Source organism: Mytilus trossulus, chromosome 2 (genome assembly GCF_036588685.1).
Source record: "Mytilus trossulus isolate FHL-02 chromosome 2, PNRI_Mtr1.1.1.hap1, whole genome shotgun sequence".
In the NCBI taxonomy this organism is placed as follows: Eukaryota; Metazoa; Mollusca; class Bivalvia; order Mytilida; family Mytilidae; genus Mytilus; species Mytilus trossulus.
Genome location: NC_086374.1, coordinates 73,975,469 through 74,036,449, shown reverse-complemented (window position 1 = coordinate 74,036,449; position 60,981 = coordinate 73,975,469). Strand labels below are relative to the sequence as shown.

Below are 60,981 nucleotides of genomic sequence, written 5' to 3'. Positions count from 1 at the left end.
ACATGTATGACCACATCAATGATAATTCATGTCAGCACATATGCTGACTACTGGGCTTGTGATACCTTCGGGGAATTAAAACTCCACCAGCAGTGGCATTGACCCAGTAGTTTTAAATAAATAAACTCATCATAGATATCAGGATTAATTTTTGTATTTACGCCAGACGCGCGTTTGGTCTACAAAAGACTCATCAGTGACCCTTGAATCCAAAAATGTCAAAAAGGCCAAATAAAGTACAAACATTACATGTCAGTGTTTGAAGGAACAGCAAATAAATTAGTTAAACAATATTACTCAAATGTTAAAAAAAACTTACATTAAATTGTTGCATTCTATTATAATGATAGAAAGATTTGCATTGATCTTTAGAATAATTTCAGTGGCTCAGTTTATTATATTAAATTTTTAAATTGAAAAAAAAATGTCTAAAAAAATTATTCAATTTAAAAAATACCCAAATGACTGAAATTTCAGATATCTTGGAAAATGATGAAATTTAAAAAGAAATGTGGGTAACATATACCACGATCTTCTTACTATCATAGCTATAATTGCAGTCAAAAAACTATTTCTTATTATCTACCGGGTAGCGACTTAAAGTCATATAAAATGAGTGACTGGTTTAAAATAATATTCATCCAATTCTTGAACCAAAGCAAGAACTTTCACAAATTTAGTCTTCTCTACACGATTTTTTTAATTCTTACGCATCCATATCGTACAATCGCCCCAAACAAATTGTCTCGGTCTGTTATGGTGTGAAAACATGGCAGCTAATTAATTTTCGCGACTTGAAGTCGTAGTTTACCGATTATCATCTTAGAAAACAATCCTCAGAGAAGCCTGGATATTTAGCACGTGTATAACATGTACAATGAGATAATAGTTTATTTCAAAGACAGATCCGTGCGTATTGCGATCACCGGATTTTTACGAGAAAGGTTACGCTGGGTTCACTGTATACGGAGTATTTGCGAATTGTTTACTGGAAGAAAACAATGATACAAAAAAATCTTCTGTATTCGGACAAATTACAGAATTTTCGTGAGAAAATAGTATATGTACATAAGTTTTATATTAAAAGCTGGCCATTTAGTTATAAAAAAACATTTGCATCATTTGTTTTTTAACATGAAATTTTATATGACTTTAGAATATTCTGATTGGAAAAATAAATTCTGGAATAATGTATCAGCTTGCATTGGTAACACAATTACTACTTGAACTCATAAACAGATTTTGCTAGTACGGCACTAAATAAAAATGGAAATTTTAAAATGAAAATTATCTGTTTGCCTTCTTTTTTGCGACACAACACACACGGTCGATTAAGGGTACCCTTGTATCATATTTGAGGATATGAACGTAAACACATTTCTTGTTACTCCTTTTGTACTACTTTAAGCATTACAGTTTAAAACATTTGAGTAAGATATATCAATGTTGACTTACCTTTGACATTTGTATATTGGATATGTTCCTTACGGCGTAACTACAATCCCCTTCCCTTTCATGAATGTGACCTACCGAATTAAGACTATTTACCGGATTTGTAATCACATAAGCAACACGACGGGTGCTACATGTGGAGCAGGATCTGCTTACCCTTCCGGAGCACCTGAGATCACCCCTAGTTTTTGATTGGGTTCGTGTTGTTTATTCTTAAGTTTTCTATGTTGTGTCATATGAACTATAATATTGTTTTTCTGTTTGTCTTTATCATTTTTAGCCATGGCGTTGTCAGTTTGTTTTAGATTTACGAGTTTGACTGTCCCTTTAGTATCTTTCGTCCCTCTTTTGTAAATGCATATTTTTCTATGTTGTGATGTTACACTATTGTTTCATATAAGGGTGAAAGTTTGGTACCATTAAAACGTTTAAACCCGCTGCAATTGTTTGCATCTGTCCTAAGTCAGGAATCTGATTTCAGAAGTTGTCGATTGTTGATGTAGTTCATAAGTGTTTCTCGTTTGTCGTTTTTCATATAGATTCTACTGTTGGTTTTCCCGTTTGAATAGTTTTACACTAGTATCTTTTTGGGGCCCTTTATATCAATGTGAGCTAAGGCTCCGTGTTGAAGACCGTACCTTGGCCTATAATGGCATTTGCACTCACACTACGTCTTCCTATATCGTTTTACGGTCGGTAAAAATTTAAAAAATGCACATTTTCACCCCTTATAATCCCGACCCGGACGTTGAAGCGTTCGAAAAAAGAACCAAAAATACCGAACTCCATGGTAAATAAAGTAAAACTGAAGCAAAAATTAGAATACATTTTTGGATGAAAACAGTTTCGAATGACTTTCTAGAATTTATGGAAGTATATATCAAAGTATTCACGAACAATCTAGTTTATCTAATCAATTATGCAATAACGAAGTTGTTGCAAAACCTGCATATATAAGACACGCAAGGTTGTAAACATAAAGATAAGGGACTGGCAACCAAAATATTGAAATGGACATTGGTGTTCTACTTTGCATAACTTTAGGTATGTTTACATTATATGTCTACAAAATAAAAGTATTAAATCTCAAAGGTTATTGTGAAATATTAAAAAAAAACATGCATTCACATGGGTAATGATCATGTAAAATGATTACTTGAATTAACTACGACATAAAAATATTGAGTCACATAGGCAATTATAAAAAAAAATATTGATTAATAACAAAGTAATAAGTATTTTTAGAATTGTGTGTTAAATGAATTTGTTCGTTTAAAAAATTCTATACATCAAATAGATATTGCGCACTTTTTGGAGTTTGCCAAAAGAGGTAATGTGACTTATAAAATTGAACTTGAATATGAGCTCTATTCAAAAACGATTCTCATGACCCTTTTCCATCCAAGATTGTAAGGTTGTCGAATATCAAATTAAAGTCCATTAAACGTATATGTCTTATGTTTTGTTCCCAAATAATGTGTTGGATGAGGTCATTGAGCCCTTTTAAAATACTTAGCCTTAAAAGCCTAGGGACTAGTGTGCCTGTTTTTAAATGTCAAATTCTTATCTCTCCACAACAAAAGTTGGATAGGGTTATTAAATGCAAAACAAGTGTTGTTAAGTCTACAATAAAAAATACCATACGATCTATAAATCAAATGTAGATTGATATATACAAAAAGACAATATGGTATGATTGCAATTGAGACAATTCTACACGATAGACTAAATGACACAGAAATGTACATCTATATTTTTATCCATCTGCTGAGTTAAGCCTTTCAATTGATTTGTATAGTTCGTTCTTATGTTGTACTGTTACACCATTGTCCCAGGTTAGGGGAATGCCGCTAACATGTTTAACCCCACCACATTATGTATGTATGTTCCTGTCCAAAGTAAGGAGCCTGTAATTCAGTGGTTGTGATTTGTTCATGTGTTACTTAATTGTTTTTCGTTCTTTTTTGTACATGAATTAAACCGTTATGTTTCTCGTTTGATATTGTTTTACATTGTCATTTCGGGGCCTTTTATTGTTGACTATGCGGTAAGGGCTTTGCTCATTGTTGAAGGCCTTACTGTGACCTATAGTTGTTAATGTATGTGTCATTTTGGTCTCTTGCGGAGAGTTGTCACATTGGCAATCATACCACATCCTCTTGTTTTATATCTATAGGTTACCGTACGGTCTCCAACAATGAGCAATGTGCATGCCGCATATTAAAGGCCCCGAAATGACAAATGTAAAACAATTCAAACGAGAAAACTAACAGCCTAATTTATGTACAAAATAATGAACAAAAACAAATATGTAACACTGCAACAAACGACAACGACTGAATCAAATCCTCCTTACTTGGGACAGGCACATACAGAATGAGGTTGGGTTAAACTTATTTGAGGGAGCCAGCCCTCTCTTAGGTAGCACTCCACAGTTAGAAAATAAAATTAAAAATGAGCCACAAAATGTTTTATCATCTCCTATTCCTGGATTTCTAATAAATTAACCTAACTGCTTGTGTTGTACATGTGCATATGTATGTAATCAGTATCTTCCATAGATTTAATTTTCAAAAGTTAAAAGGGTGAAAATTAATTCCTTTTATGTGTATCCATGGCAACATTCTGCATTTATCTCCCATAAAAAATTGCAAAAAGGGAGTGATACCTTTTTAGAAACTGTTTTCCTAAATCTTCCTAATGATCAAATAAAAAACGGGTGTCTTTCGTCTCATTTTTTTGTAAAATTCAATCACAAAGTTCGTGCGATGAAAAGTTGGAAAAAAACATTACAATAATGCCGGACCAATGTACGGTAGGGACATGCAAATACGGACTGTCATACAGAAAACAGCCTATATAACATACATTACATAACCTTGATGTTCATATAAACCCAATACAAAGGCTATTTTAATACTCAGCTATCCAAAAATGAATTTTATTGCACACTAGCTCTCATATTTAAAAAATCCACAGGGGCCAAAATGCGAAACTACACACCTAACACACCTAACTGTGGAGTGCTACCTTAACCTAGGACAGTGGTGACATAGTTCAACATCATCAAAGTGCTTGAAAGCACCGAACAGTAAAGATTGCTTTAATCTATTTATCGGTGGGACGTAAAATTAAATATTGCATTGGTTGTTGTTGATTTAACAGTTATTCTAGACAAAGGAAGATAACTCCAATTTTTATAGATGAGGTTAGCAATGACATAATTTATATTCTTAGAACAAATATTAGATTCCTGCACCTTGCAAAAGTTATGTGATTTTCTTGACAAGTGAAACATAATTTTGTGCCTTGAACATATGAGCATATATTACATCGACAAATTACCTGGAAATGTTCATGGATAGTACGTATAGAATGTTATGATCAATGCACTATAGTTTGTGTATCATAAAAGGTATTGTTACAGGCCTAGTTTGTCCGCCGGACTGGGAACACCATGACAACAGCTGTTATTACTTTAGTAACGATACCCTTCCATGGGATGGCGCACAGGTAAATCTATGAAAGTTTAATCAGTAGTATACGGAAACCACAAACTTGTAGGGATTTTATATGCAAGGTTTCAACACAGAAAACATTGTTAAAGATACGCAAAAACAGTTGGAATATTTAGCAAAGGTACTAGGCTCATCATCTAATACTACAGACGCGCGTTCCGTCTACATACGACTTATGAGTGACGCTCAGATCAAAATAGTTATAAAGCCAAACAAGTACAAGGTTGAAGAGCATTGAGGACCCAAAACTCCCAAAAGTTGTGCCAAATACGGCTAAGGTACTACAGTTTGTCATATATTTAATACTGCAACACTCTTGGCTGCATCAGGTTGATTCCTCTTATAAAATGGAGATTGGAAATGAGGAATATGTCATGGAGACAACAACCCGACAAAAGAACAGAAAAAAGCCGAAGGCCATAAATGGGTCTTCATCACAGCGGGTAAATCCCGCAACCGGAGGCGGACTTCAGCTGGCCCTTTACCAAACTGTATACCAGTTCAATATAGTATGTTTACAACTATGGTGTTATACCAGCATAACTGTCTACATAACTATATACATGCTACTTTTGTGTATGCTTTTTAAAGAGGATAAAATATAAACTACCATATAAAAAAAAATACAAAGTTAAATACAAACCAAACCACTATATATATTTATGCATTTCTAATTATGTATCTATGTATCTGCATAACATCACTTAATTTACCTGATTGTACACAGTGTTGAATAATCTTAATAAATCATGCGTGGTGTTTTCTATACGTTTAATCGTCGTGATGGCTAATGCATATACAATATAACGTCACACAGTAAGCGTTATGGTAACAACGTTACCATAGCGTAATGTTTGTACTTCGCGTATTTTCCGACACACGGCTTAATGAGCGTTCATTTCAGGTATTCAATATGTAACTTTTCGTAATTAGAATGTTACTAAGTATGGAATACTTGTTTGCCGTTTCTAATCAAGTCAAGTTTCTGATGTTATACCGGTATAATGGTTATCAACAGAGTTAGGGCAAACTTTTATTGCTTTCCTTTGCAGGTCAAAATCCAGAAGTTAATAAGACATTCATGAATTTTAACATTAGTTTTCTTTACGGTGTTTTGAGTCTTGGCTCACACCTAACAGCAAGCTATTAAGGTTCCATAATGGCTAGCTAGTAAAAAACAATTCAATCAGGAAAATCAACGGTCTAGGCTATTAAAAAAAAGAAACAAGAAACACTCATAAACCACATCAACAAACAATAACGACTGAACAACACGGATGACTTAGAACATGTGCAAACAAATGCAGCGGGTTTATACTTTTAACCTTCAGTACAATTTAATGTGATAAGAACGGCCATTGTATTTGCAATAAATTTGGGTTTTGAATCATCTTATCAAATTCAAAATCTGGCACTGGTTCCCAAAAAGAAGACTAGAAGCTTTCATACTGCATGCAAACGTCAGAAAATTATTGACATACCTTTTGAAGATAGCCCTGGTATGAAAATATTAAGGATAAATTGACCTTGCCTCATTTCGTTTAGTGTGAACATTTAAAGAAAATATATTTCATTGTGTTTAGGACTATTGTCAAGAATTTGGAGGTTACTTGGCTGAATTAACAACCACAGATGAAAACAATTACATAGAACACATGTCGAAACACTACTATCATCCAAACAGTACCGCACAAGGGGATTATATTTATGGTAAACATTATTTTATACATGTGCACGTTTGGTGGAGAAAATCGAAAATAAAGAAAATAGTGTGCAATAAACTACGTTGTTCAATATTTTGCTACCAAACAAGGAATACAAATTTAAGAACTGTACTTGTATAAGTTCTACATTCTATGCATGGTGTAAAAGCTGTTTTTTTCAAAATCTTTACAATAGAGGAATCCTTGATGTATTCCGGTCATTGCGTACAATGTAAATGCTACATTAGTTCTATTTCCACCTAGTCCCCATGTTGATTATCAATTTTCAGATACAGATAACTGTTAAATACATTTGTCTTCCAATAAGGATACTGGACCGGAGGGGTAAAAAACCGGACAGATGGCTATTGGTATTGGAACGGTAGTGGACAAAAGATCACGTTATTTAACTGGGCTAAACCTGAACCAAATGACCTTGCCGGAAAAGAAAACTGCATTCATATAAATTCAAATGAAGGGTTCAAATGGAATGATTATGTGTGCGCACAGAATGAGTATTTCATTTGCGAGAAAAGGTAAGATAAGAGTTTGATTATTTGAAGCTTGATTTAAAACCCAACGAAATAATCGTTTTGAGAAAATTAACCAACGTCTATGAACTTCAGATGTAACAATCGGCGTTTCCTAAAAATCTTATATCATCACTACAATTATAACTATTATTGCTTTATTACACTTAACCTTTGACACTTAAATTTACATATAATTATTCCCTCAAACTTATTTCACATAACATTTATTCTTAATATTTTATACGAGTAATACATATGTTGATTGCAATAAGTGTAGACAGGGTTGTATACCATTAATCTGTGTGAAATAAAGCTAGAAAAAGTTGTTATAGATGCCACTTTGATAAATTAATGCGCTTGACGAAAAAAACAAAAAAAACTTAAAAACTCAACAGTGCCGCTCAAATCACAAAAGTTCGAAGGTTAAACCAAATATGACCATGAAGATCATTCATCGCCAAAATTATCAAAAACAAATGGGCCTTATAATGCTTATGAAATCTATACATGGATTAGTACCAATTCAACATTTTATAAAAAACGAAATACAGAAAAACATTCTTTACAAAAAAATATCACTTTAAAACGTTAATTATATTGATGACATTGCTTTTTATTTTGAGCCTTGTCGACAAGAGGATGGGATTTACTCTGATTTTTATTCCATTAAATGCACGGTGTATATGCTTTGACAATAAAAAATGTTAAAAAAAATCACTACACGGTGTATCAAATTTAAAAGTTCGCGACACTGTATACAATAAGAAGATAGGGAATGTCCTATACAAATTCTCAAAAAACCCTAAGCGTTCATGAACAAATTCTTATTTTACATATATGCATGAACTACAACACGTCAATTTTTTTTTCAGACAAGCACGTTACTGCCCAGAAGTAATAGGATAAATGGATAATATTGCAAAAACTGTAGTCACGTATTTTTTTAGTATTGAGATTAAAGATGTATTTACGATAAAGAATTTTCTGTCAATACATCTTGAAATACGCATTAAGGGCCATTCAGCAAACTGTAATGAAATGTAATGCAATGTTTTGGTTCAAACGCACAGTTCCTGACTGCAATTTGCCCAGTACTTAGTATTCCACTAATTGAAACAGTTATAATTACAGATTTTTCAATATTTTATCAAACATTGATATCCTTGTACGCCCTCCTCATTCAAGAATCATTCAACCCACAAAACTGATTCGCTACACAACCTATTTTGAGATTTTGCGTTTTAATAAGGAATCGAGTTACAAGTGTTAACGCATAATGAACACACAAGATGAGATTCTGAAATAATACTTATGAACGTAAAGTAATTTTACAAGTTGAAGATATAAAAGAGGGACGAAAGATACCAGAGGGACAGTCAAACTCATAAATCGAAAACAAACTGACAACGCCATGTCTATAAACGAAAAAGACAAACAGACAAACAATATAACACATGACTCAACATAGAAAACTAAAGAATAAGCAACACGAACCCTACCAAACACTATAGGGTGATGTGAGGTGCTCCGGAAGGGTAAGCAGATCCTGCTCCACATTTGGCACCCGTCGTGTTGCTTATGTGATAACAAAACCGGGAAATAGTATAATTCGGTAGGTCACATTCATGAAAGGGAAAGGGATTGTAGTTACGACGTAAGGAAAATATCCGATATCATTTGTGAAACAGTTATTCCATAACGGTCAACCAACTCGTGATGGCGTCCGTAAAATTTACGAACGGATGATTTCAACTTCACCATTTGGAACTCTTGGTTTAAGAGCTGTCTTGTGAGCAGCAACCCTCTATCAAGAAAATCATGGTAGAAAATGTATAAAAGTCAAACAAAGTTTTAGGGTTTCGATACATTTCATGTGTTACGTTATATCTTCACTTGATTACTAGATACTTAGCCAGTCGAAGGTGGTTTGGCTAGTGAAGAGCCGGTTACAGCGCGTTATGGTGGTCGGGGTTCAAGTCCCACAGGAAATGTTGTAATTTTCTAACGATAATCATGTTCACATTTTACAATTGTCGCCAAACTGACATACGCACGGTCTTTAGAAAGGATTTTTAGCCAGAATATGTGTTTCGAGAGTGAAAATAGAATGTTGACTCTTGCGAAGGAGGACCAGTGACAGGACTTCTTTTCCTGCGTAGTAGATACTTCGTAGACGAAACGCACGTCTGGCGATAATATAAAATTTCAATCCTGGTATCTATGATATTAATTTAACTAGCAATAAGTTGGTTGAGATAATGAAAGAAATGCTGACTTGTAGTAGAGAATCAAGGTTAGATTCCGTGGGAGACAGTGTGATTTTCTAATAAGAATCATAACCATATAAAGATTCATTAAACAATAAGAAAATCAGATTACCTTTGATATGTTATCACCGTACAGAAATGATAAATAAAAATACAAAAGACATGCTAATAACATATATATATACAAAGCAGAAGAAGGTGTGTTTTTATCTTTTATTTGATAGCTACATGGGCATCAATATCACTGGACCAGAAAATAACATTAGAAAATAATTATGACGTAACCAACTAAGAGGAATTTAACCGAAAATGGTAATTGTATACAACTAATATGTTATTGGTTTCACTTTCACTTTCAATTCACTTTCTAAAAACAAAATATGCGATTTTCTGAAGATTTTTTTATTTTTTTTTTTAGTACTAAAGCTTTGCAAGGAGCATATTGCAATTATCGAATCGTATAATCATTTTCACAAGAAAAGTGGAAGCTGCGAAAAAAGGATTAAAAGTGCATAATACATAATCTAAGATCATGCTAGAACAATTCAACCGTGTATTATCAACCAATGAATATGAAATAATAACAAATAATATTCCTTAATTTGTTTTGATATTTCCTCTGCAAACTGGACACACAGCTTGACTCTGAAAATAAAAAAAACATATTCTTAAAAAGTAGTTAAATTAATGCCGGAAATTGTAATTCGAAACAATGTAGGGAATTGTAAGTAAAGTAAATGCAGAGTAAACAAATTATAATTTTAGTAAAATACAATAGGAAATTATAAGTTAAGTTTCAACAGAGAAGGGTATGTTAATTCAAGGCATGAAATTGTAAGTTTAGTTAACACATGTGATAATAATTGAAGTTTACACAGCGAATATCTGAACCCTACTTAGTCAATATACATTATTGCATTTACAATTATAAGGTTTGACTTAACATGTTATTCTGCTTTCTTTAAAATTATGATCATTATGATATAGCCGTAGTCATCGACTATTTCTTTTTAAATTACGAGAAGTTCTCAAACTACTTGCTATGTACCTCTTTAAAAACATTATCAGGATAAAGAATTGGAAAGAAGAACAAATGCTCGCCAAAAATTTACATATTAGAAAAGTAAAGATTGAGCAACATAATCTTGAAGGGTGGGCAGTTCCTATTTTATGAAGAGCACAAATCGTGTTGCTCATGACATGTTAAACTCCAAAGAAAATTCATTGATGAGGGACGAGAAAAAGTGCAACAAAAATACCTTAAGCCAGGTTAAATTTAAAAAGGGGAAGTCCATAAAAGCTGAAAATATGATATGAACACAAATGTCAACAGCAAACAACCAAGTCAATAAAACATGTGTACTAGTATCACTAGCGGTAACTGATTGAACATTTTGTTGATCTTGTAAACGGGAACTGATTCTATGAGAACGAAAATTCCGTCATCAAATAGTAGCTTGGTTCTGCTGGGTAAAAAAACAGTCTGCTGGGTAAAAAAACAATGTAAATAAGAACTCATTATAAATATTTGGCTAGACTGTTGCTACATAACAATGAAAATATATCATCTTTTGTCATATATTTTTGCAAGCAAACATGACGCATTTAGAGTTTATCTCCTTAAATGAAAAAATGAACGTCTTAACTTTTTGTTTTAGTTTTTTCAGCCATTTTTTTCAGAATTACAGTTTAAAACATTTTTAAGACATATCAAAGTTTACTCACCTTTAACCATTTATCTATGCATGTTTTATGATAAGAATGAAAACACGGCAACGTTTTTATACTTTCTCCATCTTTGTATTCATTTAGGCATATACTACATGAATTTTTATCACTTTTAAAAGTTTTATTTAGTCCTGGTGTTGATTTGAATTTGTGACAAGGTATTCGTCCTATTTGTTCTCCCGTCATTCCTTTACTACGCACATCACCATTTCTTTCTTGTAACTCCCATAAGGCCTGTAAATATCAATTGAAACTAATATCATTCAAAACTCCATAGATAAAGTTTCTTCACCCCGTCTGTGTTGGGCTTTGACATAAACTGGACAGATAAACTTAATTCAGAGCTGGTATTGCAGATGCTGTATAATGCTAGAATTTCTACTGATTTATCAATAAGTCAAATCACAAAAATACTGAACTCCGAGGAAAATTCAAAACGAAAAGTCACTAATCAAATGGCAAAATATAACGCTCAAACAACTTAAATGAATGGATAACAACTGTCATATTCCTGACTGGTACATGCAAATCTTATGTAGTTTTTCAACTCGAAACCTTTTTTGTTGGCGTCTTTATTAGATTTTTATTTTGTGGTTCAAAGGTTATATTCAGCATGTTCAGTTGTGTTGTATATTTGTGATGTAAGTGTTATTAAAAATTCTATTTAAAACTACAATTCCGTTGCAAGTTTGAATATTTACCTCATAATCATCAACATCTATATCATCACCCCTGATAGGAATTCTGTGATCACGGTTCTGAATGTGATTCCTGTAATTACCACCATGGGGCACTAACCTAGGTCTTAATCCTCCAAATAGATCATGTGGCTATAATAACAACAAATGTTCATTTGAAATCAACAATCGTTGCAACTTATGGTTTAGTTATCCTATCTAGTTAGGCTATTCATTTAAACAGTGTATGGTTATTTATTGTTAAAATGTTCATCTGATGAAGTGAAATTTGTGCCGTTGTGGTTATAAGTATTGTCATAATAATATTGAGTTATAAGCAGACTATTCATTTGAACACTGTATGGTTATTTATTGTTAAAATGTTCATCTGATGAAGTGAAATTTGTGCCCTTGATGTTATAAGTATTGTCATAATAATATTGAGTTACAAGCAGACTCACAATTTTATCTAGTTCGTGTTTGAAAAAGCCTAGTTTTATATAGAAGACATCTCACAACTTTTTTTAACACTTTTATGTTTCAATCATTATTTATATAAAAATCATTTTATAATAAATGAGCTCCATTTCCTTGAAATATATATACATACATTCCTCTGAATTGGGGGTTGCATTATGTCGTGTCGCTGTTCTTGGTTGAAATCCGACATATCATCTCTATTTGCTCTCAGCCGAAACATGCTTGGCAAAGGCGGTAGATCCGGTCTATGACCGTTTTCATCTGTCCGAGTATTCCTCTGGAATCGATTTTGATCCGGACCTCTTCTATTTTGTTGCAGTCTATGTCTTGGTTGGGGAAGTATTGAGGGATCTATATCTGGTCTCTGGTCGTTTTCCTCTGCCCTAATATTCCTCTGGAATGGGTTTTGGTCCAGTCCTCTTCTATTGTGTTGCAGTCTTTGTCTTGGTTGAGTAAGTATGGAGGGCTCTCCATCTATTTCTATAATGGAATCAAACTTGATTTTTAGGGGTGAAATTCATCATCCAAAATGCTTAAACGATTCATACTTATGATAATATGACCAACACATCATATATCATGTATGGCTTTAACTCGTGACGTCTAGAAGTTGTACATTCATCTCCATCCACCTTACTAAAGACTAATATATACCCTTCTACAACGAAATTTGTTTTACATGCATACGTATAAAAATTGCGGTTTTTATCCAACGCAATCATAGGTTTGAACGTAGTTTTCAATTTAGACTTGTTTATATTTTTTCGTTTGGGCTTGTATCATATTTTTCCTCCGGTTTATATGATCCGTTCATCCTATATTGACTCTTAAAATTCAAGAGTCTGTCTAATATTGAGGGTAAATTATATGGCTTTCCAAATACTGTTTCGATCCCTAACCTTCACTGAAGAGACATTTATTGTCGAAATCCGGATCTTGTGTACAAATAATATTATCACCTCATGTTTGTGGCATAACATCTTGGCCACACGTTTATTGTTTTCTGTTTAGTATTAAATATATTTTTAGATCCATTTTGTTACAGCTTGTGATCAATTTTATTTTGCAATCGCCAATGGCAGTTAGCAGGGTTAAAGAATATCAGTTGTTCGACCTATTAGTCAAATCATTTTGTTTAACAATACTTTTTCTCTTTTTTGGTCTTTTGGAAAATGTTGTTTGTGCTGTATTTAGACCCTTCTACAACGAAATTTGTTTTACATGCACACGTATAAAAATTGCGGCTTTTATCAAACGCAATCAGAGGTTTGAACATAGTTTTCAATTAAGACTTGTATATATATATAGCTGATCTGTAACAATAACATCTTCATGCCTTATATATCATGTACTGTAGTACGCCGCTAGATAAAAACTGACGTGGAAAGGTAACACATGTCCACTGAAAGCTCTTTTTGAGAGCCTAGGTGGTCGTGTGGTCTAGCGGGACGGTTGCAGTGCAGGCGATTTGGTGTCACGATATCACAGTAGCATGGGTTCGAATCCCGGCGAGGGAAGAACCAAAAATTTGCGAAAGCAAATTTACAGATCTAACATTGTTGGGTTGATGTTTAGACGAGTTGTATATATATATATATATGCAAATTTTTGGTTCTTCCCTATATATATAGGGAAGAACCAAAAATTTGCGTATATACTTATGTATATTGTAGAGCGTGCGAGGGCTGAAAAGCCAGTCAAGGTCGTTAAACACTTCCATATATATTGTAGACCCAGGTGGTTGTGTGGTCTAGCGGGACGGCTGCAGTGCAGGCGATTTGGTGTCACGATATCACAGTAGCATGGGTTCGAATCCCGGCGAGGGAAGAACCAAAAATTTGCGAAAGCAAATTTACAGATCTAACATTGTTGGGTTGATGTTTAGACGAGTTGTATATACATAATGTACACAGCCATGTATCACCATCATTGAGGGCGATCCGATGGATAAATCTGTTGTAGAGTTGTCACTGACTCAGACGTACTTATATATATATATACAACTCGTCTAAACATCAACCCAACAATGTTATTTTTACATGGAATAACATCTCCATGCCTTATATATCATGTACTGTAGTACGACGCTAGATTAAAACTGACGTGGAAAGGTAACACCCGGCCACTAAAAGCTTCCTTTTTACGAAGCCCAGGTAGTCGTATGGTCTAGCGGGACGGCTACAGTGCAGACGATTTGGTGTCATGATATCTCAGTAGCATGGGTTCGAATCCCGGCGAGGGAAGAACAAAAAATTTGCGAAAGCAAATTTACAGATCTAACATTGTTGGGTTGATGTTTAGACGAGTTGTATATATACATAATGTACACAGCCATGTATCACCATCACTGCTGGTGATCCGATGGATAAATCTGTTGTAGAGTTGTCACTGGCTCAGACGTACTTATATATATGGCCTTCCAAATACCGTTTCGATCCCTAACATCACTGAAGAGACATTTATTGTCGAAATCCGGATATGGTGTACTAAAGAAATATTGACACCGAATGTTTGTGGCACAACATCCTGTCCACAAGTTAACAATTTTTTTTTTCTGTGACGTATTAAATTTATATCAAGATCCATTTTGTTACATCTTGTGATCAATTTTATTTGGCAATCGCCAATGGCAGTCAGCAGGGTTAAAGAATATCAGTTGTTCGACTTGTTAGTCAAATGCGTTTTGTTTTAATATACTTTTTCACTCTTTTGGTCTTTTGGAAAATGTTGTTTGTGCTGTTTTTAGACCCTTCTACAACGAAATTTGTTTGACATGCACACGTATAAAAATTGCGGTTTTTATCCAACGCAGTCATAGGTTTGAACGTAGTTTTCAATTTAGACTCGTATATATAAGTATAGATATATGTACGTCTGGGCCAGTGACAACTCTACAACAGATTTATCCGTCGGATAAACAACTCGTCTAAACATCAACCCAACAATGTTAGATCTGTAAATTTGCTTTCGCAATTTTGTGTTCTTCCCTCGCCGGGATTCGAACCCATGCTACTGAGATATCGTGACATCAAATCGCCAGTACTGTAGCCGTCACGCTAGACCACACAACCACCTGGGCTTCATAAAAATGAAGCTTTCGGTGGCCGAGTGTTACCTTTCCACGTCAGTTTTAATCTAACGTCGTACTACAGTACATGATATATAAGGCATGGAGATGTTATTTTTACAGATCAGCTAAATTATGTTTATATATACAACTCGTCTAAACATCAACCCAACAATGTTAGATCTGTAATTTTGCTTTCGCAAATTTTTTGTTCTTCCCTCGCCGGGATTCGAACCCATGCCACTGAGATATCGTAAAACCAAATCGCCTGCACTTTAGTCGTCCCGCTAGACCACACGACCACCTGGGCTTCATAAAAATGAAGCTTTTGGTGGCTGGGTGTTACCTTTCCACGTCAGTTTTAATCTAGCGTCGTACTACAGTACATGATATATAAGGCATGGAGGTGTTATTTTTACAGATCAGCTAAATTATCTATTATAATAGTAAAGGATCCTACAAATTAATGTAAGATACAGTCACAGAAAATAATTATATTCATAAGTACATCTGAGCCAGTGACAACTCTACAACAGATTTATCCATCGGATCACCAGCAGTGATGGTGATACATGGCTGTGTACATTATGTATATACAACTCGTCTAAACATCAACCCAATCTAACATTGTTGGGTTGATGTTTAGACGAGTTGTATATAAATAATGTACACATCGATGTATCACCATCACTGCTGGTGATCCGATGGATAAATCTGTTGAAGAGTTGTCACTGGCTCAGACGTACTTATATATATATACAACTCGTCTAAACATCAACCCAACAATGTTAGATCAGTAAATTTGCTTTCGCAATTTTGTTCTTCCCTCGCCGGGATTCGAACCCATGCTACTGAGATATCGTGACATCAAATCACCAGCACTGTAGCCGTCCCGCTATACCACACAACCACCTGGGCTTCATAAAAATGAAGCTTACGGTGGCCGATTGTTACCTTTCCACGCCAGTTTTAATATATATATATATTTAAACAGTAACAACTAGTAACATATAAAATAAAAAATAAGTATAAACATAGAGAAAGAGTAAAAAATATAGAGAAAGAGTAAGAACAAATTGACATACTGAATACTATGACGCCATTTACGTTTAAATGAAGGTAAAAAATTGGAGGAAATATTTTAAAATTTCAAATAAGCAGCAATATTATACTAACAAAGGCAAGTGGAAATTAGGCTTACTCTTTAAGAGATCTTGAAAATAACGGTCCTACTATAAAAGTTGGAATACCGGTAACTAATATCATAAAGCATTTTCACTCTTTTTCCTTTTCATCCAAGTCCCACTCTTTACTCTTAACATACCACTTGTTTTACACACCATATACCACATAACACATTTTGTTACCCACTAAATCCCACATCCCTAAAGCGAACCATCCCTTCATAGGTTCATATATTGTTTTCGAATGTTCCCCAAAACAAATATTTCTTGGCATCAGAATCGGATGATTGTTTTGTTTTGTTAGTAACTACGTTAATGTAGTCTCATATCAATTTACACTTTCGAGGCGTCTTGGTTTTTAACGGGACCAGTAACGTTGTCCAATCTTTATTTTGGTGCATTCAGTGTTTTGTTGGGTTTTTTTTCTGTGTTGATAATTGCTTTATTTACTCCTTTGCTATCTAATTCGAACTGCATCTATGCTTTCAATAATTTTGTTTTAACTTCGATGAGTGGGCGGGAATATTTGTAGATATAATTACTTAATCATATTGTGCCTTTCTGCGACATGCTTGTCTACTTTGGACACCTTTAGTTTTGGTTGTTGACAAATCTTTTAAACAACATTTACAAAGTGATGTAATATCTTTTTCTGCATCATATAATACCTGTATCGTCTGAACTGCTGCCTATTAATGTACCAGGACCGAACACATGAAGCCCTGGAGTGGATGGAAGCGTTCCCATCATAGATGGCCCACGAACTGATCTACCAAAATTCATCTGTTGAAAAAAAAATACTATTCAATTATAACCATTTACATCTAATTTGAAATATGAGATGGAACCAAACCAAAACAGAATCACATATTGGCCCTGAAGATTTATACGGATTCAGAAGCTGTTCGGATTCCATTGATTAATTTATTACTGAAAATTTAGTTTAGTCTGTTTGACAGGTTTCTTGTTTTGATAGGGGTCGGTTCTAACATATTTCAATTAAAGATAAGGCTTGGTTTATACATGTTTCCTGTTAGATAGAGTTAACTCGAAATTTTTATTAGACCAACACTCTGCTGTCGAAAACAATGTTAACGACATACTGCAAATCACACACTTGTTGTTAAATCTCTGATCATATGCATCTAGTATCAAAATTAGTGTAATTTCATATCTGAAAGACAGTATACATAAGTCAAATTCCTATCAAAGGTTGGTTTCGATGTTCTCACTTATCACGATTTTATATATAAGAATAAAGTAATGAATAATAAACATACTGAAGTAATCATTTCATGTTGGCGGACCCAAAAAGTAAACATAATTATTTTGTCTTAAATCATTGTTTACACTTATAAAAATCAAAGATCCCATGCAGAGAAATGGCAATATTCAATAAAAAAATGAAAACGATAAATGGAATTACCAAAAACAGTTCAACAGACCACACCAGTGAATACTTATCAAATGTATCAGGCTTTTAATTTGATACGCCAAACGCGTGTTTCGTCTACATAAGACCTTAAATCGAAATAGTTATTCTGATTCAAACAAAAAATTCTCTGAAACCGATATTATCAAGATGCTTGATTTCTTGATTGACAACATATTTGTTACGTTCGGAGGACGTGTTTTTCAACAGACTGTCGGCATCCCAATGGGAACAAACTGTGCCCCTCTACTTGCTGACTTGTTTCTTTATTATTATGAGGCTGACTTCATGCAGGAACTTCTTAGGAAGAAAGATAAGAAGTTAGCAATATCCTTTAACTCTACTTTCCGCTATATAGATGACGTTCTTTCACTAAACAATTCAAAATTTGGTGACTATGTGGATCGCATCTATCCCATCGAATTGGAGATAAAGGATACTACAGATACAGTTAAGTCGGCTTCATATCTTGACTTACATCTAGAAATTGACAATGAGGGTCGGTTGAAGACAAAACTTTACGACAAAAGAGATGATTTCAGCTTTCCAATTGTGAACTTTCCATTTCTAAGTAGCAACATTCCAGCAGCACCTGCATACGGGGTATATATCTCCCAATTGATACGATATTCCCGTGCTTGCATTTCCTATCATGATTTTCTTGATAGAGGGTTACTGCTCACAAGGAAGCTATTAAACCAAGAGTTCCAAATGGTGAAGTTGAAATCATCCCTTCGTAAATTTTACGGACCCCATCACGAGTTGTTTGACCGTTATGGAATAACCGTTTCACAAATGATATCGGCTATGTTCCTTACGTCGTAACTACAATCCCCTTCCCTTTCATGAATTTGACCTACCGAATTAGACTATTTACCGGATTTGTAATCACATAAGCAACACGACGGGTGCCGCATGTGGAGCAGGATCTGCTTACCCTTCCGGAGCACCTGAGATCACCCCTAGTTTTGGTGGGGTTCGTGTTGTTTATTCTTTAGCTTTCTATGTTGTGTCATGTGTACTATTGTTTTTCTGTTTGTCTTTTTCATTTTTAGCCATGGCGTTGTCAGTTTGTTTTAGATTTACGAGTTTAACTGTCCCTTTGGTATCTTTCGTCCCTCTTTTAGAAAGCCAAACAAGTATAAAGTTGAAGAGCAATGAGGACCCAAAACTCCCAAAAGTTTTGCCAAATACGGCTACGGTGGTCTATGCCTAGGATAAGAAAATTCTCAGTATTTCGAATTATTCATACTTTTGTTCACAGTAAATTATAACCAGATGCTCCGCAGGGCGCAGCTTTATACGACCGCAGAGGTCGAACCCTGAACAGTTGGGGCAAGTAGGGACACAACATTTAAGCTTGATACAGTTCTGAATTTGGATTGTGATTAAATAGTTATGTTTCTGACACAGAATAAATGTGGTCTCAAAACTCAAACTTAAAAACTTTAAAATTTTAAATTGGACATTTACCTATTATGGTCCAATATCCAAAATCGAAATACATGGTTAGATTCAGCATATCACAGAACTCTAAGATGAAATCAAATGATGTTCAATTTTAGACCCTTTAGACCTCAATGTGGACCAATTTGATAACCGGGCCCAAATATTAAAAATCTAAATACATAGTAAGATTCAGCATATTGAAGAACCCCATATATTCAATTTTTGTTGAAATCAAGTTTAATTTTGGACCCCGATTTGGACCAACTTGAAAACTGAGACCATAATCAAAAATCTAAGTAGAAAAAAAGTCATGTTTATATTCAGCATATCAAAGAACCCCAAGAATTCATTTTTTGTTAAAATCAAACTTAGTTTAATTTTGGACCCTTTGGACCTTAATGTACAACAATTTGAAAACAGGACCAAAAATTAAGAATCTAAATACACGGTTAGATTTGGCATATCAAAGAACCCCAATAATTCATTTTTTGATGAAATCAAACAAAAAAAAGTTTAATTTTGGACCCTTTTGGACCCTAATTCCTAAACTGTGGGACCAAAACTCCCAAAATCAATCCCAACCTTCCTTTTGTTGTCATAAACCTTGTGTTAAAATTTCATAGACTTCTATTTACTTATACTAAAGTTATTGTGCAAAACCCAAGAAAAATGCTTATTTGGGACCTTTTTTGGCCCCGAATTCCTAAACTGTTAGGACCAAAACTCCCAAAATCAATCCCAACCTTCCTTTTGTGGTCATAAACCTTGTGTTTAAATTTCAAAGATTTCTATTTACTTATACTAAAGTTATTGTTCAAAAACCAAGAAAAATGCTTATTTGGGACCTTTTTTTGGCACCGAATTCCTAAACTGTTGGGACCAAAACTACTAAAATCAATCCCAACCTTCCTTTTGTGGTCATAAACCTTGTGTTAAAATTTCAAAGATATCTATTTACTTATACTAAAGTTATTGTGCAAAACACAAGCAAACGGCTTATTTTGGACCTTTTTTGGCCCCTAATTCCTAAACTGTTGGTACCAAAACTACTAAAATCAATCCCAACCTTCCTTTTGTTGTCATAAACCTTGTGTTAAAATTTCATAGACTTCTATTTACTTATACTAAAGTTATTGTGCAAAACCCAAGAAAAATGCTTATTTGGGACCTTTTTTGGCCCCGAATTCCTAAACTGTTAGGACCAAAACTCCCAAAATCAATCCCAACCTTCCTTTTGTGGTCATAAACCTTGTGTTTAAATTTCAAAGATTTCTATTTACTTATACTAAAGTTATTGTGCAAAAACCAAGAAAAATGCTTATTTGGGACCTTTTTTGGCACCGAATTCCTAAACTGTTGGGACCAAAACTACTAAAATCAATCCCAACCTTCCTTTTTTGGTCATAAACCTTGTGTTAAAATTTCAAAGATATCTATTCACTTATACTAAAGTTATTGTGCAAAACACAAGCAAACGGCTTATTTTGGACCTTTTTTGGCCCCTAATTCCTAAACTGTTGAGACCAAAACTCCCAAAATCAATCTCACCCTTCCTTTTGTAGTCATAAACCTTATGTAAAATTTTCATAGATTTCTGTTTACTTATACTAAAGTTAATGTGCAAAACCCAAGAAAACTGTTTATTTGGGCCTTTTTTTGGCCCCTAATTACTAAACCGTTGGGACCAAAACTCCCAAAATCAATCCCAACCTTCCTTTTATGGTCATAAATCTTGTGTTAAACTTTCATAGATTTCTATTTACTTATACTTAAGTTATAGTTCGAAAACCAAATGTCTTCGGGCGACGATGACGACGACGACGACGACGCCAACGTCAAACCAATATACGACCAAAAAATTTTCAATTTTTGCGGTCGTATAAAAAATACCATATAATTGATATTCATTTCAACTCCGAAGTACTGACTACTGGGCTCGTGATACCCTCGGGAACGAAGCGTTGACCAGCAGTGGCATCGAACCAGTGGTGTTAATAGATATCAGAGGTATCAGGCTTGTAATTTAATACACCAGACGTGTAAAAGACTTCTCCAATGACCAAGATTTACAAGCAAAACAAACAATTACAGGGACAAAACATGGTAAAGATAGCATGACTTGGAACAGACACAAAATGTGGCAGGGTTAAACAAGTTTCCCCTGTGTCCCTCCTCCGTCCCGTTTTGCTTATTTGAACCGTATGCCATGAAAGAAATACACAGCTACCACTAAACTGGCCACAAGTAATAACAGGTTGCATGAACTAGTGAGAGGCGAGTAAGCATTTTTTTTTAAATTGTCAGACCATTGAAAGAAATACCATTTCAACTGAATTGGTAAATCAACCCTGTAGCTATTTATGTTGAACAATGTGAGAACCATTCCCGACATTCATGTGTATACATTTTAATGTTAAAGTCCTAGTTACGACATTAGAATAGAAATTAGGGTGTGAAATAACAAATGCAATGATAAGTTTTCCGACAAGTATCTGTTCTAATTATAAAATTTCTCATTTATTTTCAAGATCCATAATTGTATATAAGATATCAGAGTGTTAGAGTCTAAATTTGAAATTTCTATTAAAAAAAGACTTAAAAGTGAAAGTAGTAGCAACGGATACAGTTCAATGAAAATGTACTTTTCCTGCGTCAACCTGTGTATATCTCTAGCATACTTTACAACTTCTGTAATTCAATGAAGAAATACGTGGTCAATTTAACTGTTCACCTGATTGCTTGGCCTTTGTCCATGCATGCTTTGTAATGCCTCATTTAGCTGGGGAACTCGTCCATTCCCGTTTTGCCTTTGCCATCCATTCCCATCACCTCCTGCTAATCTTTGGGCAACCTCTGCATCGTGGAGCTCTTGCTCGAGATGTTCTTGTTCTTGTAACTGCAATGCAATAACTGCACTGTGTTCGTCGTCAATATATGAAGGTAACGGTGTCTGGACTTCTCTTTTTTGAAGTCTTAATGCTAAAGCAGCATCAGGATTTCTCCTGATACTTTCGGTTAAAGGTCTCTGAGCAGCTTCAAATGCAGATGCAGCAATTTCATTCTGAAGAATCCGTTTTGCAAAATCATCATTGCCATGAAAGGCCATTAGATCAATGCATCATTCTACAATAAAATATAATGATTCTAGTCTTTATTGAAATAGTAAGTTTATTTTCCTATTTGGTAAACATCTCTTTATATCGCATTTGAAGCGAAATACGTTAAAAAGTATTCTCATTTTGATTGATGTACTGTGTGAATATAATGTTAAACATACCAGAAAGTATTTCTATAGAAATATGTCTTATTCTGTCGATTATTATTGAACCATAGCAATATTCAATGATAATTGAAAGAGATAATATGGAATTACCAAAAATGTTAAACAGTGCAATAGAACACACCAAACATGCACCAACGAAAGACTGCTCCGAGATCATAGACTTGCAAACAAAACAAACAAATACAGAGACAACACAAAACTTTGTACAAAATAAGAATAGAGGGACACGACTACAATATATTGTAACACATGTTGTATTGTGCATTAAATAAGTTACAACTGTTAGTCCCCGAGGGTATCACCATCCCAGTAGCCAGTACTCCGGTACTTGTACTGGCATGAAAATACGGATGTTTTGTATTATTAAATTTACTGTTTACAAAATATTAAAAATTATTATAAATTAAGGAATGTATCTCCCTCTTGCAAAGCTATGATTCCTTTCACGGATTTGGCTATACTTTTTTTGGAACTTTTGGATTATAGCTCTTCATCTTTTATATTTTACATATTTTGGCCACGAGCATCACTGAAGAGACATGTTTGTCGAAATGCGCATCTGGTGCAGAAAAATTGGTACCGTTATTGTTATTACAAATTAAAGAATAACAGTATAGCAAAAAAGTGAAGTTCATGTCCTAATTCAGCTCTAGCTGTTCTTTCGGAATTTCTATGACTTTTTTTTTTAATCACACGAATTACTTCTGACAAACTGTAGAAAAAAAACATATACATAAAAGAAATAAAATAAGATGAAATCAAACTTACGATTAAATTATTAAAATAACTGTCAAATTGATATTCTCTAACCTGACGACAATTTATATCGTATCGCTTGCTGGGATCGCTTGTGTGCTTGGCCTAGCTAGAATGTGTATTCAAAACGAATATCTTTCGTGTAATTACATTTATGTAATTGTTTAATCGAAACTAAAATATGTGAACCAATTGCTGCTGTACACAGAATATTCTAGAAGAATTCTGTCGACTGATTTTAAAATCCAATACTAACAGTAACAACAATGAACAAACAAGTTACTTTCGTTTCTACCTGAATATAGGAATGAGGTCATCGAAAGTTTTATCTCTGATTTTGTAGTGCCTATTTAATGCATGCCTATTTATCATTTATTACAGTTCTCATATCTTCTCATGGTGAAAAAATTATCACGATATATATGAAACCTTCAGATTAACGTCATTTATTAAAATGTATATTCAATATCATATATATTGTACTCGCCGAAAAAATCTACTTTTCTACGTCGAATTAACAGGTTAAATAGTGTTTTTATCACACAATGTGGAAATCCCACTCAGCAGATGATAGACAATCCAAACTTACCTATATTTACATGAATAATATTCAAAGAAAGTCTGAGTAAATAGTGGATGACTACACAGTTCCGGTGTTAATAAGAACCTGTATTTAATTTCCTTGTTGTATGTTTACTAGTATGTATACATATCTATAAATAAAACATTTCAAATGTGTCGGTATATTATCATACTTTATAATCTGTAATTACATTATTCATAAATTTTATATGAATTCAGGAATCCATTTACAAAATTCCAGGAAATGTTTATCGATTTTGAATCAGTTTTTCTTTATATATAATATGAATTTTGTTTGCAAGTCCATAAAGTTTGGGGTAACTGGTGTAAATTAATTATCTGGTATAAATATATGCTACATTTTTGCTAATGGAAATTTGACATTCTGGCTAAATTTTATGTTAATGTTAATTTTCATGTTAAGTATAATACACTTTTTTCTATGCTAATATTCTATTTGTAATAAATGGCATTCTATTTATAACATTTTTTTGTTTTATAAATGTACCAATAATCAGTTTGCCAAATAGTGTTTTCAAAGTCGGTATATATATTTAGATATACCAAGGATTAATTTTGTATAGTACTATACAAATCCTTGGATATATACCTACTCTGTTTGTAAATATCTGAGGGAAATATATATATGTTGATGTGTATATTTTTTATTTTTGCACATTTTTTTTATTCATTAATTATTGCACTTATAAATAAGTGTCTGTTTGCGATGCGCCGACGCCAGAATAGTCATCAATGTGCTAACATGGCTAATGAATCGTCGTACGATGTAGATGTAGAATAAGAATATGTAGTATTCCTTGGAATCAAGGGCCTATGACATATCATAAAAAAAATACATAATGATTTGTTACAGAAAAAAACATCTTATAAAAAATTAAAGTTATATATTAAAATGAAACATCAATAAGTTCAGACAAATGTTATATAATATCCATTCTATAATAATCACATACATTTTATTTCAAGCAGAACCAGCATAGGCGGATCCAGGGGGCGGGGAAAAAATTTGGTTGATTATATAGGGAATCAATGAAGTATGAAAGAAGCGCCCCCCCCCCCCCCCCTTATGAAAAGTTCTGGATCCGCCACTGACCAGAACCATAAATTAATTACAAATAAACTCATCATAGATACCAGGACTAAATTTAGTATATACGCCAGACGCGTTTCGTCTACAAAAGACTCATCAGTGACGCTCGAATCCAAAAAAGTTAAAAAGGCCAAATAAAGTACGATGTTGAAGAGCATTGAGAACCAAAATTCTTAAAAGTGTTGCCAATTACAGCTAAGGTAAATCTATGCCTGAGGTAGAAAAGCCTTAGTATTTCAAAAAATTCAAAAATTTGTAAACTGTAAATTTATAAACATAACCATATCAATGACAATTCATGTCAGCACAAAAAGCCCATTATAGGGAACGACCATTTGATATTCTGGCAGTTTTTTGTTTTTGTTTTAGATCGGTTATTTGTTTTTGTAGACAAACAGGTGTTCTATATGTCAGTTTGGTATGGTCAAGACATTTGGTTAAAATCGGGGTTCGTACTTACTTATTTAGTCCTTGTTATGCCTTTGGCACATAGGGCAAGGACAAGTTGCCGCCACTCCTCTCTGTTTTCTGCTTTTCTCTCAATAGTTCCCCAGGTGTAACCTCTCTCTTTCATGCATCTCTGTTTCTATTGTTCTACGCCATGTTGTTTTTGGTCGTCCTCTCTTCCTTTTTCCCTCTGGTGTCCATCTTATTGCAACTTTGGTCATATCTCTTTGTGGTTTTGGGGGTCGTGTTGCTTATTTTTTGGTTTTCTATATTTTAAATGCGGTGACCCTGCAAATAGGGTGGACTTCCGAAGAAGAAGAAGAAGAAGAAGTTGTGTCATGTGTGCTATAGTTTGTCTGCTTGTCTTTTCATTTTTTGCCATGGCGTTGGACATCAGTTTATTTTCAATTATGAGTTTGACTGTCCCTCTGGTATCTTTCGTCCCTCTTTTAACATACTTTTAAGAAAGTTCTCTCTCCTTAACCAGTAATTGGGTTATCATGTGTATATATGCAGAATTATTTATTAGTTACCTTGTTCTCTTGATTTATTGTCCCATTTATGAGTTTGACTGTCCCTCTGGTATCTTTCGTCTCTCTTTTAATATACTTTTAATAGAGTTATCTCTCCTTAACCAGTAATTGGGTTATCATGTGTATATGTAGAATTATATATTATTTTTATTGTTCTCTTGATTTATTGTCCCATTTATGAGTTTGACTGTCCCTCTGGTATCTTTCGTCTCTCTTTTAGTATACTTTTAATAGAGTTATCTCTCCTTAACCAGTAATTGGGTTATCGTGTGTATATGCAGAATTATATATTAGTTAGATTGTTCTCTTGATTTATTGTCCCATAGATGAACATGTGTTTGAAAATTCGGACTTTATTAACTTGAAAAGAATTAAATTATGTATGCCAAAGTAAAACATAAAAGAGTACAGAAGATCTTTATTTTCTCCACTGTTGAAGCATGATTTTTCATTTTCATTAAAACAATGGACTGATTTTTTTATTTCCATAACTAATTTATATTATTGGAAAACATACAATTTTTTAAAAATTTCTTTTTATTAAAGAATTGAATGCTTTTTTTTGTAAATTTATTGGGTGGTAAAAGCGTTGACCGAAGTACATTTTGTATGAAGCGCGGACGCTCTTCATTCTAAAATATGTACGCACGGTCAACGCTTTTACAACCCTATAAAGTTTCAAAAAAAAGTATTCAATACTTATAATTACATTTTTTAGCTAAAATCATGAAAACACGATTTTTATCCAGTTTTATTTAATTCACCTGTGCACTTTTTTGTGGGACCTCGTGTCATCATGCATGATAAATGTTATTGTCTGATGCAATTGTTTACGGAATAACATGTTAGCCAATCAGAATAACGTATTATAATGAAATTTACATCTAATGTAATTATTCTTAAATAAAATTAAAATAAAACATGTACGTAGTCACCGACTACCATTTTATAATCAAAATTAATAATCATCATCTGTGGAAATGAATCTTCTGCTTTTTTTACTGCATATACATGTATTGCATATAACATGTATAAAAACCGTATTATTTAAAGTAAAGCTGTACCTAGTCACTTTTAAAAGTATAACCAAACATTTATTCGCTGATTCTTTCCCCATGGGTTATCGAAGTTAGATATTAAAACGCACCATAATCTTCTATTTTAACGTGTTCATTTGTATGAGATGTGTGCAATATTCAAGAAGAAGAGAAGAATATAATTGTGAAATAAACTTTAAAATAAAATATATTAATATATACTAAAGATCGAATATGATCAGAAAAAATGTCATTTAGAAATTTTTCTTAACGAAAAAATTTGAACAAGAAATATACACTTTATAATAGAAATTGTGACTGGTTTAAAAATATCCTTCTCGGGTACCAGAAACAGGGAAAACGACAAAATGTCTGACATTGAAAAGTGGATTGAAATAGCAAAAGATTGCAATTACTTACCAGAAAATGACCTCAAAGTATGAAGCTTCAGAATGTTAACAATATCAAACAAAATCAAACGATTCTAAATATTTAAATGCAAAAAAAAACTACCAAGACATGGATCGTCAGAGTTATTTTTAGAATTTCTGAAATTCTGTTGTGAAGTTGATATTGTTTTATTTTTTATTCGTTTTTACAGTCGGTTTTTCATACTTTCTTTACTCACATAATTGAAGAATTTGCTCCTGTCATATACTCATATATTTAGAGTAAATGTAATATGCTTTTGTTTACAAAATCTAATACACCTTATCACAATATAGAACCTGATCCTGATCCTAAGGTCAATAATTGACACTACTGTTCTCTGTGTGCTATCTTCCTCCTCTTATGGTACACCGTTGCTCGAGGTAATATCTCGCGGTACTTTGGTATACTTGTTTAGGCGCAGGATCGGGAATCAGGGATTGCAAGTTCTTGGAATCTCCCTGATTTTGTAATATATTCCCCTACAATTTGTGATGTTGCTTCGTAGGTTTCTCTTTTTGGTGGTGCTAGTATTGACTGTATATTTGTTGGATCGATGTTAAGTAGTTCCATTTGTCTTCGCATGTCCTCTCTTTCTTGTTGGTATCTTGGGCAGTATAGCAGGAAGTGTTCTGATGTTTCTTCTTCTCCGCATTCACAATATGGCGTGAGGGATTGACCGATTTGGTTTCTGTATTTGTTAAGTCTGCTGTAGCCCGTTCTTATTTCTGACAATATTCTTCCTATTTGGTTGTTAGGCTTGTCTAGTTGTGCGTCCTTACCAACGATAGGAATTAGGTTGAAAAGCTGTCTTCCAGTTTCACTAATTGTCCATCTGCTTTGCCATTTGAGTTTTGTAGACATCTTGACTGCACATCTTACATCTGACATGGTTATGACATTATACTGATCATTTAGTGATGAGGCCTCTTTTGCAGCGTCTTTTGCCAACTGGTCCGCTATCTCGTTCCCGGCTATATTAGCATGGCCTGGGATCCAAGATAGGGTTGTTAGTATGCCGTGTCTTAAGAGCGTTCCCATGCATTCTTTGATATCAGTAATTGTGTCGATGTAGTTAGAAGATTTCCAGTTCAGAGTCAAGATGCCTACAGCAGTCTGGCTATCTGACAGTATTTTAAGCTCAGAAAACTGGTCCTTTATAGTCGTTATACAGTGCTCCAGGACTATTAGTATGGCTACTAGTTCAGCAAGAAGTATCGATCCTCTATTAGCTACTGGTCTCTTTAGACTTATGCCTTGGCTATTTCCAGAATATACTACTGCTCCTGCCCCACATGGTCCCGGGTTACCTTGACATGAACCATCAGTGAATGCCACTACTGTTGAGTCTGTGCTGTCTCCTAATTGGTCCTTTACAACCTGTTTACTTTCAACAGTTTGTTCGGCTGTTCTGTTCTTTGAGCTACCTAGACGACTCCAATAACTTGGTGATCTCCTTAGCATGACATCTACACCAGCTTTGTATGTGAATTCTGGTTCTATAAGTTTGATGTCAACTTTTGTGGCTTTGAACATGTCTATGGATTGGTTTATAGCTTTACCAAATGGAGAATCCTGTTGTTCATAGGTTGCGTTGTTTGTTAAATACTGTTCTGGTTGTTGTTTAATTGGTTCTGCTAACCAAATCTGTCCCCCTTGAAGTTGAACTCTTGACATCATTTCCAGATAATAACGTTAGTATAAGAAAATAGAAATCAATAAAATTTTATCACAATGTTTATTGCCTCAAAAGGAAGCTGGGGGTTATGGTCCCTAAGGTTTAGGAATAAGGGGCCCAAAGGGCCGAAAACAAACGTACTTTAACCTATAATGGTTTACTTTTTAAATTGTTACTTGGATGGAGAGTTGTCTCATTGGCACTCACACCACATCTTCCTATATCTTTTTATGTAGCATCGGGGCAATAAGTTGTGTATAAGTATTTCAATTGTTCTGAAATTGTACCACAATGTTTAATACCATAAGTAGAAGGTTGGGTTATATTTTATGGGTAATGGGGCAAACAGTCTACGAATAAAGGCCCAAAAACAAGCACTTTTGTAGTTTCAAGACAATACATTTTGTAACTTGGAGTTATCTTCATTGATCTTTCTTTGTCCAAAATAGTTGTTGAATCCCCTAAAAGTAAAAGCAATATGCTTTATGACATCTTCATTGAAAATTGGAGTTATCTTTCTTTGTCTAGAATAGTTCACATTCGAATAATCCCCTTTTATTTTTTTTTAAAAGATACTATTAATGAATATTATTTTTAACCTTGACTGTATAGCATTTTATATTTTAATAAAAAAAAAAAATGGGGGGGGGGGTCAATGTTTTTTATTTCAGATTTCAGAAATTATAAAGAAAATTTCTTCAAATATTTTTTTTTGAGAGGATTAATATTCAACAGCATAGTGAATATTCAAAAGCAAAAAAAAAATTAAGTTCATTAGACCACATTCATTCTGTGTCAGAAACCTATGCTGTGTCAACTATTTAATCACAATCCAAATTTAGAGCTGTATCCAGCTTGAATGTTGTGTCCATACTTGCCCCAATCATTCAGGGTTCGACCCCTGTGGTGTATAGCTGCTACCTGGGGTCTGGGGAGCATCTGTTTTTTTATTGAATAGATTTTAAAATTACTGCCTTCAACATTAACACAGCCCTGCATTGGCCCACACCAAACAGCAAGCTATAAAGGGCCCCAAAAATTGTGTGTTAAACCTTTCAAACAGGAAAACCAACGGTCTTATCTATTTAAAAAACAAGAAACACTTATTAACTACATCAACAAATAACATCCACTGAATAAAAGGTTTCTGAATTAGGGCGGGTGCAAACAAATGCACCTTCATTTGCATAATTTTAGGTATACATATGATTCTAGTTCTGGTTTGAATATAAGTTGTACATATGTATCTTGTTAAGTTTCCTACAGTACAAACATGACAAAGATGTTGAGCATGCCTTTAAGCTTATGATGATAGATGTAGAATTTTGATTTTTTGTTTAGAAGATTAGATATTACATCATGTACATGTAAATTTTAAAAATAATTTTCCTACATGTAACAGATTTTCTATAATCTTATAATAATAAACTGTATGACATTTTAATTCGAATAGTTTTCAACTTTAACATGGTTACTAATACTAAAGACATGAAGACAAGAACTACTGAACTATCATGACTATTTTTATAAATACTTTTTCAGCGATTATGTGACATGGTATGTGAGTTACTGCTTGAAGAATCCAATGTACAGCCTGTGTCATCCCCCGTCACTGTGTGTGGTGATATTCATGGACAGGTAAATATTTTTATACTGTGTTGTGTTTATTTCCTAAATATAGTAACATAGCTATATTTTGTATAATGTCAATTTCATCATGGAACCTTTTCTCCACAATCAGAGGTCCATTATGGGATGAAAATAAGTTTGACATTTGTGTTACGATTAAAAAAGCTATTATTTAATTAATTTAAGTTGCAGTATAAAAACAATATTTATAGGTCAATATCATAAAAATATAAACTTTTTTGTACTCTGCACAAAACTGGGGAAGGGCTCGGTAGAACCTTGCCCTTCCCCAGTTTCGCAGTTTTATACAAAAAGGTTTATATTTTCCTGACATTGACCTAATATTGTATATATCATAGATCCCCCAATAATAGAAGTGTTATGAAGTAGAGGAAAACTTCTTCCAGGAGTTTAAATAAATGGACACCCTAAAATTGTGATTGATTAAATTTGAAATTTTCTTGAATAATCTATCCCGACTAAATGAAAACTTTCTGAAATGATGCATTATCTTTACAAAATATAGATATGACGTCCTACCTACGATTATTAAAAATAAAATTTTCTTTATCTCAAAATACATGACTTTGTGTACAATATTGATATTAATATACTGTGGATTCATTAATATTGGTTGGATACCAATTTTCGTGCATTTCGTGGGTACAGGATAACCACGAATTCAAATATTCAACGAAAAACAAATTTTCTAATGGAATGAGTGTAGAATTGTGCAGAACTTAAATATCCACGAATATGTAAACTTTCATCAAACCACGAAAATTGGTACCCACGAAAATAAATGAATCCACAGTATATGGATGGCCAATAAAAGGCAATTAGGTAACACCTACTACCATGACTACATTTCACAAGTTAAATCAACAAATGGAAGTTTTTAACGACCTTCACTGGCTATACAGCCCTTGCACGGTCGGTCAAGTTAAATGATCAGTGTTCAGTCTTTATCAATACATGGGTTTGTGTGCTGAGATTCCAGTCCAGGAAAGTATTTTACTTGTTTTTGTATATTGTTCAGTCCATTTCAACATACTCATATTTATAAGTTTAACTATGTATCACTAACAGTAGCAAGGCTCTGAAATGCATCATTCTACTCTGATATATTGTGTTAACCAATGATTTTTTTTAATTTATGGAAGAATCAATTTAATAAGACAAAACCATAGTAACTAGAAACAAGTTTTTCACAAAAAAAACAGTGTTTGTGAATCAAGAACAAAAGATCTGTTCTTTAATTAGATCAATTCATAAGAAACTTCAGAAACTTTGATACCTTTAAAATATGCAAATGCTTTTGACAAAATGTCAAATGATAATTATCATTTATGCAATGCTAATTTAAAGACTATATTTCTTTCAGTTTTATGACTTGATAGAATTGTTTAAAACAGGAGGCCAGGCACCTGACACTAATTATATATTTATGGTAAGTCACCAGACTACACAGCATAATAGATCTATTGAGTATTGAAATACTGTATTTTAAATAGAATATGAATAGGACTTTTCCAGAATTAATTGCAAAACTTAATCATAAAATTTGATGGGTGGTGGTTATTTTAATATCCAATTAAAAGTTAATGCATGGTGAGGTCAAATAAAAAGTGCCTTCTGACCCCCTCCCCCTACATTTATTCATTCTTGGAACAGCCCCTATTTGCTTCATTTGTAAAAATAAGCTTACTGTGTGTACTGTTGTTTGTTTGTTTGTTTGTTCTATATTGGCTAGATGTATATGGGTGGGTTGAGATCTCAAAAAACATGTTTAACCCTAGTCAGGAGCCTGTGGCCTTTGTTAGTCTTGTATGATAATTCAGAGTTTAGTATGACATCCATTATCAATGAACTAGTAAACATATTTGTTTAGGTGACAGTTAAAGGACTCCTCCGGGTGTGGGAATTTTTCGCTGCATTGAAGATCCATTGGTGGCCTTCGGTTGTTGTCTTCTCTATGGTCCAGTTGTTGTCTCTTTGACACATTCCTCAATTTTATTTTTAAAAAAGACTGTAACTTGTGGAAAAAGAGACAATAAAGATTTTGTGTCATCAATGAATGCACCATCTTTTCTGTCGCATTTTGGAAAAGTTTTACTCAGAAATAAGAAATTTTGATAAAATTGTTAGTGTTTTTATACCTCCACTCTAGAATTAGGGCCAATATTGCATTCACCTTGTTTGTCCATTTATACAACAATTATTATCCTAACTTATCCTGGGTATTACAGAGTACTAAACACAATAACTTCATATTTAATCAGCAGCTAAACAGTGATAAGATGTTACATGTAAACATTTGTATTTTATCTGTCAGATTTCTGCTTTCTTATAACTGCATGAACTGATACTTTAAATTTTTTCAATGAACTTAGAAAATTCTTTCACACTTTCCGTATTTAATGCACCAAATGACTTCATATTTAGACATATATATACACTTTAAATAGGCAGAAGAGTAAGAATTGAATTCCTTTACATTTACTTGATTTTTGTCTTATGTTTATTCATAATGAGTCTTATGCACATGATCAGTAATAAGAAATTATGATTTCGTTCTAGGGTGATTTTGTAGACCGAGGCTATTACAGTTTAGAAACTTTTACATTACTGCTCACATTAAAGGCAAGGTAGGTTTGCTTTGTATGACTGCAGTGAGTGACATAGAAAGGTTGTCTTATTGAAAATACATGTCTAATATCTCAGTCACATTGTCTGTCCATTCATCCAACAAATATTGTCATTAATACTACTGAAAAGAAAAGACTTCAGGGTAAGAAACAAATCTCATGTATAAGGGAAGAAATTGTATGGAACCCATAGATGTTGATGACACAAAATGACACTAAAACAATATTTGATTTATATGATAACATTTTGACCAAATTATCTTTATAAAGTGGAAAAACATGTGCAAGAAATTGTCACTGAATTTGTGATGGTTTTCAAATTTTATTTTTGATCTAGGTCTACATATTGTAACGTTTAGACAATTGTATATAATATATTCAAATTTAGTTATTTATGATAAAAAAACAAATATAAATATGACTTGAAACTGAAAAACTAAAAATGAATTTCGAATGTTTTAGGTGGCCAGACAAAATGACTTTACTGAGAGGTAATCATGAAAGCAGACAAATAACACAGATATATGGATTTTATGGTAATGTAAAATTCATTTTTTGTCCGTTTGTCAGACATAGAAACTACATAATTCAGAAATAAGTGTTTATATAATTGCGAAAAATGCAACAAGGTTATAACCGCAATAATTTAAACTCGCATTTTCATATTTTTCATATGAATTATTAAATAGTTCAATATTGAAAAAATTGAAATGCATTTTAGTCTAAAATGACAAAATTGCATTAATTTCTGAATTTACAGTATACTTTCTATTTAACAGAAACAAGCTACCCTCATCATTGCACATACATTAAATCTAATTTTGGTCCCTTAATTTAGGAATTAATTAATTTATGGCTCTTTAATTTACAGTCTTATTGGTCTGAATGAAAGTCTTACTCTTAAATGTGAATGTACTGAATTTGCTATAGGAGACATTTAAAAGTGAAGCAAAAGAGATACTAGAGGGACATTCAAAACTCTTTAATTAAGTTAAATAAAAAATGACAAAAAATGAAGAGCATGAAAGACGAGCAACAGTCTATAAAAAACTACATAGAAATATTAAGACTGACCAACATGAACCCCAGCAAAAACCTTAAGGTGATCTCTGCTGCTCTGGAAGAGTAAGCTGATTCTGCTCCATTAGTGACATCCATCATGTGGCTGTTGGTAATTACACTTGTGGTGACAAGTAAAGGATGTGTATGTCCTTTTGTAAATTGAAAACAAATGTGTGTAAATATCAGAAATAAAATTAAATATGACTTTTATAAAAAGATTTAATTGGCACACACCTGGAAAACATATTTGCTATTTATATAACTTAACTAATTCTTGATCTGCCATTTAGGTGGTACCAAACACCTTGACTAAAATTAATTTGGCTCGTTTATTTTATTACCATGAAATTTTGACAGAATATTTACTTTGACCCATTGAAAAAAATATAAAAACTTCAAAACTTGAACCACACTCTCCACACTCTTTATAAGAAAAATTTCAATGAATATATAGCAGTTTGACAAACACTAATTTTGATAATTGAGAGACCTAATATTTCCTTAACAATAATACGTAATTAAAACATTCAGCTGATATTTACAGAGTTATCTCCCTGTAGTTTTATGAACCACCTTAAAATAATGATGTCTCTGTTTAACTGATGAATATTTGTTTGTGTTATACAGATGAGTGCCAGACAAAGTATGGTAATGCCAATGCATGGAGATATTGTTGTAAAGTATTTGATCTACTAACAGTTGCAGCAGTAAGTTTATAACAGTGATTTTAAAAACACCGTTACGGTACATGTAAACAAATTTTGAAACCTAACAGTGTTTATTCACGATTGTTGTACATGTAAGGGAATTCTGAGAAAAATATTGTGACATAAATATATATTTGAATATTAAATAAATATGTCACCTCAATCAAGTCAATTTACATTTAGTTTTTATGCACCCATCTAAGACAGTCCATTCATTCATCCATCCATCAACCCTTCCTATAATAACTCAAATTTTCTTTCACCAATTTTACTTTAATTTTAACAAAACATTAGGATTGAAGGAAGAAATTTTCTGGTTTGTAATTCCATTGTTACAGTAAATTTCAAATTGAAGCAAATTTTTCACATAGCTTTGGTTCGCTTGGATTACACAATAACTAGTACTCTTATAAGAATTCATCTAGTAATTTTTGTGGCAATGGATAGTATGCAGATCAAATATCATGATATATTTTTTATATTTGAGCATTTGATTAGCTGTATAGGCTCTAACAATTCACAATATGATAAAGCAGTATGTGATAAAAAAAAAAACTATAAAATGTTTGCCACCTTAATATGACCTGATATTCATCTCTGTGCATTTAATTTGAATGCATTCACATCAGCTATCATTCTTATGAATCTGTAAATTATTACTGAATTAGATTGAATTTGCTTTATTCAAATTGAATATTTTGAAATTTCATTGATTGATTTCATTTTGTATAATTGTAGATAATAGATGAAACAATTTTATGTGTACATGGAGGATTATCACCAGACATTAAAACTATTGACCAGATACGTACAATAGAAAGAAATCAAGAAATACCACATAAAGGGGCATTCTGTGATATCCTTTGTTACAATGATTTCTAAATAATACATTACACCTCAGATGGAATTGTCCTTGATTGTAGGGACTGGACATGATCAAAATTTCTTGATGGGACCCCTGTGTTTAAATAATACATTACACCTCAGATGGAATTGTCCGTGATTGTAGGGACTGGACATGATCAAAATTTCTGGATAGGACCCCTGTGTTTAAATAATACATTACACCTCAGATGGAACTGTCCTTAATTGTAGGGACTGGACATGATCAAAATTTCTTGATGGGACCCCTGTGTTTAAATAATACATTACACCTCAGATGGAATTGTCCGTGATTGTAGGGACTGGGCATGACCAAAATTTCTGGATGGGGCCCTTGTGTTTAAATAATACATTATACCTCAAATGGAATTGTCCGTGATTGTAGGGACTGGGCATGATCAAAATTTCTGGATGGGGCCCCCTGTGTTTAAATAATACATTACACCTCAGATGGAATTGTCCGTGCTTGTAGGGACTGGGCATGATCAAAATTTCTGGATGGGGCCCTTGTGTTTAAATAATACATTACACCTCAGATGGAATTGTCCATGATTGTAGGGACTGGGCATGATCAAAATTTCTGGATGAGGCCCCTGTGCTTCAAAAATACACTACACCTCAAATGGATTTTACAATGTCTGCCTGTCCATGATTAAAGTGTCTAGGAATGGGCAAAACTTTTTGATGGGCTCTGTGCTTTATTGGAACACTAAAAGTAAAATAAATTTACGTAAAGACATCAACATTTGTATTTAACATTAATACAGTGTATATACATGCCAGTACACATTATATCTACCCCTATCCCTCTGACTATTATTTTAAAGTATAGAAATTGTTTGTGAAACATTTTATATTGTATAACTTTTCCTTAACACTTTGAACATTTGGTATGGTCTGATCCAGAAGATGTAGATACATGGTCTGTTAGTCCAAGAGGAGCAGGATGGTTGTTTGGTGCCAAAGTTACTAATGAGGTTGGTATTACGCATGCTTCTATAACCAACAACTGGAGTTGACATACTCTTATTACATAAATTTTTAGGACACACAATTAGTCATATGCCAAACACCAAATGGTACTTAATCATATACATGTACTAGTATATTAACAGACACCTATGAAGTCAATGTGATATTGTTTCCTAGTTTGATATATGCATTCTCAAATGGAAATTGTTTACTTTAAAAAAAAAAAAAAAAAGGTAGAAATCGTGTAATCATCAATTAGATTACTATCCATCAGAGACCACAGGATGAAGATGTCAACACTTTACTAAGGTCATCTTAAGACCTTTAACAATGAGCAGTATTTATCCTGTTTAGCAGAGGGGTGAAAGATACCAGAGGGACAGTCAAACGCATACATGTATATTGAAAATAAACAAACAATAGTAGGCTTTACAGAAAGGGAAACCTGAAGCCTGATTATACTGAATACAAATTACTGTGGAGTCATTATTGTTCATTGGATGCCAATTTTTGTGGATTTTATGGGTACAGGTAGAGCACGAAATTTAATGATCAACAAATGACGAATTATCTATATGCTTGTATACAGACCAGCAAATCCACCAAATTAAATATCAACGAATATGCAAGTTTTCTTTAATCCAGGAGAAATTGGTACCAACGAAAATAAATGAATCCACAGTAATAAATACAATTATGACAGACAGCAACCAACAATAACCTCTGAAGTAAAGGCTGCTGACTTTGGACAGACACATTAATGTGGATGTGGTAGGGTTGAGAGGGGTTGAGAGTGCAGAAATAGTTGAAAGTCTAATTCAGTTATTCTACAGTAGTATAAAAACAGCTATATATTGTAATCAATTTTTGATCGTTTGTAATATCTGTTTACAATTTGTTTTTAGTTTGTACACATAAATGGTTTGAAGTTGATATGTAGAGCTCATCAGTTAGTGCATGAAGGTTAGTTACTTAAGTTTTTTGTTGGAACTTTTTCAATTTTGAATTGTCCATATTTGTCTTGATTGTAAATAATAAAATTGAGAATGGAAATGGGGAATGAGTCAAAGAGACAACAACCCAAATGTAGAAAAAAACTTTAGCAGAAGGTCACCAACAGGTCTTCAATGTAGCGAGAAATTCCCGCACCCAGAGGCGTCCTTCAGCTGGCCCCTAAACAAATATATACTAGTACAGTGATAATGAACGCCATACTAATTTCCAAATTGTACACAAGAAACTAAAATTAAAATACTACAAGACTAACAAAGGCAAGAATGAATTGAAATAGCTTCTCATAAAAGTGTGGTCCTGTACTTTGAAAACAACCTCCACCACTAGTTTGACTTATTTATAGCTTTAGAGCATACTTGTACTAAACAATAATGGTAGTTTAATTCAACTCAACATGTGATCCAAAAAATTAGTGCAAAAAGAACATTGTAACGGAGGGGGTCGGTGACGACACCTCCCGGGACGTGTAGCGGCCAGTACTTCGCTCCTATTCGACCATTGGGATACCTGATATCAGATTATGGCTGAACAACAGACAATGAATCAAATGAAACTATAATTTATTCACAAATGTACAATAATTGCATGAATTTAAAAAAAGTCGGAAATAAACAGGAGTCAGAAAACTTTCTAAAATGGAGTTCAAAAATAAAGTAATTTCAAATGTAAAATGAAAAATAGAGTGTTCCCAGAGTTAGTCTTAAAAATAAAATAAGGTAAATTTGTTTCGCGTTGTGTGTTTAAAGTGGTAAAATTGCACCACAAAGGGGTGACTAACTCTGGCGAACTGCACCGAAGTGGTGGCTAACTCTCAACTCGGGTGGGCTGATGAGTCCGGCGAGTATTTGGAGGCCTGTGCAAGGCCGACTCCGACTGAATATCAAATGATATCCTAAACCTGTCATTTATCAGGAGAACTTTAACATAAAAGGTACTGAAGAAAAGTTAAATAAATGAATATTCTTAAAACATTATAAAAACATCAAAAGTTAAATACTAAAACAGTTAAATTAACATTCATTACTTTTATCCTACTATATTTAAACCAAATCAAACCTAAAATAAACATTTAAATACTAAATATTTAATCTGTCCAAATTAAGGGGAATTAATCAGGCACATCAAAGCACATCTATTACAATCCTCCCCCCTTAGGACAAATATTAAAGAAATTTATATTTGGGAAAAGAACTATTTAAAATAGATGTGTTGAAAACAATTAACAATATAAATCAATGCACATAAAATGTCAATAAATGTCACAAAAATGTCATATAAACACACGGTCCAACCATCGGAAAAGTTCCACACGGTATAAATGTCCAGGAATAGGCGGTAAACACAAATTATAAAGTACGGTCCATAGAATATAAATGTAAACGGACACAGTTATACAGCAGTCAATAAAACACAGTTCTAGATTCAAACGGAAACGGAATGTTAATACGGATAATCTGCATTGTCCAAGTTGTACCAGGTATAGTCCACCAATTGTTGTTCTCACGAAAACACTTTAAACATTTAAATACTAAATAATTAATCTGTCCAAATTAAGGGGAATTAATCAGCCACATCAAAGCACATCTATTACAACATTCTATTAAAGTAACCAAATTAAATTTGGATGCAATGTGGTTAAATTCACCATATCAAGCCATCTTTGTATTCTTAGTATATAATAATATAATTTATGTGACAATAAGACATGATGTAGTTCCCCATTCGTATCTGCCATTTTTGCCAAATCTTCATGTGTGATTCCTAGTACAAGAGGATCTAATACATACATTATACATGTCATTTATGGTTTTGAATGAGTATACCTGTATTTAAATGTATATTAATTATAAAGAAAATTGGATTTTATGCACTCACACACCTACATTTCCTTTTCTTGTAAAATTTATATCATAGATTTACACCAGCAATGCAAAGCAATTACAATTATTTTCATAACATATTGAGTTGAAAATATTGTATCATAATACATGTAATAGTAATATATGATTTTGATTTGTACATTACAGGATATAAGTATATGTTTGATGAGAAGTTAGTAACAGTATGGTCAGCACCTAATTACTGCTACAGATGTGGAAACATTGCTGCTGTATTATCATTTAATGACGCAGATAACAGAGAGGCCAAACTTTTCAGAGCCGTTCCTGATTCAGAACGAGTTATACCAGCAAAGTCAACAACACCTTACTTTTTATAGAATTAGTTGATAAAGACAAATAATTTTAAACAGAATAGTTGAGTGTCAAGGAAATAATGCCAGATGTGTATGATCACAAATGAACTTTTTAAGTCAATGGATGTGTAGAATCAGAAAATTGTATCAAAATAATGATGTACTTGGTTTGATTTGACTAATTATTTATTCTATATGTTTGAAACTAATTATAATGGATAAGGGCATAATCTAGGACAAATTGGGAAAAAACACCTATTTAGTTGTGGTGACTTCCTTTTTTCATTGCATCTGGATTATACTGTAAAAAATAACACAAGTACACATGTACAGACATTGCAACAAATATGTTTCTATTATGAAATTGTAGATTATTCTCTGTTTACTTTTGTGTAATTTTATTCATGAATATATTCATCAATACATGGTTATTCATTAATTTTAATGAAAATAAGTGTTTTGTACACAATTGTCCTTCACAATTTGTCATCTGGGCTATTCCATTAAAATGAATGTGATAGGGTTGTACATCCAACTTATCTTCTTTTGGTTTTTTTTAGTTTTGCATACATTACACTGAAAGCCATAAAGGACCCATAACCTATGTCCAAAAATAAACTTTTTTTTGTTCTTTCAACATCTATTTTAATGGAGAAGCACTCATTATTTTATTCTGGCTGATTACAGACACTAAAGTCTGATTCAGTTGAACCATAAGTTGTTTGTTTTCAACTAAGATTTGAAGCATCAGCTATGGAAATAACAGATATGTTATATTTTCATACATAATGTCAGCTTTAACTTATTTTGATGACATTGGAAAGGGAAGCAATTCAATTAAAAGTCTAAATACAAAGCTATAAATGTTAAACATTGTTAAAGGGTGACTTTATAGTTTATATTGAAATATACTTTATACAGTGGGCTAGTCCTTATTTGTGACAAACCATAAAATGTTATAAAATCACCCAACTGTTTAACATCTGTTATAAATTATTTTCATGGATTTTTTTTAAATGTTGGTAGAAATTTTAAGTTTGTATTGTGTGTATGTGTTACAAGTAACAAAATAAAAGTATAATGAACTTTCACAAGTTTGCTGCATATTAAATATGAACAATTTTAACATTATTTTGTAATGTGTTTCTGAAAAACTGGAAGGGCTGAAATTGTATGTGTCTAACAAAGTGCATTCTTATTTGAATATAATGACATTTCATCAATAGTTATATACTACAAATATTTACAATTTCAATGCATTAACTTCTTGTGCTGTGGTTGAACTCACTTTAATATCAAATGATAAATGGACCCTTCCCATAAATATTGTTGATTTGTATAAACTATCCAAGTGGGGAATATTTTCCCATATTTTATGTGATCAATAACTACTACATCATCATTTCCATTTAAACTGATAAAAATTCAACACTGTAATTCATTTTTATAATGTAAATAAAAGTATAAATATTAGTTTTTCACTTGACCATTATTATGTGATGTTTGAAGAAAAAAAGGTATATAATGTTGCTGTGTAAAAGAAGTATTATATGAAAAATATAATTTGGAAAAAAAGCCACTTTTGGCCATTATTTGGCACATTCTTATTTCTGTTGAACTGCAATCAAATTAACCTGACAGGGTTGTTTACAACTCTTTTTGTTGTGAAACATTTGTCTCTTGTGTTCAGTCATGGTTCATGGACTTTGAATATTCTGTGTATAGAAGCTAACATCATCTAGTTGCCTGAAACTTACTTCAACTAAGCCACATAAATGCTTAACCCTCATTTACAGTTGCTACCTCAAGATTGCTGTGTTATGTTTTGGTTCATTTCTAACAGGAAAGTGTGCTTAAGATATTCAACTAATTGATAATGTAGAGAATATAGAGCCAAAAAGCTGGACACCTAGTATTAATTCCCAGCTGAAGTTATTTGCTCTTATGTCCAAGTACCACTTGCTTTTGAAAAGAAACAGCAAAATATATTTTTGAAGTCTTGTTTAAATTAAAGAAGATTAGTGAGTGTGCTCACATACCCCACACCCCAACATTGTCACTGGACAAATAAAATAACTCTTAAAATAAAAATTGAATCATAATTTCCTGGCAATATGCATATCTACATAGTATTTCCTTATTATCTAAAAGGTTTCATGAAATTCTGTTGTGAGATTTCAGAGTTGTGATGACAAACTGTTGCAGTAGTATATTGAGGCAAATAAGTTAAAAAAAAAATGTATTATTATTTCCTGTCAATATGCACATCTACATAGTATGTCCTTATTATCTACAAAGTTTCTTGAAATTCTGTTATGTGGTTTCAGAGGAAATGACAAACTGTTGCAGTAGTGTATTGTTCAATAAGTTCAAAGGTGCGTAACTCCTAGCAAAACAATAGAATCATAATTTCCTGTCAATATGCTCATTTACATATTTTGTTTTGTGGTTTCAAAGGAGTTGCGATGACAAAAACAGGACTGACGAACTGACAGATAGACGGGTCAAAAACATACCTTCTGCAACTTCCTTGTGTGCGGTATAATTAGATATGGATATAACCAGTTACTTTCTGCACGTGTGTCAAGCAGAACACCACCAGTATATAACACAATATAATAGACAATTACAGCGGATTCCATTGAGTGTGTAGCCAAAGGTAATAGCTTTGGGTAGCTTGCTTGTTAGCTGAAAAGTGAAGTCATTATTAGGTCAGGTAAACTACCCTCCTTTCGAAGTAGCATAGTCTGACAGACAGGTTGATTGTTTTCCTTTCGGACTAGTCTATTTTAAAAGTAGGGTAGTTTACCTTACCTAACAAAGATTTCACGGTTCAGCTAACAAGCAAGTTAACCAAAGATATAACCTTTCGCTACACACCCCTCAATGGAATCTGCTGTAAACAAAGATCATGCTTGAAAATGTCCTATTTATGAGTATGTACCTTAATCATATATGAAGAATGGAAATTTTCAAACTTTCCTGTCAGACATTTTCACAATATTTTCTTTAAACACCAGAACACATTGCATATAACTAAAACATCTTTTAAAATGACAAAAAAATCTGTAATAAGTTCAACAGTTAACAGATGCCCCTCAGGGCGCAGCTTTATACAACCGCAGAAGTTGAACCCTGAACAGTTGGGATAAGTATGGACACAACATTTAAGCTTGATACAGCTCTGAATTTGGATTGTGATTAAATATATAGTTGACGCAACATAGGTTTCTGACACAGAATAAGAACTTAAACTTAAAAACTTAAAATTTTTAAATTGGGACGTTTTAAAACCTATTATGGTCCAATATCCAAATTCTAAATACATGGTTAGATTCAGCATATCATAGAACCCCAAGAATTCAATTTTGATGAAATCAAATAATGTTCAATTTGAGACCTCAATGTCGACCAATTAGATAACCGGGCCCAAGTATTAAAAATATAAATACATGAGTTAGATTCAGCATATTGAAGAACCCCAAACATGCCATATATTCAATTTTTGTTGAAATCAAACAAAGTTAAATTTTTGACCCTTTGGACCTTAATGTAGACTAATTTGAAAACGAACAATACTGTGCAATTAAATATTTCTTGCTATTGTGCAAATCTCTGCAATTGAAAATTTCTTGGTATTGCTCAATATTGTGCAATTAGATATTTCGTGCTATTGCCCTATACTGTGCAATTGAAGATTTCTTATTATTGCGGAATACTGTGCAATTGAAAAACATGCTTTAACACAATACTTAATATAATAATTTTGGACCTACTTGAAAACTGGGCCCATAATAAAAAATCTAAGTACATGTTTAGATTCAGCATATCAAAGAACCCAAAGAACTCAATTTTGTTCAAATCAGGCCAAGTTTAATTTTGGACCTTTTTGGCCCCTAATTTGTTGGGATCAAAACTCCCAAAATCAATCCAAACCTTCCTTTTGTGGTCATAAACTTGGTGTTAAAATTTCATAGATTTCTATTAACTTATACTAAAGTTATTGTGAAAAAAACAAGAAAAATGCTTATTTGGGACCTGTTTTTGGCCCCTAATTTCGTTGGGATCAAAACTCCCGTAATCAATCCAAACCTTCCTTTTGTGGTCATAAACCTTTTGTTAAAATTTCATAGATTTCTATTAACTTTTACTAAAGTTATTGTGCAAAAACCAAGAAAAATGCTTATTTAGGACCTGTTTTAGGGCCCTAATTCCTAAACAGGTGGGACTAAAACCCCCAAAATCAATCCCAACCTTCCTTTTGCGGTCATAGACCTCATGTTAAAATTTCATAGTGTTTTTTTACTAATACTAAAGTTATTGTGCGAAAACCAAGAAAATTGCTTATTTGGGCCCCCCAATTCCTAAACTGTTGGGACCAAGTCACCCAAATAAATCCCAACCTTCATTTTATGGTCATAAACCTTGTGTTTAAATTTCATAGATTTCTATTTACTTTTACTAAAGTTAGAGTGCGAAAACCAAATGTTTTCGGACGACGCCTACAACGCCTACGTGATACCAATATTTTCAATTTTGGTGGTCGTATAAAAATTCCTTAAAAACATTTGTCCAATACAATTCAGTGAATTACCATTAAATGATAGAAGATCAAAACAAGCTCAATAGGATACAAAACCAATAATAATTCTAAACACAAACTACAGTGGATAGACGAGATTCAAATTGATACAATGACATTTTTCCTACATTGCTAATGTTCGAGTATTATTAATGAAAGTACCTGTGACCATTCGCCATAAATAAATCTGAACAGAAAAAAAGCAATTCTTTTCATGTGTCAGGCTGGTATTGTAAAATGAAAATGTGATTTTTCACCTTAGTAAAAATTTTCTATTTGTATTTAATGTTTTTTTAAATAAAAATGATACTGGTATTTGATATAACCATAGCACATTGCCAAGAATGAAGGTGTAATCACATTTATGGCACTGAATTATCTTGAGCAGCCCTAAGCTGTGAAGAATCAAATATTAATTTTTGTCATTGGTTTGTCACCCCTTTTTTCGTCTGTTTTCCTTTAATAAATGGAACCTGTTGTTCAATGTTATTTGTTTTGTTTTCTTGTTTTTTTTCATATAGATTAGATTGTTGGTTTTCCTGATTGAATTGTTTTACACTCGTCATTATCAGGGCTCTTTATAGCCTACTTATTATTTTTTGGGGCTCTATAAAGCCTACTGTTCAGTGTGAGCCATGGCTCTGTGTTGAATGTCGTACCTTGACCTATAATGGTTTACTTTTTACAAATTGTGACTTGGATGGAGAGTTGTCTAATTGGCAATCATACCACATCTTCTTATATTAATACAAGTATTTACATACAAGGAACTTATGAAGAATTTAAATATTTTATTCATTCTAATTTTTTTAATTGTGAAAAGATATTTTTCACTTTGTTTGACCATTTAAAATCTATGTTGTGAAAAAGCAATGTTTTGTCAAACTTCAGCACTTATTTAACTGGTTTATCTGGATTCTCTGTAGGCTAATTTGTACCAGATGGTCTAAAAATAATTAAAAAAAATGTTATTAATAATTAACATCAAAATCAAATTGAAATAATCATTTTCTAAAATTTTTGTTATGAATAAATCAGACATTTCAAAGCAGTAACATTAGTGGTTGTGTGTGGTTAGGGTTGTTGACAACAATTTTTGTAGATGATGTCGGCCTATAATCACCATAGAAAGGATTTTAAATCACTCTCCTTTATTTGTAAAATTGATAAAAACTAAATATATGTGCTTGATCTGCAATTTTGTAATACAAATTGGTGAAAAAGCAACAATTCAGCAATTTTATTTCATCTTGAAATTCAATACCGCTCCCAAAGTATAGTACATCCCTATTTATTACACTTTCCACTGATCAGCTGTTTATACATGCCTATTAAGATTTTTCCTTACACTAACTACCATGAAAGTGAACACATATGTAACAAAACAAACACAAACAAGCTTAATTTATTGATGTTGTAAAATTGCAATAAAAAAGAAAAGCAAGTCTTTCATATACATGTCAGATTAAATGCAAACAATTATACAATTTAAGTTTTTACCCAAAACAAAACTGGTATCAGACTAAACTTTATACTTACTTTGCCCATTCAACATTAAGAATAAGATGATCATATCCAAATCCAGAAACACCAGCGATGGCCCGAGCTGCATCTTCCCTTCTGTGGAAGTTGATAAATGCGAACCCCTACAAAATAGAACAATACGATTTAAGTATAGTTGTTATAAATAGTCTAGATAGAGGTGTACTCATTGATTTTTCAGTTTACACCCCAGTTTATTCATGTTCATTCACATACTTTATCTGATAAATATAACCATCAAATATGTGTAAAGGAGAAAACAATCAAAAGTAAAATTATGTAAAATTTATATCATATAGAAAAAAACATTTGTGTTTAGAGTTCCCAAATTAATTAACCCTTTTTCTAGGCTGTAACTATAAAAGTTTTATTTCTAGCAAAGAGACCAAAAATGATTAACATAAACTCAAATATTGTATGCGACCTTCTATGAATATAATTGTTAACTTCATTTGTCAAATCAAAGTGCTTGTAAGCACTGAATGGTAAAAATTGCTTTAATTATCAGTGGGAATTAAATTAAATATTGTAATGTTTAAAGCATTGGTCATGTTGGTTGTAGTTGATTAACTACAATTTGATTCAACTACAATTATTGACAATAGAAGATAACTCCTATTTTCTAAAGATGAATTTAACAATTTCAGACATCATGGATATTTATTGAACATATATTAAATTCCTGCACTTTGCAAAAGTTATGTTATTTTCTTGTCAGGTGTACCATTGTTTTGTGATAATGCTTAAGACTAACAACATTAACAGTATTTAGCCTTACCTTAGACTGTCCTGTATTTTTGTCTTTTGCCAAGTAAATTCTCTGTATAGGACCAAATGGTCTAAACAACTCCTGTAAATCAGACTCTCTGGTATCTTCTGATAAATTAGTAACTCTAATAGTAGCAGACTCATCTGAAATATTTACAAATCAATAGAAGGAGAAAAACACAAAAAACATCTAAAATAAACAATGAAGCCATGAGTGGCCAAATCATTTCAAGCAAAGTGTTATATTTTACAAAAAGACATCTTCACAATAAGAGTAAGATACAGCATATCCCTCAAGCAATTGTATAATTATTTGTTATTTTCCCTTACAGTTTACTCTTGTTGTCTCAAAATAAATAGGACTTTAATTCAAATTCAATTGATTTCTGTCAATTGTAAACTGATACACTAAAGACCTGAAAAATAAAATATTGTCTTTAATGGTACAGGCAAAATCACTGACAACCCTAATAAGATACAGCAAGCATGTCCCTCAAGCAATAGACCACTTTCGAGTTCATCCGTCAACGGAAAAAACTCGTCCATTAGGCGCGCCTTTGTGACGTCATTTACCAGATAGAGGGGGTCGCCTGTATCCCCGCACTATCTACATTCATCAAGCGTCTTAGTGCAGAATAAACTAGTAATAATTTTTGTTTTGTAGGTACTTAATCACAATTCCCTAATGACAGCAGTGCTGATTGTTAATTTTGAGAATTTAGTTTGCTGAATAAATTGTATAGTATAATATTATAATTTTCCAACCACTCGCTCAACATTAGAACAGAGGTGACAACGCCCCTAAACGCACGAATGATGTTCACTTAAACCAGAGTTTTTGACGGAAATGCATCGAACTCGAAAGTTGTCTATTGTATAATCATCTGTGTTTTCCCTTACAGTTAACTCTTATCTCAAACTAGGACTTCAATTCAAATTCAAATTTGTTTGTCAATTCTGTCTATTAAACTGATAAACTCAAGACCTGAAGAATAAAATAGTGTCTGCAATTGTACAGACACAATCACTGATAAGCCTGATTATTTTACCTCTTTTAGACTGCATTGTCTCCCCTTTTCCTTTAGATGCTCCATCTCTAAGACTGGGTGGGACATACTTTCCACCTGCTTTATTAGCCTGAGCTGGTGCCCCAGGAATTGCTGGTGTTGGTACTGCTCCTGCTTCTCCTGCTGGTTTATCTCCATCTTGTAGTTTCTCTTGGATTGGACCTAAAGTGTCCTTGTATGGACATTTAGTAGTCCAATGGTCTCCTTTACATATACGACAAGACACCATTTTCTGGGCCTTCAGTTTAGCCATTGGGTCTTCTTCTTTTTCTTCTTTAACCTGTAAAATTGTACTAGTTTAAATCTAAGTCCAAACAAATTAATTTGTCCTTAGGACATCATGCCCTACTGCTACTATCCCATTTCCATTTTCAATCTACACTTATATTACATGATCATACACATGTATTCACCAATCAATTGTTTTAAAATACAAATAAATTACTGAATTGAATTTTCCATTTTTGGATTGCCATGCTTTTCATAGAATACAACTGTCACTCAGTATTGTATGCCAATCTAAAGGTCCACTCTAACATATTTTTCTTTATTGTTTAAATATATTTGTTGGGCATCAGGCCTTATGAAAGCTTAATTTTAACATGAATTCATACCTGACAGGAAACTATAATGATTAAATTTAGAAGAGTTATTCATTTATTTATAACTTTTTGACAAACAACATCAACTATTTCGACACTTACAAATCAAAACTTACAATTAAAAGATGAAAACCAAACATATCACACTAATTTCACTGAAAGTAAGCTTCATCGTGTATCATCAAGACAAAAAGTTTGTAAAGCCAACAATAGGATAAAAACCTCCAGATCATACAAAACTTAGACAAGCCATCAAAAGAACAGCCAAAACTGACATATATATGTCAAGTTGACCTGAAGTAGCTATATATACAGTCCGCCAAAAGTTAAGCACCACCGAAATATAACTGGCAATATTTTTATAACTATTGCAAACAAATTATTAATGTTTAGTGTTATGAATTACCTTCAACATACCCTAAGAAAATCCATTACGACCAAAAAGATTGAACTGCGATAAAGCAGTCAAGCAACCTCTTATCAAAGGTCATCTGCGCGTTTACAAATACACTGTTTCTCCAGGTGGTCGTGTTTGTATACGTACATTGGTCAGTCGACTTCTCAGAGGCAACCAAAGAGCAAGTCTTGGTGTATAGAGACCTGTACTTACAGATAGGCACTCTACCGTCAGGTTTTAATGGGATAATGACTACCTATGCTTGAACATAAGAAGCTGAAAAAACACTCATTGTTAAGATGGTAGTCAGTTTCTTTTACTGCCAGTAGACGCCATAATACGAATTTTGCGGGGAAACAAAACGGCCTGTGACCAAAAAACAATGTTTACACAAGGACTGCATTCAGTGCTGGTGGTGTTCCAGTACGGGGTTGCTTCTTATGCCCTTATAAGCTGGGTACGCATATTCTGCAGGGTAACATAAACGGACATACATAGAGAGATTTGGTGCCTTAAAACATTGTAGTCCCTCATTTTAATAATCCCCCACTTGCGTCTACATTGCTTAGACCTTTGTACATGGAGGACCACGCTAGAACACATAGGGCAAGGATTTTAACCGAGTCCAAAGAGACACAAGCCATTTACACTATTTTTCAGCCTTCCATGTCCCCATACATAAACCTTATCAAACATGTCTGAGATGCCATTGGCCGAAATCTCAATCACAGAGATCCACCTTTACAATATTTAGTCGATTAAAAAGTGGTATTTGTTGTTTAATGCAACAGATTTCCCTAAACTAAAGCTTGAAGGCTTGCACCGAAAATGATACATCGTGATATGAAACTGTACCGGAAGTGAGGTTGTTACACATGCTATTGACTCAAATATTGACCTTAAATTTGCCAAACATACCAAAGCTTATGTGTAGAAAATTTCAATAATATTGGGTGATCAATTTTTGTAAAAAAATAAAATCACAGTGAAACTTAAATTCTGTTTCTGAATTTTACAATTTACACTTTTTCTATGAACGGAAAACCTACATGCATAGAACCTTCATAAGTGACTATAATTACATTTCTGGTTTGTTTATGGTATACATTAGCAAAATTGCTATATGATTGTTTTCTTTTTTGGTGGAATAATTGATTTTTAAATTTGAAAAAAAATCTATGAAATAAAAATAGGTGGTGCTTAACTTTTGGCGGACTGTATATAATATAGTATCTGCAAATTATGATCCATGCACACAAGTATCGTGTAAAGAATATATATTTGCATTTTTATACAGCTTTTCTTATTTGAGTTTTTAACGGTTTGTTTCTGTTTTATCATTTCAATTTAACTATCTTTGCATCACTATACTTCTTTCTTACCTCATCATTTTGAACAAACTGCATGAGGATTTCTTCTACTTGTACTATAGTATTGGCAGGGTTTGGGCCGGGAGGATCCTTTTCTGCTGATCCAAACTTCCTCCAATTCTGTAAACAAGTTGTAAATTATGTTAATTTTAAAAGAGTAAAACAAGATGTGCTATGAATGATACCCTACTATAAGTATCTGGTTAATGGTTGATGAGCAATAGATGTGGAAAAGCTTCTGACACTGTTTCATTGTATAGCATGCTGGCATAATGTCCCGTGATCTCTCCAAGACCTTTTAGCATCATGTTAATGTTGCTATATTTCTTGAATGTGATGATATCTGAATTGTTTTTGTTATAGGTTGTGTTATGGATGTGGTGCTATAATTTTTAGAAACAGGATGGTATTTCAATTCCCTTTTTACCATGATGCTATATAAAATATCTGGGGAGAACACTGAATTATGGGTGTGATACCAAATTTTAGAATGCTCTCATTTGTTGATCTGCTTCATGAACAAACAAGTGAAACTGTGAGCTACTGCTCACTGATGATACCCCCGCCGCAAGTGGATAATATTAATAGTGTAAAAATATGCAAGTGTTCGGTAAACAGGAAGTTGTCAAGTGATCAATCTGAAAACACATCACACGGTATAGCTGACTTAGATAAACCCTGAAACCAAATTTCAGAAATCCTTGTATTGTAGTTCCTGAGAAAAATGTGACGAAAATTTTCAACTTAGCTATCATGTGTAAAATCATACAAGTGTTCGGTAAACAGGAAGTTGTCAAGTGATCAATCTGAAAACGCATCACACAGTATAACTGACTTAGATAAACCCTGAAACCAAATTTCAGAAATCCTTGTATTGTAGTTCCTGAAAAAAATGTGACGAAAATTTTCAACTTGGCTATCATGTGTAAAATCATACAAGTGTTCGGTAAACAGGAAGTTGTCAAGTGATCAATCTGAAAATGCATCACACGGTATAACTAACTAAGATAAACCCTGAAACCAAATTTCAGAAATCCTTGTATTGTAGTTCCTGAAAAAAATGTGACGAAAATTTTCAACTTGGCTATCATGTGTAAAATCATACAAGTGTTCGGTAAACAGGAAGTTGTCAAGTGATCAATCTGAAAATGCATCACACGGTATAACTGACTTAGATAAACCCGGAAACCAAATTTCAGAAATCCTTGTATTGTAGTTCCTGAGAAAAATGTGACGAAAATTTTCAACTTGGCTATCATGTGTAAAATCATACAAGTGTTCGGTAAACAGGAAGTTGTCAAGTGATAAATCTGAAAATGCATCAAAAGGTATAGCTGACTTAGATAAACCCTGAAACCAAATTTCAGAAATCCTTATATTGTAGTTCCTGAGAAAAATGTGACGAAAGTATCATGGGACGGACTGACAGACAGAGGAAAAAACAGTATACCCCCCCTTTTTTAAAGCGGGGGTATAAATATTATAATTCCATGGGATAGATGGAAAGAAGTAAGCAACACACCCTCTTTCCATTTATCCCAGGGATATTAGTTACAATCTAGGAAATATTCTAATCTGTTTGTTTATAAAAACTTTGTTACTCAGGCAAAATTAAAAGCTTTGAAAGTGATACATAATGTGAGTATCTAATTTTATTAGCAATGGTCGATGGATGGATCTCAAAAACTTCCACAATCATTGAATCAATATATAACCATAACAAACATTTACCTTTCTTCTAGCAATTGATTTTGGGACTCTTCTTCTTTCAATCCTGTATGTCTTGATAATCTACAAGTAAAACAAAAGCAAAAATAATTACCAATATTAAGTTTTTATAACATTTTTTTCAATTATTTCTGTCATAGCTCTCAGAATTAATAAGTATTTCTGCAAGCCAAAATGTAATTTTATTTCAATGATGAAATCAATTTTTGAATTGTCCATGTTGTTTTTTCTTTCTTCTGCTGGTTATTTATTACCAGTCTTTATATGCAATGTTTTCAAAGTTCTTGATACTTAATCTATGATCAAATATATTGTTTGCATGGCCTTTAAAATAATCCACTGTGACATTTTTTTACTTATGTATATGCAGCTGTGTATATGTTATTTATTATTCTTTTGTAATATAAGTTACTATTCTTTTAATTTGTCATATTCCATTTTCACTTGTTGATAGTTAGTTTAGTTTAGTTTCAACATATTTATTTATAGTGGATTGGGAAACAAGTTTTGCAACTTATATTAATCCCTTTCCACTTTGCGGGTGCGAGTGCTGCCTTGTAGCGGCATTAGCCTACTCTTTTTCGAAATCTACAAGGGTGTCTTTAACGTGCAAGAGATGTGGCTCTCTCTTAACACGGGCCAGCCATTTATCGTCCCAGTCCGATGGACTATCATCGTTTCCTCAAGACCATACTCGCAAATGGTGTCAAGGGAGAGCCGAAAATTGAGTTCCTGGAATGTTCATCCCAAACGGGAATCGAACCAGGAACCTTTGTGTTAGTAGTCCGATGCACTAACCACTACACCACGGCTCTCTTAGTTGATAGTTTTAATTTGTAGAATGAGATAACTCATTATATAAATATATATCTGCTGTATGGATGTAGTCAAATATATTCCCTTGCTTGTAATGTATGCCCTTATATTTTTCAATTATGGGTTGTTTGCCTGTGAGAGAGCTTTCACATGTTTATTATATTGAAATGGTTGTCTTTCTGAAATGGTTTTACATCTTACCCCTTCATTTATTGATTTGGTATTTACACTGTGTCATAGATCAAATTTATTTGTTTAGTGTATGTTCACTTGTATTAATATGTCTTTTGATTGAGTTTAGCCATTTCAATTGATATTTTATAGTACGTCTTTTTATGTTGCAGGTAGGGGCAGGAAGGGGTGAAGGTTGGTACCTATTAAAACTTTTAAACCTGTTTCACTTGTTGGCACATGTGCTTCATGTGCTTTAGTCTATTTGGATTTCAATAATGTTCTATTTTAACTTACATCGAATATTCTGTCTCATGTTTAACCACAAAGATGATCAAAATCATTTTACCATTTCCATGTTCAGATTTGCCCAAGAAACCAATGGTCTTAATATATACCATTCACTCCACATTTTTGCATTCACTTATAATGTTAATGCTAATGTTTAATATGGGATTTATTGAACTTTCAGCACTTGACAAAACTGTTTTTCCATTGCTGTTTAAAACTTGAAGAATTTACAATGTTATGCTTAATCTCCAGTGGCCTCATTTATAATCAAGCATTTAACCTAAATACTGGTGAAATGTGTGTTATTGGTTCTACACATTAAACATGTTAAACAGGATTACTAACCTTGACAGTTTTACCATCTTCATTGTACTTGTATTCTGTTATCACTTTGATGCCTTTGCTTTCATCAATGGTCTCTGTAGAAGGTGGCAGGACTCCTGTCATTAAAATTATCTGAATTATCATTTATTTTTTAACAAAGTTTTGTCTATTAATGTACATAAACATATTTAACTAGGCACATTCTTTATGTGCCTGTCCCTTTGAAGTCAGGAGCCTATAGTTCAGTGGTTGCCATTACTTCATTTCTGTCATATAAGTATTTCTTAAATTATTTGTTATAAAACTACATGCAGCAAATGTGTACTGGTAGGCTGGGTTTTTTTTCTGATTTCACATTTCTCATTTTTGGGCTATACTATATGATATAGGTTTGGTTTTCTCTCACTATTGAAAATAGAATGGTTGCCTATAATTGTTCATATCCACTCCAATTATCCATGCTATCTATGTCTAATTAATGTATTGACTATTGATCGACACTGACAGTGAGCATGCCACTAAAAGAAAAAAACATACTTCATAGGCAACTGTGAGCCAAAATTTGTTCCTGTGAAAAAAGTTCCAGTGGAACTAATGTCACATGAAATATGTTCTGGGAGAACTTTTTTCACAGACAATTTCTATTTAATTTGTTCCATCTATATGAAATAAGTTCCGCACTTTACCTGGTGAAATAAGTTCTGGGTTGGTGAAATTTGTTCCTTACCTAGTGAAATAAGTTCCATGTTTGTGAGATTTGTTCCTTACCTGGTGAAATAAGTTCTGGATTTGTGAGATTTGTTCCTCATCTGGTGAAATAAGTACCTTGTCTATGAAATTTGTTCTGCTGGTTAAACAAGTTATGTTACATACTGAGCACTTGTCATCAGTGAGTTTAAAGTCATTATAAAAAACATGTTTTATAATTGATAAGGTAATAAATAAAAAGTGTAAACATCAAATTTGGATCACGTGGAGTAAAGCAAAAGTTAATAACATTATTCTCAATAAATAATACTAAAAATGACACTTATGAACCAGGAAAGAGTAGAAAAAATAATAATAAAAGTCATTCCGAAAAAAAGAATTATAATAGTTAAAGATGAATATTTGTACTTTTTCAAAATGGACAAAGTGACTGATCAATTATATTTCAAGACATAGAGAAACAAAAGACACTCTCTTTAAAAACTGTGAAATGACAATAGCTAAGTACACCCATAACAGATCAACAGGAAATTAAAGGAGGTGGAATACCACTTCAATGATAAAATAGATACAAATTATGAAACATTAATTTATGATTCTCATCGCTTTTATTTCTTATCTTCATCCTAAAGTCATGCCTTTAATTGCAAATGTACCCCATGCAAGCACAGTACTTATTTCCTGTGAAATAGGTTCCATCAGAACATTTTCATTGATTTCTATAAAATACCTTCTTTCAAAACTAATATCACACAAACTTAATTCACTTTTTTAAAATTTTAATATTGGAACAAAACTCATACATTGTCATAGTGCTGTGATTTTTGTTCCGGAACTTATTTCACACTTGGTTAGAAAATTAGTTCTGGAACAAATTTTATAGTGCTGGAACATATTTTCTGTGACATAAGTTCCGCTGGAACATATTTCCTATGAAATTTGTTCCAGAGGAACAAATGTCACGCCGGAACAAATTTTTTGTTACACAACCACCCATTCAAATATTTAAACGATCCAAGACAAAGAGACTAAACAGAACATTCTAGTTTAATGTAATCCCTTTAGTATATGATCAAAAAGAAAGCAGCTGGAACATTTGATGACAATATGTCAAAGGCGCCTTACCATCTTCTCCTTGCTCTACCTGTTCGGCCCAACTGAATCCTTTCGGCCTAAAAAAGAAAATAAGTATTATAGTTTATCAAGGTTAGGAAGTCTTTGAAATTTGGAAATAGTAGACTATCATATGGTAATTTTAAGCCAAACATACTCTGCGTCGATTGACGGCATGCTTCTTGACTTATTTGACACTTCCGGTTATATGGGCAAAACTAAATGATAACAGTATCTCGTCCCAAGTTGTTTTGGGGACATTTCGGCCACAATACCAGTTCGTCCATAGGTTATTTCGACACATTACCAGTTTGACACCTGTTGATGCGGCCGTACTTTTTCACATTTTTCATAATCGTTATTTCTGGTTATAGAAATTTGTTTGGGAAATTTTACTTCAAAAAAGTAATTTGTCCAAATGAAAAACATAATTGAGTAAGAGTGCATCATATAAAAACCATTTAATTTACGAAAACTGTTGAAATCGATAGTATAACACCTTGTGTGTGAAAATATGGATAAGAATTTGCATACTGTATAATATTTTCTCAACAATAAATTGACAAAAGCATAATGACTATTAAAGATAGATCAAAGGAGTGATAATTAAAAACAAATGATCAGGCCAGGGGCACACCCGTAGCCAGGGGTGTTCGAGGGGTTTTGTTTTAATTGCAACTGTTAAAGTCAAGTATGATTATATCGAAAGAGACTGTGGTCGATACTGCAGTGTGGCCGTAGCATCCTGCATCATCCACGTTCAATGGCTTTCATTTATTAATTTAAATGTACGCGCAAGCTTAGAAATCTAGCATTTTGAACTGACATTGTTTCTATTCTATGTTTTGCGGCAAAACATTTCTCAACTCTTCAAATAAACAAATAAAGATATATTCCGTGTCAGAACAGACATAAAATATATGTGAAAAAAAGGAAACTAGTTAAATTATAATAAAAAAAAACGACAAAAAGACACAAAGCACAGATCTTATCTGGCATGAATATTAAAACAAGGAGAAGAGGTACAATTTCTCAATGAGGCAACTATCCATCAAAGTAAACGGCCTGATTTATGAAATAATTGTTCTCTCCTAGAGAAAAAATAAGGAAAAAAAAATCACTCAATCTATTGTTTCCGGCAAAACGCACAACGCATAACGCCCAAAAATGGATAACAATCACCATTCAACATCTACATCTCCGTTTTATCCATGCAATATGCGTTCGTGGAACAATATTTTAGAAATTTAGATGGTATTCCTTCAGAACTTTTAAAGGAAAAATTTGAAAACGAACTTCATATATTTTTTTAATTGTTCGTAATACTGTATGCTGATGATACAGTAATCTTTTCATAAACTAAAGAAGGCTTGCAAAATTCCTTAGATATTTACCAGTTGTACTGTGAAAATTGGAAACTGAAGGTGAATGTTAAGAAAACTAAAGTTATGGTATTTAGCAAGAGGAAAACTAAACAAAATCTGAAAGGAGTAGGGGCTTTAAGGCCTAGTTTTGGCCCAAGAAAATAAAATGTTTGATAACCATTTCAAATTGACACATTATGTTTAGAAATGTATAGGGTCAAGAAATATAAATTAAAAACACAAAGATTTTTATCTGATGACGTCACAATTACGTCATAATATGTATTGTTTTCACAAAAATGATGAAAAATACAGAATTTATGCAGTTTTTTTATCATATTTTCCGTTGAAAACATCCTGCGCAGCCGAGAAACAACAAAATAATTTAACAGAAGCTTTATTATAACTATTGGAATAATCTCACCAAATATAAAGTTGTTTCTTGTGTGCGCACATACTTTTTCAATCTAAAATATACTTAAAATTTGATGAAAAAACAAGGAAAATCATGAAATTTAACAAAATATGCAAAGTAAGTCATGATTCGTTGCCATGGTAACTTGTTCGATGTCAAATTTGTTTTGTTTTTCTTAGTACCTTATACCTTAGTCAAGTTTTTAGTAATTTGAAAATATGTACGATAACTTTTAAATTTGCAGTAATTTTTGGGCCAAATAAGGGGCTTATTGCCCCTACTCCTTTACACTGCAGAATGAATTACTTGAAATTGTTGATACATATTCGTATTTGGGTGTCATTTTCAAATATAATGGGACATTTTTTGATACCAAGAAGAAACTTGTAGATCAAGCCCAAAAGGCACTATTTTATATTTACAAAATTATACGGAATGAATCTTTACCTATTGATCAACAATTTAAACTCTTTGATTCTATGATATAACCTATCTTACTGTATGGTTCTGAAGTTTGGGGCTTTAAAAACCTGAAAATTATCGAAAAAACTCACTTGAAATTCTGCAAAAGGGCGCTGAAAGTTAGAAACACTACGCCTAATTTTATGGTGTACGGAGAATTGGGTAGATTTCCTCTTGAAATAAAGGTGAAAATTAGAATGATTATATATTGGTGTAAAATTGTAAATAATGAATCAAAACTATGCAGTTTATTGTATAGACTGAATTGCTTGGTTTAAGGCCTAAATCTAAATACACCTTTAAATGGGTAAATTGTATAGAAGCAATATTAAACGATACTGGCATTGGATATATTTTTGCCAATCAAACAGGCTACTGTGATAAAATGTACTTAAAACAGATACTTTGTGATCAATTTGTACAACAGTGGTTTAGTAATATTGAAAATTCATCACGGGGTCATTTCTACTCAATATTTAAAAAAGATTTTACTTTAGAAACATATCTGCTAAAACTTCCCGAATATTGCAGGCTTTGGATCACACACTTTAGGTGTTCAAATCTGCGTCTGCCTATAGAAACAGGCAGATGGCAAAATATCCCGAGGCATGATAGAATATGTACTTTGTGTAAGAGTAATATTGGTGATGAATTTCATTTGCTATTTAAGTGTTCTTATCATAATATTGTTGTATTAAGGGAAAAGTTTCTGCCAAGCTATTACACAATGAACCCTAATTATAAAAAAAATGGAAGGTCTTCCATTCAATATGTAATGTACAACTTTATAAACGTCTTTCTGTATTTATCAAAAACATCGCAAATATGTTCTGAAAATGTTAAAAAAAAACATGTTGTATGCATGTTATTGTTATATCTTTATACTATGTCATTGATACCACATAATTACTTCGTCATGTTTATATAATGCTATTATGTATGACCTCATGTTACACATGTATCTGTGTCTGAGTGTTCAAATAAAATCTTGAATCTTGTATTTTATACATTTGTCCAAGCTAAAGAAGGTTCCAAGTGATTGTGTAATAGCCGTGGAAGCGATTGTACAGGGCGTCAATGAAATATCAGGCTTTGAGATAATGAATTTATTTCAACTTTTACTGTCACAGTGGCAATGGCATTTCAACTTGAAGAGAAATATATCAGAAAAGGAACACTATTGTAAAAATGTATGTAGCAACGATGTTTTTTTTTAATGTTTTTGATATGATTTTGTCACTGTTGTTTGGCAATTTTAAACAATTTACTCAGAGCTCTTTCATTTTAGGAACCCGTTTGGACATGTTGTTTTTTATTATTTCATTTTTAAATATTTACATGTAGAATGTTTTCTTTGTAACAGTTGAGTTCATCAAATGTCCCATCCAACAACTTGTTATTTTTTCGACTGTATGAGCCCTACCTGACTGTCTCCCGAGCGAATAGATTAGTGATTGAATGACTGAATATTTAATATTTAACAGTTTTGTTTAAACACTTATGATTGAATGATAACACTCACTGTGACGGCTTGTTTCAGGGTTTGAATGACGTTAATAGAATAATGAACAAAACATACAGAATTAAGGGGAAAATATTTACGCAGGATTTTCTTGGTGTGTTGCAGACCATAGACACATTCCTCATTTCCATTTTCATTTTTTTTTGGTAAATATACAAGAGAAAAAAGAATGAAAAAAATATCACTCAATTTTTTTTTTTCGGTCAGAGTTCCGCATAACACACAAACATTGATAAACTGAATCATCATTTGATCGTTACATCTCCGTTATTACGGTTTATTCATGTAATATGTGTTCGTGTATCACTGGCCAGACACAAAATGCATCGAATCTAGGTCATAATATGGTAGCTCTGTTTTTGATGATGAATTATACTCATTTATTTATGTTTGCATATATATGTCGTGTACAAGTTGTGATTTTGTACAGGTTATAACATGTACAAATATATTGTACATGTTATAACTTGTATAATGCTAAAATACAAGTTATAACATGTACAAAAGTACCTCATACATGTTATAACCTGTACAAAATATTGCTTAAAAATGGTTTTAACTTGTACAAAATATAAGATACATCTTTATGGAGTAAAATATACATTTAAATTCACCAATGCATAAAGAAAAACAATAAAAAGGCCAGAACGTGTCTTTTTCTGTAGAGGACAATGATCACATAGTTTAAGAAATATATGTTTGGTGACTAATGTTGGCAAAATAGGTTTTCATGTATTGTATGTTTTATGAAGTCCATCATAAGTGTGACCCTATGTACTAAAAGCTTTCATTTCCTCAATGACAACTACATTATATACTAGTAATTAAGTTCTTCCAAAACTTTTGAGAACGATGCCTAATAATTTTTCTCTTTTTATAGCATGCAAAGACTAAAACAATGTCTTGTATGCTTACTCTGTAAAAGCAAGTGAGAGCTGAAATAGTTTTCATTGCACCACGCTTCATTATCAATATCTTTGCACTACTCTTCAACATTTTTGGCCTTCAGCATGACTTTAATATGTAAATTTACAACTCATTTTTTTTCATAAACTATGAGATCATTGCATGAGGCGAAAGTCATTTTGATGTTTTAATTATATTATCCTCTTCTTTGAAAGCATGTATGTGTGTCCTTTGGATGTTGTCTGCTCAATGGGCTTGTTTTTGTCTTTTAGACACATACCCCATTTCCATTCCCAATTTTATTTGTAGAAACGTCTGTCCTGGCTATCCTCTTATGTCTTTTAGTGTGAAAAGTATTTTACTATTGCCTTCAAAGTGG

At 32.8% G+C, this 60,981-nt stretch overlaps 4 protein-coding genes across 5 annotated transcripts; 2 read left to right on the top strand and 2 right to left on the bottom strand.

Annotated features, from left to right (window-relative positions):
- The first annotated feature begins 2,396 nt into the window (after positions 1-2,396).
- On the top strand, positions 2,397-8,186 carry LOC134708001 (perlucin-like protein). The gene is made up of 5 exons (XM_063568209.1): positions 2,397-2,496; positions 4,880-4,965; positions 6,554-6,680; positions 7,002-7,209; positions 8,079-8,186. Exons 1-5 carry the CDS (start codon positions 2,463-2,465, stop codon positions 8,110-8,112), a joined length of 489 nt encoding a protein of 162 aa, XP_063424279.1. The 5' UTR covers positions 2,397-2,462; the 3' UTR covers positions 8,113-8,186.
- A 1,508-nt stretch (positions 8,187-9,694) lies between these two features.
- Positions 9,695-24,232, bottom strand: LOC134707998 (uncharacterized). 2 transcript variants are annotated; one of them, XM_063568206.1, is made up of 7 exons: positions 24,119-24,232; positions 22,222-22,613; positions 17,278-17,392; positions 12,489-12,838; positions 11,903-12,031; positions 11,199-11,435; positions 9,695-10,118 (listed from the first exon to the last, which is right to left on the bottom strand). In XM_063568206.1, exons 2-7 carry the CDS (start codon positions 22,594-22,596, stop codon positions 10,071-10,073), a joined length of 1,254 nt encoding a protein of 417 aa, XP_063424276.1. In that variant the 5' UTR covers positions 22,597-22,613; positions 24,119-24,232; the 3' UTR covers positions 9,695-10,070. The 2 variants fall into 2 exon arrangements, with proteins under 2 accessions (XP_063424276.1, XP_063424275.1); XM_063568205.1 differs by lacking the exon at positions 24,119-24,232 and adding an exon at positions 23,584-23,674.
- Positions 24,233-27,560: 3,328 nt separating this feature from the next.
- On the top strand, positions 27,561-41,927 carry LOC134707997 (serine/threonine-protein phosphatase 6 catalytic subunit). Its single transcript, XM_063568204.1, has 10 exons — positions 27,561-27,676; positions 30,889-30,984; positions 32,360-32,425; positions 33,556-33,623; positions 34,086-34,159; positions 35,313-35,392; positions 36,131-36,250; positions 37,162-37,251; positions 38,152-38,209; positions 40,288-41,927. The coding sequence occupies exons 1-10, from the start codon at positions 27,608-27,610 to the stop codon at positions 40,476-40,478; spliced, it is 912 nt and encodes a 303-aa protein (XP_063424274.1). The 5' UTR covers positions 27,561-27,607; the 3' UTR covers positions 40,479-41,927.
- A 3,880-nt stretch (positions 41,928-45,807) lies between these two features.
- On the bottom strand, positions 45,808-56,172 carry LOC134707996 (eukaryotic translation initiation factor 3 subunit G-like). Its single transcript, XM_063568203.1, has 9 exons — positions 56,091-56,172; positions 55,946-55,992; positions 54,134-54,228; positions 52,514-52,573; positions 50,795-50,902; positions 48,396-48,693; positions 47,357-47,490; positions 46,576-46,682; positions 45,808-45,982 (listed from the first exon to the last, which is right to left on the bottom strand). Exons 1-9 carry the CDS (start codon positions 56,108-56,110, stop codon positions 45,964-45,966), a joined length of 888 nt encoding a protein of 295 aa, XP_063424273.1. The 5' UTR covers positions 56,111-56,172; the 3' UTR covers positions 45,808-45,963.
- Between the last annotated feature and the right edge of the window lie 4,809 nt (positions 56,173-60,981).

Bases quoted from the DNA above. Each gene is read 5' to 3' on its own strand.
- LOC134708001 (XM_063568209.1), top strand. From the start codon at position 2,463: ATGGACATTGGTGTTCTACTTTGCATAACTTTAG. The intron at 2,497-4,879 runs GTATGTTTACAT...GTATTGTTACAG, and splicing joins TCTACTTTGCATAACTTTAG to GCCTAGTTTGTCCGCCGGAC. The intron at 7,210-8,078 runs GTAAGATAAGAG...TTTTTTTTTCAG, and splicing joins TATTTCATTTGCGAGAAAAG to ACAAGCACGTTACTGCCCAG.
- LOC134707998 (XM_063568206.1), bottom strand. From the start codon at position 22,596: ATGGCCTTTCATGGCAATGATGATTTTGCAAAACGGATTCTTCAGAAT. The intron at 12,032-12,488 runs GTATGTATATAT...TTGTTATTATAG, and splicing joins AACCCCCAATTCAGAGGAAT to CCACATGATCTATTTGGAGG. The intron at 11,436-11,902 runs GTAAATATTCAA...TGATATTTACAG, and splicing joins TAGATGTTGATGATTATGAG to GCCTTATGGGAGTTACAAGA.
- LOC134707997 (XM_063568204.1), top strand. From the start codon at position 27,608: ATGTCTGACATTGAAAAGTGGATTGAAATAGCAAAAGATTGCAATTAC. The intron at 37,252-38,151 runs GTTGGTATTACG...ATTTGTTTTTAG, and splicing joins GTGCCAAAGTTACTAATGAG to TTTGTACACATAAATGGTTT. The intron at 38,210-40,287 runs GTTAGTTACTTA...TGTACATTACAG, and splicing joins TCATCAGTTAGTGCATGAAG to GATATAAGTATATGTTTGAT.
- LOC134707996 (XM_063568203.1), bottom strand. From the start codon at position 56,110: ATGCCGTCAATCGACGCAGA. The intron at 50,903-52,513 runs GTAAATGTTTGT...ACTTGTTTACAG, and splicing joins AATCAATTGCTAGAAGAAAG to AATTGGAGGAAGTTTGGATC. The intron at 46,683-47,356 runs GTAAGGCTAAAT...TCTATTTTGTAG, and splicing joins AAAATACAGGACAGTCTAAG to GGGTTCGCATTTATCAACTT.